At 46.2% G+C, this 60,948-nt stretch overlaps 4 protein-coding genes and 1 long non-coding RNA gene across 5 annotated transcripts in view; 2 read left to right on the top strand and 3 right to left on the bottom strand.

The window, feature by feature from the left end:
• Positions 1–768: 768 nt before the first annotated feature.
• Positions 769–1,245, top strand: LOC135389649 (uncharacterized). The gene has a single exon (XM_064619683.1). The coding sequence runs from the start codon at positions 769–771 to the stop codon at positions 1,243–1,245; it is 477 nt and encodes a 158-aa protein (XP_064475753.1).
• Positions 1,246–9,750: 8,505 nt separating this feature from the next.
• LOC135387334 (uncharacterized) lies at positions 9,751–28,703 on the top strand. The gene is made up of 3 exons (XR_010421053.1): positions 9,751–9,825; positions 18,840–19,117; positions 28,173–28,703. It is a non-coding gene; the product is annotated as an uncharacterized LOC135387334 (long non-coding RNA).
• Positions 28,704–35,757: 7,054 nt separating this feature from the next.
• Positions 35,758–39,958, bottom strand: LOC135389648 (tigger transposable element-derived protein 4-like). Its single transcript, XM_064619682.1, has 5 exons — positions 38,935–39,958; positions 38,518–38,843; positions 36,192–36,320; positions 35,898–36,134; positions 35,758–35,793 (listed from the first exon to the last, which is right to left on the bottom strand). The coding sequence occupies exons 1-5, from the start codon at positions 39,956–39,958 to the stop codon at positions 35,758–35,760; spliced, it is 1,752 nt and encodes a 583-aa protein (XP_064475752.1).
• Positions 39,959–45,863: 5,905 nt separating this feature from the next.
• Positions 45,864–47,114, bottom strand: LOC135389647 (E3 SUMO-protein ligase ZBED1-like). Its single transcript, XM_064619681.1, has one exon. It carries the CDS (start codon positions 47,112–47,114, stop codon positions 45,864–45,866), a length of 1,251 nt encoding a protein of 416 aa, XP_064475751.1.
• An 11,389-nt stretch (positions 47,115–58,503) lies between these two features.
• Positions 58,504–60,948, bottom strand: part of LOC135387333 (piggyBac transposable element-derived protein 4-like) — a 2,931-nt gene continuing 486 nt past the window's right edge. The window contains exon 2 of the mRNA XM_064616571.1: positions 58,504–60,417. Coding sequence (XP_064472641.1) covers positions 58,550–60,397 — 1,848 coding nt within the window. The 5' untranslated portion in view covers positions 60,398–60,417 and the 3' untranslated portion in view covers positions 58,504–58,549. The remainder of the gene's footprint in view (positions 60,418–60,948) is intronic.

Here is a 60,948-nt window from a genome sequence, read left to right as displayed (position 1 = left end):
TGTTTCTGTCTCCAAGAAACAAATTTGATTCCAGACACCCCTTTCCACCTCCGACGGTGGAACGATTATCGTAAGGACCGAACGAACACGGCACGTGCTTCCGGAGGTGTGGCCATTCTTACGGCCAGAACACTTCCCACGAGAGACGTTCCACTTTCCACAAATCTTGAGGCCATTGCTGTACAGATCTGGACTGACCGTGTAGTGACGGTATGCTCTTTATACCTACCGCCATCAGTCAGGGTCGAACAGAGACAGCTTGAGGATCTTATTAATCAACTCCCATCGCCTTTTCTATTACTGGGAGATTTCAGTGCGCATCATTTGCTCTGGGGTTGTTCCAAAGTTGACACCCGAGGTAAAATGTTTGAGAAATTATTAGCATCCTTGTCAATCTGCCTGCTCAATGCAGGAAACGCTACTCATGGTAATGCTGCTTCGCAGTCCTTTTCAGCCATTGATATTTCGCTGTGCAGTCCATCTGTATTTCAGGACATTTCATGGACAGTGGACGAAAACCCCTATGGTAGCGATCACTTCCCTGTCGTTTTAGAGATCAATCGACCATCAGGTGCAATTAAAACCCGCCCACCTCGTTGGAAGTGTAGCGAGCCGCCCAATCTGCAACGCCATCAGCGCTCGTTCACATCGGTCGCGCTAATAAATGCACGGCGCACGGGCCGCTTGGCCAGTTGTTCCCGTGGATTAGCCAGAACGTTGTCTCTTTCCTGGAACACGCTATCTACAAACTGGTGACCCGACGTCTCGATGGACGCTCCACGGACTGCGTCATCAGCCCCGACGTCCCCTTCAGTTCACGATGCTGGAGACCATCCGTCGATCGCCACCGTCGGCGGTGAGATTAAGCTTCCCCCCTTCTGGGTCAAGAATCCCCGGGCCTGGTTCTCCCAAGTTGAGGCGCAATTTGCACTTCGGCATATTTTGTCCCAACTTACCAAGTACCTCAACGTTGTGTCCGCGCTGCCCATGGAGATCGCCGACCAGGTTGATTACCTCTTGGCTTCACCACCGCCTGACAACCCCTACGATCGGCTGAAGGAGGCTATTCTTTGCCGCACTGAATGCACCGAGCAATCCCGGCTTCGCCAACTTCTATCCGAGGAAGAACTGGGCGATCGGCGGCCAACCCAATTACTGCACCGCATGAAGCAGCTCCTCGGAGACTCGGCTGATACTCAGCCCTCGATCCTGCGGGAGCTCTTCCTCCAGCGGCTCCCACAGTAAGTCCGCTTGGTACTGGCCGGATCTGACGAGGTCTCCCTCGATAACCTTGCCCAGTTGGCGGACCGCATCATCGACTACTCCGCCCCATCTGCGCCACCTTTCACGCGGGTTGAGAACATCGCGACTGTTTCCCCGTCTGATCCTACGCTCCTTGCCCTACAAGCGCAAGTCAAAGAGCTTACGGACGCTGTTGCCGCTATGCGCGCTGACCTTTATGGTCGCCCACGGTACCGACGCTCTCATTTTCGTCGGCGCCGATCCCCTTCCCGCAGCCCGGCCTCCCAGGGGGATCTATGCTATTATCACCAGAAGTTTGGCGACCGTGCCCTCAAGTGCACTCAGCCGTGCTTCTGGACGGGAAACTCGGGGCCAGTCGATAGCGGCGGCCTACGACTCTGGCCCACCGGCAAGCCGTCTGTTCTTCATCACCGACCGGGTCGCGGACCATCGGTTCTTGGTGGATACGGGTGCCGAGGTCAGCCTTGTGCCTCCTACACAGGCCGACCGAGTCCACGGCAAGTCCTCCGCCACCCTCCAAGCCGTGAACGCCTCATCGATCTCTACCTTTGGTCTGCGGTCCCTTGCCATTGACATCGGCCTGCGAAGACTCTTTCGGTGGGTCTTTGTAATCGCCGACGTACCCCACCCTATCCTCGGCGCTGACTTCCTCCAGCATTTCGCACTCGACATCAGTCTCTCGCGCAGGAAATTGACAGACACCCTGACCACCCTTTCGGTGTCTGGTTCGCCCGCGCTGCAGACTTCTACGGGCATTCGTACTGTGCTGCCTGCGTCCCGCTACGCCGCTATTCTCGCTGATCTTCCCGCTGTGACCAAGCCGTGCAACCTTGAGGTTGCGCCCACGCACTCAGTCATGCACCACATCCAGACCACCGGACCACCCGCGGTATCACGCCCCCGTCGGCTCTTCGGTGAGCGTCTCCAGATTGCTCGCCGTGAGTTTGACCACATGCTGCAGCTGGCGCTCATCCGTCCATCGTCCAGCCAAGGGTCATCACCGCTACATATGGTACCAAAGAAGGACCCCGGCGATTGGCGGCCTTGCGGCGACTATAGAGCCCTGAATTCCTGCACAGTACCGGACCAGTATCCCTTGCCGCACATTCACGATTTCACCAGTGGCCTTGCTGGTGCGACCACCTTCAGCAAGATCGATCTGGTCAAGGCCTACCACCAGATCCCGGTAGCCCCCGAGGACATTCCGAAGACCGCCATTATCACACCGTTTGGCCTCTTCGAATTCGTCCGAATGCCGTTCGGTCTTCGGAATGCTGCACAGACGTTCCAGTGCCTTATCAAAGAGGTCATACGAGGTCTTCCATTCGTGTTTGCGTATCTGGACGACCTACTCATTGCCAGCAAGTCTCCTGAGGAACACGAAGCACACCTGCCCCAGGTGTTCCAGCGCCTGGACGACAACGGCCTTGTCATCAGTCCCGGCAAATGCCTTTTCGGCGTTCCGTCGTTGGAATTCCTCGGCCGCAGCTTGTCGGCGGACGGCATTTCACCGCTCCCGTCCAAGGTACAAGCAGTTCAAGAGTTCCCCGTGCCTTCTTCACTGCGGAAGCTCCGCGAGTTCCTCGGCCTCGTAAACTTCCATCGCCGTTTTATCCCACACTGCGCCGACCTCTTGCGACCCTTGACAGACCTGCTTCGTACGCACACCAAGGCGAACTCCCCTCTGACTCTCTACTCAGAAGCTCTCACTGCCTTCCAAACCATCAAGGCGGCCCTTGCATCAGTCACCATGCTCGTACACCCGGTGTCTTCGGCCCCTACACGCCTAATGGTGGACGCCTCATCTCATGCCGTTGGCGCCGTTCTCCAGCAGCAGCAGTCCGGCGATGATTGGGCCCCCTTGGCTTTCTTCTCTCAGCGGCTCAAGCCATCCGAAGAGATGTATAGCACCTTTAGCCGAGAACTCTTCGCCATCTACTACGCCGTGAGGCACTTCCAGCATTACCTCGAAGGCCGGCAGTTCTACGTTCTCACGGACCACAAAACCTCATTGGCTTGGCCAGTTGTTCCCGTGGATTAGCCAGAACGTTGTCTCTTTCCTGGAACACGCTACCTACAGAAGACACAGTTAGCAGACTGGAACCTCTTTAAACAAGAAGCCGCACTTTCTATAGAGTCCCTCCTTGGGCTGAACATTAATGATGCAAATAACTATGTCACAGACATTCTTGTAAAAGCAGCAACCAAGTCCATTCCACAGTCATCAGGTCAACTGCCCAGGCGTTGCAAGCCTTGGTGGTCGGAGGACTGTGGAAATACACGAAAAGAGCAGAACCGTGCTTGGGGCAGGTTCCGGCGGTATCCAACCCCAGCAAATCTACTGGCGTTTAAGAGAGCTCGAGCAAAAGCTAGGTGGACACGCCGACAAGCAAAGAGTGAATCATGGAAGGGTTTTGTCTCCTCCTTGAGTAGCAGTACCCCAACTAAGGTTGTGTGGGATCGACTAAAAAAAATAAAGGGCAATTACACTAGCTTCTCTATTCCCCTCTTGGAGAGGAATGGTGCGGTGTGCCAAACTTTAGAAGAACATGCATATGTGTTGGGCGAACACTTCCAGAGTGTTTCTTCCTCCTCTCACTACACCAGGGATTTCTTAAAAGTCAAAGATGATGCTGAGAAATCCAAAATCACATATGGCACCAGTGACAGCCATGCTTTTAATAAACCATTTTGTATCTCCAAGACAAACAGCACCTGGGCCAGATCGAATCACGTACAGCATGTTGTATCAAAAACATCACTAGAAGTTCTCCTGCACTTTTTCATTTCAGTTTGGAATCAGGGTGAACTCCCATCTCGTTGGAAGGTGGCTGCAGTCGTTCCACTTTTGAAGCCAGGGAAAGATCCTTCCAATGCATGTAGCTACAGGCCTATAGCCCTTACAAGTTGTTTAAGCAAAACCTTCGAGCGCATGGTTAACTGCCGCCTGATGTACTTGCTCGAAGAAAATGGATGTCTCGACAGGTATCAGTGCGGATTTAGAGCCGCCCACTCAACCATTGATCATCTGTTGCGGCTGGAAACTGTCATCAGGGAGGCGTTTGTCAGAAAACTGCAATGTATATCCATATTTTTCGATCTACAAAAAGCATACGATACGGCATGGCGATATGGTATCGTTTGTGACTTGTACAATTTCGGTGTACGCGGTCGTATGCTCCGCTGCATCGCAAATTTTCTACAGGACAGAACTTGGGCACATCACTCTCACGTTCTTTTATTCAGGAGAACGGTGTACCACAGGGTTCCGTTCTGAGTGTCACACTCTTCATAGTCAAAATGAACTCTATTGTTCACGCTATTCCGCCATCCGTCATGTACTCACTATACGTTGACGATGTTCAGATATCTTGTTCGTCTACAAGCATTTCAAGATGTGAGAGACAACTCCAGCTCTGTGTGAACAAATTAGCAAAATGGTCATCTGAGAATGGGTTTAATTTCTCACCTGAGAAAACGGTTTGCGTACCCTTCTCAAGAGTAAGGGGTATGTTTCCTGAGCCAGAACTTAAAATGAATGGCCAAGATATTACGGTCAAATCTGAGCATAAATTCCTGGGTATACTTTTTGACCGCAAGCTCACTTTCAACCCTCACATAAGGAACCTAAAAAGTAAATGTGGGAAATCTCTGAACATTATCAAAATCTTGTCACATAGATCCTGGGGTGCAGACCGTGAGGTTCTGCGCCGCATCTACACATCTTGCACCCGTTCCAAGCTTGACTATGGATCTGTCGTGTACGACTCTGCACGAAAGTCCGTCTTGAAAGCTCTAGACCCTCTCCACCACCAGGGACTGCGACTGGTCTTAAAAGCGTTTCGCACATCGCCGGTCGAGAGTCTCTATGTGGAGTGCAACGAGTGGTCATTGAAAGGCGGAGATTTTACCTTGCCTCCACATATGCACTAAAAGTACGAAGTTATCCACAGCACCCAGCTTTCTCTTGTGTTACTCAGACACGCTGCAAACAGTTATTTCTTAACAAACCGTCATGTACACCTCCTTTTAACTTGCGAATCCTGCAGGAAATTGAAACAAACAGTTTTTCAGAGTACGATTCTACGCCTGTAGGAACTAGTGGGAGCATTGCTCCGTGGCAACAACCGCCCGAACACAATACATCTTTATTGCAGTACAAGAAACACGAAACCCCCACAGCCGTACTCCTGCAAGATCGAGTTTCTGTCTATAAAAGAAGGTTTTGGGGACCACGTCGCATTTTACACAGATGGTTCCAGAACGGAACCGGTGTCTCAAGTGCAATGGTTACAGACACATCTTGCAGATCGCACCGATTGCCAAACACAGCTTCCATTTTCACCGCAGAAGTCTATGGCATAATCTTGGCACTTAATCATATACTGCGACTTTCCATCAGGTCATCAGTTGTGTACACTGATTTGCTTAGTTGCCTGCAGGCTATATGTAGCCTGCAACCACCAAAAAACCTGCTCGTTCTGCGAGCAAAACACCTGTCTAGCCGCATAAAAAACAGAGCTCTTTCTTTGGCACTATGCTGGGTGCCCAGCCACGTCGGGATACCCGGTAACGAGCTAGCGGACACAGCGGCTACCAACGCACTCTCAGGTGACATAACCCCCTTTGACGCACCAGCTCAGGATCTGAGGTCTGCCTTGCGTAGAGCAATTAATTTAAAATGGCAACATGACTGGGACACACAGACAAATAATAAATTACACTTGATCAAGTGTAATGTAGGCAAGCCTGCAGGAGTTTCTAAAGATCGGCTTTATGAAGTAGTCATGTCTCGGTTGCGTATCGGCCACACATTTCTCACACATGGCTTTTAATCCTCCAGAAGGACCCACCTCAGTGTGTGCACTGTGCTGAGCAGATGTCTGTTCTTCACATTCTCATCAGCTGCCCCCTCCAGGAACATCATCGCCAAACTCATTTTTCTGAGTTCTACCGGTATAGAACCCCTCTTCACCCAGCCCTTTTGCTGGGCGAAGTAAAACCTCAATCCAATCCAACCTAAGTAAAACCTCAATGCAGTAAAACCAGCCCAGTAAAACCTCAATCCAATCCAATCCACTTTGGTCCTGTTGAAAATTAGTGTCACTGTTTTAGTTTCTTGCTGCACGCTGTTGAACGTTATCATAAGGCTGCAAAAATATAATTAGCTTCGAAAATATGCTTGTATTCTACTTCTAAATCAACATCCGATCAGGACACAATTTCGAAGTCCCAGTGATATCACGAAAATACATCCTGGTTAGACAACGCTAGGACGTTTCGAATGACGTCTTTATTTACATCAATGGGACGTTTCTTGCGGATTAGGACTTCGGGATCATTTCAGGACATCCATGGGACATCGATGATTTACTAGGTTCCGTTTCCTGATGACTGCCCACCCCTTCCAGTAGCAACAGTAGAAGCTGTCCAGTTGGACAATGACCTCTCCATGGGGGACAATTTTGAAACATGGGAAGTCCACTATTTGTTATTGATTGTTAGCCCTAAACCATGGGCACTATTTTATCCACGCAAGTCCTGTACATCGCCAGGTTCAGGGGTACCGATCTCCAGGACACAGTGCGCATCCTCCTGCGCAAGCTGGTGGCAAAATATGCACCCCTGATATTTAGTTTGCGTGTATTTATATTCGTATTTTTCTGCTTATCAAGACGTGCATTTTTGGAGGTCAATAAAGTGTTCATGTTTTATGCTTATATGACTGCACTCTTTCAAACACCCGCCAGTCACATAGAGTAGTAACAGAACACCGAGTTAATAGAATTGAATAGCATGCTGAGGACAGCTGAAGCTGCATGGTACCGTTATGCATAACCATGGTTGGGCCGTGCACCTTATTAAAATTGGTTCATTATTGATTTTTCATGGGTCGCTGCATAGCCAACGAATGCCCAAGTACCACCCAGGCTTGGCCCTACACTGGTCCTATATTGGCCTTGTGTCTTCTAGGTCGGTCTGCTACACCGGCTCAAGGTTGGTGGTATTTAGTCGCGCCGGGTGAGGTCAGTGTCAATCCCCAAGCTTGATATAACCCTTTTTCGCAAGCTCGGCCCAACAAGTTTTAGGTTGGAAGCACAAGTTGGTCCAACTGTTTGTATCCCGATGACCATTGGTGCTTTTTTCGTGTTTGTTTTTCTTCATCTTCCTTTTGCTCGGCGTAGCACAGCCAGACGTGGTGGACAACTCAATTGTTTCTAAAACGTATATACCGGGTGTCTCAGTTAAATCCCCGGGCTAAATAATTCGCGAACGGGTGCACCAATCGAATAACTTTCTTTTTTTACAAGTATCTGTCGATACCACCTGCAAGCCGCGCACACTGTGAATGAGTGCTAGGGGCTCATTATTTAAATAAAAATTCAAATGAGTTTTGTGAAAAAAAAAAAAGACTTCTAAAGCAGGGCGCCGTCGGCATTAAAATGGGTACTACCCCTTTTGGGACCTTGCCACAGAAGCGCGTCATTTGTTCCAGTAACTAGTAATTGGTTTTGGTTTACAAATTTTTGTAGCTGCTGGTCGCGGTGAAGCGCAAAAGGACGCTCTTCCACTCCCTTATTCACCAATGAATTGCGTGTTCTTGAGCTCACTTCGCCATGGGGAGTGCTGAAGAAAAAATGGAAAGCACATAATATCAAGGCACTATGTGATTAACTGTGTTTCGTCCGTGTGATCATAAAAGAGACAGGGCGCATATCAGTCAGATAAGCAGGATGGGGACTGGCGTAGCCTGTCTGACGCTGTTACTTTTTTTTTCGGCACTCCCCGTTGCGAGGTAAGCTCAAGAACACGTGATTCATTGGTGGATAAGGGAGTAGAAGAGCGTCCTTTTGGAAGCGCGACCGCCACCAGCCACGACAAATATATGTAAACCGAAACAAATTAATTACTGCAACAAATGACCCGCTTCGGTGGCAGATTCTGCTCTAAAAGGTGTCCACTGACGGTCCCAAAAGGGGTAGTACCCGTTTTAATGCCGACGTTGCCCTGCTTTAGAAGTTGCGTTTTTCACGAAACTCATTTGAATTTTTATTTAAATAATGAGCGCCTCCCACACATTCACACGGTGCGCAGCCTGTAGGTTATATCGGACAGATACTTGTCAAAAAGAAAGTTCTTCGATTGGTGCACCCGTTCGCGAATTATTTTTAACCCGGGGATTTAACTGACACACCCTGCATAGCTAACTTCATTCTCGTATCTCACTTCTAATGTTTCGTTGTGTTCTAATGTCTCGTATCTCACTTCGTTTAATGAGGTGGCGCCGCTCTCCAGCAGTGAATCACCCCATGTTATAGTCGCGAGTTATTTATTTTTGTTGTTGTGACTCAAGGTTACTACCAGAGCCACAAAGGCTGCCTACCCGCAGCTCCATGACAGCCGTTCCACTGTACCGGCACCAGGAATGGAAATGTATGCGAAACGAAATTGTAAGGCGTGGTATCGGAAACGCACGCCAACGAAAATCGAAACGGTAACGAAAATACACCCGCTACCACTCATTGCTTCATCCGCTAGTTTGCCGATCCTTCTGTTAAGTTTCTACTACCAGGAGCCAAAGTAGCGGAACGACGCAAAGCTGTTCGATTTCACATCCTGTTTTCTGCATTTTTACAAGGATTTCTCCACAACCATTGCTGTGTTTTGGATACTCATAGCAAGGGCACAAGCTATACTTTCATTATGACGTAGTACGTGATATTAAAGGCACACTCCTCCATGGAAATACTTTGGTACGTAAAATAACCAGCACGGTGATCCGAAACCATCTGTCTCTGGAAATCTCTGGAGTCATCAGCTAACGCAATTCTTATTATGATTATTATTATATTGTTTTTTTTTTAATGTTTCGCCCTTCTTAGTCTCTTTTTTAACATATAGTTGTCACAGGCATCCACATGTGTTTCACACGACAAGTATTTTGCATTGTAAATTTTTCCACAAATTTTCCGAAAACGTAATTCTTCTCAGATTCAATGAATTTTTTTTTTTTTTTTTTTTTCATGTGGTATGGTATTTGCATGAAGTTCGGAATAATTGTTTCTCGGAACTTCCGTCCCCCTTCCTTTGGCGCCTCAGGCCTATAGGGCGTACTCTCCCTCTCACGATTACGGTCAAATGACTACAAAAACAATTCATTCCACGATCCAAAGAAGTCCATTCTGTAATTCGGCCTCTGTGTGGCACTTCTACCACCCCTGAAAACGGGAAGGAATTGGGGGGAGCGCGTGCTCACAATCGAGAAATCTAAAAAATATATTACGTACGTCATCTTCCCATATTTTTGCACAGAGCTTTTCTCACTACACATTTGATAAACGCTGCCATGACGTTTACTCCCTGTAACTTTTCCCGTAAGTATGCGAAACGCGAACCGATCGGACAAAGCGGCGGCGGCGAACAAAATTTGATAGGCGCCTGCGTTGTCTGCGTCTTCTATCCCAAATGCGATCCATAATCCAATCCAGACCAGTTTGTTGATTGTTCGTAGTTTCGTGTGTGTGTGCGGGAAGTTTTGTTTGCCTAAGTGCTGTGAAAAAGGTGTGGTATTTCATATTTGGGTTACAAGTCATGCGTTGTGTTTTGAAAAATGCTTCTTAGGTTCTCAGAGATCATGTTTATCAACAGTGTGATGCACGTGTAGAAAATGCCTCCGCGGAATGTGACCCGTCGACCCGTCATTCGTTTAAAACGAAAAGTCCGTCAAGACTTTGGTTCATGAAGTCAACCAATAACGATGTGGGCAAGCATATTACGCCTCGTCCCAATTACATTTCGCAATACGAGCTTATAATCTCAGCTGTTACGTGCATTCACTTTAGCTCGCCGCAGAATGAAAGCTTAGGAACCCTATGGTTACAAATCAGAATGCTGTTTATTGCGGCTAACCAACAGAGGAGACTCTCACTAAAGGAATAATATTTGCGCTGGTTCCGCGCAAGCGAAGAACGCATCTCGTTTGTCATTGACGTCGCTTCTTGTGTGAAGACTTCAGTTTCTTACAACGATTTCACTGGGTTCCTATCACTCCGAACTGTGCTTGCAGCATGATGCACAAATTCCATTTAAGAAATGTCACCGCACTGACGCCCATTGGGTAGGTCACGTTTTGTTTTCGTTGTAAAACCGTGAATACTTTTCTGTGCCCGCAACTCCACAAGCTGCCAGCGAAACCCAAGGTAGTGCTCCGGAAACTCCGAAAACCTGGTTACAATAGGGAGAGCTATCGTGATGCTGTTTCTGTGTCACGTTGTCACACACGTACCAGACTATGCGATGTCGTTTCAAACTGTCTTGCTCTTTATGCGTTGCTCATACGGACATCCATTAATATTTTGACAACATTGCTGACGGCACTAATTGTAGGACACTCAGCTTCTAGAAATAAGCAATTTCGGGAGCACTGGGTAGTACACCTGCCACACAGATAATTGAATGTCATTTGCCATTGACATTCGTTCCGTGCGACACGGTGAAACCAAATGGCAGCTCGTGTGAGTGGCATTCGCTTCTCCCTCTCGCCTTTGACAGTAGAGGTGTAGCACAAACAAAGGTGTACCGTTAGGAGAAATTGTACATGAATGAAAGGTTGTACTCCAATATTTTATTACAAATTTAGTAACTTTCGACATGAAGGGGGGGAATGCTGTGGAGAGAATGAAAGCAGCGTGATTGGATATTTCATTCTGCTAAAGTTTATTTGCAGATGTGGTGTGGTGGTGTCAGTCAGCATATTGTGCAACGTATTGTGCTTTATCACTTTGTAGCAAGGCATTTTTGCTGCAATACCTATGGTCATTTTTACAGTTCGGTCAACATCAATGACATATTTGCCAATTTTCCCACCACCTGACTACGTTACCAAAACACCTTTGCAAATTAATTCTGCCGCTGTCAGAGTTTGCTTCCAATATCAGTGTTACCTGCACCTTTACAGCATGTTGAGTACACACTGAATCATATGAAACCCTGGGGTTGTAAGTCCTGGGTGCCCTCAAAATTGGAGTACAGTTGGTATGGCGTGAAACATGTTTTGATAACTCTAAGGTAGCTGATGCCTTCTTGGCACAATTGAAAAGTTTACTTATCTAAGAGTTTTATTGTAGAGCGCCTTATTTGACTGGTGTAAGCATCACCACATGTGTATATGTCGGGTCGCCACAAGTAAAGGCACGGAGAACACGGAAGTAGTTGAGTGTGTTTAAAAGCAATCTATTTACTTCAACGGTCGGAGGCCCACTGGCCTGTATTTACAGCTTTTCAGCCGCAGAGCGTGGCAAGGGAAAAAGGGAAGCGAGAGGAAGGAGAGAGAGGACTGGAGCGCAGTGTTTTCTAAGAAGGAGAAGGGAGAAAGTAAAGATAAAGAAACCGTTGTACATCTGGCAGTGCGACTGTACTCGGCGAGTCGCTACAGTACTCTCCCCCTAGTGAGGAAACGAGCGAAAAAAAAAAAAAAAAAATATTCGTCAGTGTCCGAGCACAACTCGCTGTGGCCACGGCACCCGTCTGCCGGAGCGGGTGATATAGGGCTCTTCTGCACGTGTCTGCGCTGCAGGTGGCTTGCCGGAGGGGTTTTCAAGACGTGTGGGTGTCTTTTGTTGAGGCAGGGTTCCCGTTCTGTCGCTGCTCCCGTTGCCAATTATTGCTGGCTTTAGTCTGTGAACACTGACGACTTCGGTGCATCCGTTGATAAGTATAGTAAAATGCTTCCAGCTGCGCTTGAGAACGCGGTATGGGCTGTCGTAGGGGAGCTGCAGTGACTTCCTGACTGCTTCGTCGCGAAGAAACACGTGCGAGCAAGATTCCATTTCCGGGCTCACAAACGATGCGTCGTTGTCCAGTGCTCTTGGTTGGACGGCGCGTAGTGCGGCCATAAATTGTTCAAGTTGGTGGGCATAGTTAGCAGGATCCGGAATCTTTGCTGCAGGGAGAGGTGTAATAAACTCGCCAGTGAGATGCAGTGGGGTGCCGTAAACGAGCTCCGAAGCACTGCAGCTGATGTCAGCTTTGAGAGCTGTTCGTATGCTGAGCAAGACAAAGGGGAGCACATCTGCCCATCGAACATCCCCACGAGCCATGATAGATGACTTTAGCTGCCTGTGGAAACGTACGACGAGGTCGTTTGAAGCTGGATGGTAGGCTGTCGTGCGTAATCTGTGGCATCCTATGATGTTGAGAAGTTCCTTGAAGAGGGGTGACTCGAATTGGGCGCCTGTATCTGTTGGTACTGTTGATGGTACGCCGAAGCGAGCAACCCAGGTAAAACGAAAGTGTGGGCCACCGTTGGGGCGGTAATGTCCTCCATGGGCGTTGCCTCGGGCCAACGCGCGAAGCAGTCTACCGCGGTGAGGTTGTAGCGGTAGCCTTGGGATGGGGGAAGAGGACCCACAATATCTAAATGAACTCGCGCGAAGCGTGCTTCTGGTGCCGGAGAGGTTGAGATAGGGCTGGACGTGTGACGATGAATTTTAGAGCGCTGGCACGCGTCACATGTTGCAATCCCAGTGCCTGACGTCTCTGTTCATTAATGGCCAGAAGAATCTTTACGTGATGAGTCGTTGGGAAGCTTTGATGCCAGGGTGGGAAAGGTTGTGGATGCTGTGAAAGATGTCCTTTCGAAAGGCTAGAGGGATGAATGGTCGGGCTTTTCCAGTCGATGTTTCGCACACAAGGGTAGTGTTCGAATCGGGAAGAGTGATGCTCTGGAAAGTCAGCGTTCCTGGACTACTTGAAATTTGGACGAGTTCTTGGTCATCTTTTTGAGCTTCAGAAATGGTGCTGTAGTCGGTGCGAGCCGGTGGCGTTGAGTTTACAGTGTGTATCCGAGAAAGACAGTCGGCGACGTCGTTGTTCTTGCCTTTCACGTACTGGATGTCGGAGGTGAATTCAAGTATGAATGACATCTGTCAGAGTTCTCTAGATGTGTGGGATCCGGACTGGGCCTTCACCGATCTCAGAGCAAATGTCAGTGGTTTATGATCTGTGAATACGGTGAATTCGCGTCCTTCGAGGAAGTGACTGAAATGGCGAATTGAAGAGTATACTGCAAGGAGTTCCCGTCTGAATATACTGTAGTTGCGTTCTGTCGGACTCAGCTTGCAAGAAAAGAAAGAGATGGGCTGCCGCTCGTCGTTGATGCGTTGTTGGAGGACGGCGCCGATGGCGGTGTCTGACGCATCTGTCATAAGAGATGTTGGCGCGTCCGGCTGTGGATACGCAAGCACAGTTGCGTTGGCGAGATTGCGTTTGACATCCTCAAAGGCAGCGTTCTCTCGATCGCCCCACTCCAACGGTCCAATTTTGTCGTTTTTATGCTTTTTGCTGAGAAGCTTGTGGAGAGGCTCGATGGTTTCGGCGCAGTTGGGAACGAATCGAATTGACAAGTCCCAGGAACTCCCTCAGGCGACGTTTCGTCGTTGGAGCTGGGAAGTCAGTGATTGCCTGAACCTTCGTTGGTAGTGGTCGAATTCCGTTGCTGTCGATTTTGTGTCCGAGAAAGTCTAGTGATGACACTCCGAATTCGCACTTCGCCGTGTTGACGACTATGTCGAATTGTTCCAATTTTGCGAACAAAGCATTTAGGTGTTCCTCATGCTCTTCAGGGGATGCACTTGCAACAAGAATGTCATCAATGTACGCGTGGCAGTAGTCCATACCACGGACGACGTGATCGATGAAGCGTTGAAACGTTTGCGCGCCATTTCACAATCCGAAGGGCACACGAAGGAATTTGAACAGTCCCAATGGTGTGGTGACTGCCATCCACGGTATGTCATCGGGGTGGACGGCAGCGCGGCAGCAACGTAGTTGAAGCGTGTCATCTGTTATGATATGTTCCGTAGTGCAAACTGTGCTTCCACTTTGGTGAACCAGACTTGAGGGTCGTTGGGCCAGAATTCCGGGAGTTTGATCTGAATTGCAGAGATGTCAGCAGGTGTTTGTTGAGCGGCCATTGATGTGGAGTTGTACATAAACAGAAGGCAAGTAAAACCGGGTCGCCAATATGTCGGGTGTCGCCACAAGTAAAGGCACGGAGAACACAGAAGTAGTTGAGTGTGTTTAAAAGCAATCTATTTACTTCAACTGTCGGAGGCCCACTGGCCTGTATTTACAGCTTTTCAGCCGCAGAGCGTGGCAAGGGAAAAAGGAAAGCGAGAGGAAGGAGAGAGAGGACGGGAGCGCAGTGTTTTCTAAGAAGGAGAAGGGAGAAAGTAAAGATAAAGAAACCGTTGTACATCTGGCAGTGCGACTGTACTTGGCGAGTCGCTACATATATAATGCAGTGCATATAATTATTTCCATACAAAATAATGGAATAATGAGTTGCCTCGCACTGAAGACCTAAGTCCTACGTTGTAAAAAGTTTAGAAGTGCCCTTAGAGGAGTACAGAAGGTCACCAAAAAAAATTCAGATTAAGACGTCTCATGAAAGTGTGTATGTAATTTTACCGAATAGCGCAAAAGGTTTTGATGTTTTGAATTTTTTCCCAGAAAAATAACTCACATAAATATGGCTCCGCGTGTTCACCTTAACTTGCCACCCAGGGTATAACGAAGAGGAGAAGGTACGATGCCACGTCACCGATTACGTTACAGGGGGAACTCCTTCTGGTTCGCCGGTCAGTGAGTGTCAGTGCCCTGTCCCTTTGCCACCGTAATCCTGTTTTGCCAGTTCTCCCGGAGAATTGGGGATAGAAGATGCAGCCGAATCATGACCGAGCCAGGAGCAGTGCTTTTTCAGAACCCCGAACAGCCAAGTAGCAGATGACAGCGGAGTAGCAGACAACATTTCTCTGGACCAGTCAGCGAGCGTGGTCGCTGTAGCGTCAGCGCGAGGTCCCAGGCAGATCACACGCTGGTACTGCTCTCCACCGCCGTTGCACATGGTCGATTTTGTGCGGCGTACTTTAAATTCAATTTCTGCGATAATTATGACTGTGGTGTGAATTACTTCTCATGGTGCATCTTACTGGCCTACTTAACAGTTTTATAGGAAGAAAACTTGGTGTTAAAAATGGCTTCTGTGCTACTTTGGGCAAAGCATTGTTGGGCTGAATTTGGCCATCGATCGAACAATGTTAGCAAAGTGAGATGCCGAGAGTCCAGCTGATTAAGAGACCCTGAAAGTGTGTGAAAGAGACCCCGTGAAAGAGACCCAGGTTTGAAAGAGACCCCGCAGTGACAGCATCTTGGAGAGTCAACCCGCTGCAAGTGGTAACGCCACTGAGCTGTAAAAGCCACATTGAGTCGCATCGAATTAATACGGAGTCTTGACTGAGGTGTTTTGTGACATCCTAAAACTGAGTGCCGGATCAACTCTTGCAAGCACAGATGGGGGAGAATATCCATTGAATGCAAGGCAGGAGTGCCACTAGACTACGAAGAATGGAAGGACAGCCTCCTCTCAGCAGTGAAATACTCATTTGTCTCTATAATGAGAGACGACACCACAATGGGCTGGAACCCACTGGATAAGTAGTCTGTGTCTTGCTTCGTACACACTTCGAACACTGTCCATTCTTGTGGACTAAAATCAACTATGTGCTGAAGAAAGAATAACGTAGAGTTTTGCAGCTGCTGATGAGGTTGAATGCAAAGGGTTTCGTGCTTGCACTACGCCTCCAGATGGTATTACATAGGCAAATGTAGATTGTTATTACAATGTAACTTGTATTGTGACATCCTTTGCAGTAAGTCTGCAGTCATCAGCTGTGCTGGTAACGAGATACTTTTATCAGCCATGCCGACGTACAACGATGTTGCTCCACCTCCTACTTTGCAGAAACTCTCTGGAGCCAATTTTTTTTTTAAATACTGCCTCAAACTGTGTGTCTTATACTCCTCCCTACAGATCTCCCAATGGCAAATAATATTCTTGCGACACCAGAATACAGTTTTCTTGCCAAGAGCGGGTTCACGGCACCATACTGTGTTGACTATTCCGAGGATGGCTTCGTGTGCTTCCCAGTCGCAAATGCCTTCTGCATCCTGAATTTGTAGTAGGCAAGTTTGCCACACTGCAGTCCGCAGGGATCTTTGTTGCTCTTGAAGTTGGCTGCGAGCGGATGCCAATATTATGACACTGGGCAAAACAATCTGCCCCCTGTTGACCAATGCTCGCAGGTTTTCAACCCCCTCAACAAGTATGCTTCACTTTTCAACCTCTCAAACTCACCTCTGTGAGAAAACTGCTGTGCTGTTCACTGAATTGATACCGGTAGTGCTCCTCCACCACAGCACAGACCATTCCATGTTTCCACATCCAAATGCAGTATAATCGATGAGGAAGTCCAGGTCATGCATTCTTGCCAAATTGTAACGCTATTCTCCAGCCCTTGGTCACTCTGAATTGTCTTGGTCACGAAAAAAGTTGACAGCATTTGATTTTGTGGGGACTACAGGAGATTGAACAAAGCCACTTCCAACGATGTACAGTTGAACCTCAAAATAACAAACATGGATTTAAAGAAATCTTCCGTTTAACATATTATGTCTGTTGCACTTACAATTTCCCATTGATGCCACTGTAGTATTTCTGCACTCAATTTCACCAAGTGTTTTCGTTTGGCATGTTCTATTTACCGAAGCTTGTAGGCAGTAGACACCTGTTTGCGATGTCACACATGCCGTTCCCCGTGTGTGGGAGAGTGACGAGTGAGGATGATGGGAGAGAGGGAGAAGTAGTAACATCACTGTGACAGTGTGGTCTTATTTGTTATTGGCTTTGTCGCGTGAAATGACATAATTGGCTGACCGAGCATTCTTTGTTGGGTGTCACTTTTGCAGTGGGAACTATGCAACCACTCCTCGGCTACATTCATTTTCAGTTTTCTTTTGCTGTCGTGTTTTGTGAATAATGCTGTCCAAAGGTCGAGGCTTTTGTCGGTTGCTGAGGAACTTTCGATAATCACTACTATGTCCATTCATGAAAAGCAAAATGACGTTGCTATCTGTGACTTACGAACGTCCTGCAATCGCCACATTTGAATGCAGCATTAACGCAAACCAGAATATTTTTCACACTACTCGATGGCAAGCATGGCGATAACCTTTGTACTCAATGAAAATTGTGTGATATTCAAGTGTAAGCGTGCCATCCGTGTTTCTACGTCTGTCTTATGGCAGTATGGCGTAGAATGAGCCGTGTTGGTGGCCGTTTTGGTGAGTTTTTTGGGTATGTTTGCTTTAACGAATTATTTTGTTTAACAAATTAGTGCGTGGCTATTTTGAATTTTGTTATACAGAGGTTCAACTGTGTACCCCGTGCCTCGTACAGATGACATGCTCGACAGCCTCCAAGGAGACAGATCTTTCTCCTCCTCAGATCTCCAACGAGCACAAAAAAGCAGTGTGAAAGATTTTCTTTTTGTGACACATCATGAAAGAATCTGGCCTGATTTGATGACTGATACAAAATATTATATCTGTACGCAATGTTTTTCATATAAAAAATGCACGTAAACATTGACGCGCACATGCCCGCTCAACTCGCTCTGCAGCGCGAAACGAGAGGGAGGGCTATGAAAATGTCACTGTTGATGTCATTAGGTTCCAAGGGGAACCGCACTCCAATTGAGGTCGGCGGTTCCCACTTTTGTTCCCCTTCCCATGTCTCAGTGCAACAGCAGACATCTCTCTAAACCAGTCAGTGAGCTGTAGTGTAGTGACGTCAAAACGTCAATTGCATACATTGCCACCATTGTGCACGTGTCACAATTTTTAAATTCGAATTCTGGGATATTAATGCATCTGTGGAACGAATCACTTCGCATGGTGCATTTTAATAGGCAGGATAACCGCATCATTTAAAAAGGGGGTAGTGACTGAAGTGCTTTCTGTGCTTCTTTAGATCAAGCTACTACCGGATTCACCAGCTCCCATGGCATAGTGGTTAGGATGATCGCTTTCCACGCCGAGACTGGGAGGTGAATCGAATTCGAATCCTGTCACCGGCTGTGCTGTCTGAGGTTTTCCCTGGGTTGTCTGAAGACTTTCCAGATGAATGTCGGCACAGTTCTCCCTGAAGTCGGCCCAGGATGCATACTAACCCCCCTGTGCCCCATTCCTTCCTGCCATCCTTTCTCCATCTGTCCACATCTCTACAACACTCATAGTCACAGTTGCTTCGCGGCGCTAGCGCAGAATTAAAAAAAAAAAAAAGCTGCCAGATTCCAATGGCCGAACAAGATACAGAGAAAACTGCATTTACTGCACCAAACAGTCTATGCAAATTCGCTGCCATACTTGCAGCTTGAGTAATGTCCCTGCAACTTTTGAAAGGATGATGGATTCCGTTTTCGGGTCCTCTGCTGGAATCCTCCTTTATGTTATGGCATTGTCGTCCATTCTTTGAGCTTCAATGAACACTGAACGCGCATCACAGTTGTCTTCGACTGCTCTCTACAGCAAACCTGCAATTCAACAAGCTAAAATGTCACTTTGGTTGCCAACAATTAAAGTGCTCGATCATTGTAGCAATTGTGCTAGCATTGCTAGTTCAATGCAGCTTTAGGACAAAGAAGAGCATAACCACAAATGTCTCCGTTTTGTTCCAGGTCGTGAGTGTGCTGTGGCAATGCTGTTCAAGTTTGTGAGAGTGCACTATCAACAAGAACAGTTGCCCATTGCAATTCATTGTGTCTGCTTTGTTAACATATCTGCCCGGTGGAATGCTACTGAACTGTACATGCCATTGTAAAAATCTACTTGATATTCATAATGTGGAACAACAGAGCAACATGTAAAGGCTCCATCACAGAGTTTCATCCTCAGTGGGCATAGGACCTTCAGGTCGAGCATCAACACATCCACAAGGGTTTTCAGGTGGAGTCAGGTTAGTAATTCATAATTGTTTCTCAATGATATTCATTGTAGTTCAACCATTCTCTGTGCAGTATATTGCTATTGCAAAATAGTGTCTCATTAAATTGCTGTAGGAAGCATATTTTTAGCACCTGATGGCTATGCTACTGTGCTCAGTCTAATTCTCCCTGCTGATCTCGGTTGCTTTTGCACAATTAGAACTCAAATAATCATCATCATAGTCACTACCGATCCCGTGCGCTTGACGAAGACTCATTCTCATCTCCTTAGTGACTGTCACTTGCAGGGGTGTCATTGCTGTGCTGATTGCGCATTTTTGTGCCGCACACGAGGTCCTGCTACCTTCTGCTACAAAAACCAGAGATGTTAAAATTTCTACGCAACTGTGTGTGCATTTCGATTTTTGCCCCTCATTTTGAACAGCAAAAGTGCAAAAAAGAAACTAGTGGTTTGTACTGGCTTATTTATGACAGCTGGCTACGGCAGCTGCCTTTATGAGCTATCCAGCCAGTTCGAGCCATGCTGAGTCATGTAACTGATCCAATCCGTGGTTGTGGTGCAGCTTGTGGTGTAACGATCGGTGCATGAGCTGAAACATGTATTACACGTTGACACATACTTAGGTTGGGACCCCGAGCCTATTTGAAGTGAGCCCAATATCTAATATCACGATTACCACTTGAGAACAATGTGCTGGAAAGTTTACAGTGCCTACATCTGATATAATCTGACAAGGACAGAAGTACACAGCTCTTCAGACAGCTTGCAGAAATAGGGTAGGATAGGTTAGGCTAGGATAGAAAAGACGACAATTGTGTATTCTTTGGCCAGCAAATAAATCTGTTTAATTACATTTTCCATGAGTCAGGCAGTGTTGGGAACTGGTGCGGAGATAAGTGTCAGCAAAGAAAATACTTGGAAACTATTCATATAAACTATTCATAATTATATCAAATACAGACATGACATCTTGTTTTGTATCTCAGCACAGTACAGCTCCAAAATTAACAAACTGCACAGTATGAGAACTCTTCACATATTTCAAGAATGGAATTACATAAAGCACTAATACTAGGCTGGACAAACAAAGTTCCAAAAGACTAAATACTGTAAAAGTGGTTAATTTCGTGCTTTTAATAATTCGCGAATTCGTGTGGAGCGTGTTTCAGGAATATTTTGCGGAACCTTAATTTTGCGGATTCGCGTGGAAGCAGAAATTGCGGGATTATGACACTGCCGACAGTAACCAACGAGAATTAGCCAGCCTCTTCATGCCAGCTGACTTGTAGAGGCTTACCATGAACTCAAATCCCATAACAATGACAAACGTGCCGGTTTTGTGAACGCATGTATGTGCAATGCCAAGTGATACACTATGTGAATAAACTACTGATGTTGAGGTGACGTTTTCATTATACATAGAATGTTTGACAAGAACAAGGTTTCAGAATAAATGTCAAAAGTCGATTCGTCTTTGTGGAGCTCATTTCGTCGCAATATCCAGTGGCCATACTTTTTCATTCCTGCTACCTATATTTCGCGGAAACTTAATTTCACGAAAAAAGTTCGAGCACGAAATTTGCAAAAGTTAAGTCCTCGTGAAAATTTCTATTTTTACATTATCTTCAGAAAAATTTGAATAATTGGTTGCAGTTTCTACGTATACAAGTATGTAAAGTTCATAAATGGAATATACTGCCTGATTACGTTGCCTCTACATCAGCTCTAGAACAGCCTTCCAAGTCGCTCTTTTCATGTTATATTAACTATATTTTGATGTACTTAACTCCATACTTGCTACATTTGTTACAATTTTCTTGGCAAACCAGCAGAAGTATCTGTCTCATTGTAAATGTAAGAGGCCAGCAACCTTATGTAGACAGTGAAACTGAGATGGATTTCCGGTTGGGTTAGCCATGCTTGCAGGTTAACAAAAGTGGTTTCCCTTATGCATATGCACAATGTACTAAACGAAACTCAGTTAATAGGAAATTATGGATAAACAGAACAGTGGGGTCACGTTTGATTGGTTTCCTATACTATACAGGGTGTTTCACTTAGGAGTGACCCCTAATTATTAAAAAAATGTACTTGAGATAAAAATTAGAAACCTTCTGCGTCATACTTGTGAACGTTTTTGCCACCCAAAGAGGTGGTTTCTATCAGTGCACCTCATTAATTTGTCTAATTAGCTTAATTGAACTAAGAAAATTCCCGAGGAAAGGTAACGTTTTTTTTGCGCTAATTAGAAAGCCCATGGACACAACACCCCATTTCAGTCACAATTACAGGATCCTTCACGATCTTTCCACAAAAATTCGACACCTGAAAACTTTCCATCTCTGCATGCCCATTTTCGGATTTCATCAGTGGCGGCGCTACTGGCAAGGCCCGAACAGAGCCGTGTATTAAAAGGGAGTCTGGCCATTAATGGGTCATGGCTATACCTGAAGCTCCACCCACTTTTTCAGCTTTCTGACCAATAGAGTCTTGAAATATCAGGCGCTATCAATCAACCTATCCTTACTATTTGTCCTCCTATCCAACATGGGCAGCGCCATTTTGGGTGGCAAGTGGATTGGATGAGATTGAAATGGATACCTCTCGCTATCTGTAAAACTGGTGGATTTTTGGTGCAAATTTGATGAATGCCACCTGGGGTGCATGGGGGCACATCGGGAACTGTTTCCGATACGTCGTCTGCTTCCGTCGTTGTACCGCTGTGTGTCTCCTGTCTCCGCTTCACTGTGTTTGTTTTCGTCGCCATTTTGGGTGGCAGTGAGGTGTCATGGCGATCCCCTTGCTAAAAAGCAAACCAATCAGTGCAGCGAAACTGAGATTGACAAGTCGAGCCTCTTTTTGTGACTCCTCCCAATGGCCAGACTCCCTTTTAATATACGGCTCTGGGCCCGAAGACACTCCCACTGCGCATGGAAACAGCGTGAGAAAAACAGAAATAAAAAAGGGACAGAGGGGCCCGGCCCAGTCACACATTTTGTCTTCGTAAGCTTATCTGTTTGCAGCCATCAGTTACCGATAGTCACTGACATCTGATGTTCTGTGCCGTTTCCTGTGTTCTCCTTTCCTCCTCCCCATGCTTTAGGCGGAGCAACTTGAACGAATGTGCCTTGATGAGCCACGGTTTTTCGGGCAGTTTTTACGTGGTTTCGGGTGTCAAATTTTTGTGGAAAGGTCGTGGAAGATCCTGTAATTGTGACTAAAATGGGATGTTGTGTCCATGGGCTTTCTAATTAGCGCAAAAAAATGTTAGCTTTCCTTGGGAATTTTTTTAGTTCAATTAAGCTAATTAGACAAATTAATGATGTACACTGATGGAAACCACCTGTTTGGGTGGCAAAATCCTTCACAAGTATGACGCATGCCAACTTTGTCTTTCTGAGGACATGATCATGAGAGCCAATCAAAAATAGAAACCGTGAAATTTGATATGCCAAAATCAACACTGTCGTCATGCAGGCCGCACATTGAATGAGTATGTGGATGATTGCACATGATACTGACAGGTGATATCGAAAACCTAGACGCGGGAAGAGGACGCCCGGAAGAACAAAAAGATCATCCTCATTGTAGACGATTGAGGTGTGCATGCGTCCTTTTCCGAGCCTCAGGCATGGATATGTCATAAAAAGGCAATCGTAAAATGAGATGAGAGGAGCCATTGTCTCTTTTTTTCCTTGCTACCCCCAATAATGGAGATTGAGTATCTTGAAATAAAGTGGCATTTCATAAAATCTGTGTACTTTGCTTTAATGGAACTTCTAATAAAATGCAACAATATTTCCATTCCCTTGGAGTTCCGTTTTAGAGGAGTCCACTGTACGTGTTACCATGACTGTTCTGTTGCTGGAGGTATATTTTGCCATAAGTGTAAACTTGGGCCTCGAGTTACCTCCATTTTACTCTCTCTTTTTTTCCACCTTGGTCCTCCACAGCACATTCAAAATCGGGGTGTGCAGAATCCCACTTCAGAAGATATTGTGCCGAGATCCCAAACTGCTCCTTGAGCCATACGTTGCCTTTGATAACATTCATGGACTGAAGTAAATCATTGCTTCTGGAGGTGGAACTCGGTTTGATGGCATCCTTTCGTTGCCAGCCAAGAGCTTCGCACTGCTTCCTCTTTTGCTAACTTGTGGTAGGAAACATACGAATGCTCCGATAAATTGTTCTAACAGCCAGGAGCACTGTCGCATTCTCAACAACTTTGTCATGGCATGTCACGTATCACTACAGCTCATCAAAGGCAAGGTCAGTACAAGGAAATGCTCTTTCCAAAGGACGTTGTGCCAAAGAAATGTCCACAAGGGTCCACCAGGGCTTCTCGAAAGAGAATGTTGCTTGTTTCTGGCTTTAGCAATAACATACATAACAACTGTTTTCTAATGTAGGGAGAATGAAAGCAAGCTAGAAAAGCCAAAACGGTTAAAACCAGTGGCAGTGACATCGATGTGTCCTTGCGCAGGGTTGGCCGACTGTTTAGATGGGATGTCAGTGCAATGAAAAAAATTGTTTTTCTAAGGAACTGCGAACAATCTGGCTAAAATATTTCGGCCAGATTTGCTATTCTCAGTAAACACAAAGGATGAGTATTGCAAGATCATTCTGTGGCACTGAAAATTCGACGTAGCTTTGCGTTAACCAGCATTCCGCGTAAAATCAACCAATTCAGCATTATCTACTCAAACAAACACAGTCTGGCCTAGATAAAGGTGTTGCGGTAGGTGCTGCAGATATTTTGACATACTATAATTTCCAGTACAGTAAAATCTCGTTAATTTGGATTTCAAGGGACCACAAAAAAAATCCGAATTACCAGGGTTTCCGAAATAACGAATTTATGTCAAAAAACGGTTATTTTATTATCATTATTTTTTTTTTACATGCGCTGCACTCACGCAGGTTTATTTCTGAAAAAAACTTGTCAACAGTTGCCTGTTTACCAGATGTTTACACGTGAATAACGAGTTTCCGGACTCCCGCAAGCAGTTCCTCAGCACAGGCGCCATTGGAACCACCGTTCAAGTCCTTCAGAGTGGCTAGGGCCCCAGCGGCCAAGCACGGTGGCCATGGCACCTCCTCACAGTCCGTTTCGCTGTCGGATTAATCGTGTTTTGTGCCCAACACACGATTGATACTGTCTTCGTCTGTCATTTGGCCGGCGGCGACAGAAACACCGTCGTCAAGGGAAACATAGTCCGCAAGTAGCACTGTGCGGGGAAGAATGCGGTCGAAAACGCCATCGTCTTGTACGCTGGCCTCAAAACTTTCTTCTGGGGCATCCAGTTGGTCGTCATATTCCACAAATCCGCTATGTTTGAAGCAGTTAAACACCACTTTTTCCACTTTTTGCGTGAGCAATCATGGCCATGTGCAGTCCAAACGCTCCCATTGTGGTACGAGCGCCACGAGGAGCAGCCAGAGGAAGGCCAGCACACCGCACGCGTGCAATAAGAGAGGAAGGGAGAAGGAGATATGGTGATGACCTCTCTCGATGGGAGCTTGCGTTGCTCATTTTCACGTTTGCGACAGCCGATTTTCCGGCTGGGATCTCAATGGGAGTTTAATGTGACGCTCTTTTTCGCGTTGGTGGCAGCCGATTGTCCGGCCCAAATTCCGAATTATGTGGAGCCCGCTGAATTTTTTGTTGAATTAATGAGAGCTTCCTGCCATAGAAATACATGGTAGTTTTGACGGGGCCAACGGGAGGTGCCGAATTATCCGAAATTCTGAATTAACGGGGGCTGAACTAACGAGATTTTATTGGTATATAACGCATGTGCTACGCAGCATAATTTGCCTTCCATGCCCCGGCTGTAACCTGTTCCACTTCGTATGTTTTTATTTATTAATTGTTATTTAGATCATGCTTTTTTTATTGTATGTTCTGCGTAGTGCAAATTTGTTGAACTTGCACTTCCATTTCGTCATTATCATCAGCACCGCAGTGATTGGTCATTGTGTCAAGACTATGTTTTGACCGAAGCTGCTTGATGAGCAGAACATGCACAGGGATATTTACTTTCCACAAAGTACTGACTGTGGGAATGGCTTGTTAGCTAACACATCATACTGTTCCACTGGCTAGACCTTGGCAAGAGCCAGGACGGGGCCACGTGGAAGCTGAAGACCCTTGTATAGCCACATATTTTTTCTATCGGGGTTCGTTCCAGCCAAAAGCGGGACAAAGCACCGTATCACACTCAGGCTGGTGGAACAGCGAGTCCAGCACTGTAAAAGGGCGACCTGTGTGACGGCTCCCTGCTGAGGTCACTGTTAACTCTGATTAAGGTTATACAGAGTCAAGGAAAAGTGTCCAACACAGTCAACGAGTTAAAACCTGTTTATTCGCTGAAATAAATCTTCGAAAATTTATGCCAAAAAACGCAGGAATCTAGAGTAGATCTCACCAACGCCATGCTGTTAGGGTTCTGACACCATCTTACACAGAGAGGCTGCGCTGCTGTTCATCACTTCTGTGTTATTTCTTAACAGCTGTATCTGTTGATCTGTTGTTGGTCTTGTCTTGAGCTTCCCTTCAGAGTCTGGGACTATGTCCACGTTATCTGCCATGTGGCAGTTCTTCTTTCTTCAACCCTTCCTCCTCCTCCCTGGTTTTTTCAGCCCTTCCTCTTTTTTCACCAAACTCGATGTACAAGTCAACTAATACATGATCCTGTTCATTAATTGTGGCTTATACCACTGTCACATTGCAAATTGTATGGAATTTGCACCGAACGTGATTAGTTTGTATTGCATTGAGCTACATGAAGAAAAATAATGTCATAAGAAAAATATATCAGAAAAGAAAAATATATGTCATAATTATGTCATAAAGTATCAGATTCTTCAGTCTGACTTAGATAAAACATCTGAGTGGTGCAATACCTGGCAGATGCCAATTAATATCAACAAAAGTAAGATCATGAACTTCTCTCGCACAGTGTCTTCAGGGCATGCGGTTACATATCTTCTGGGTCGTTATGAAATAGAACGTGTTTCCTCTTACAAGTACCTCGGCGTTCCTCTGTCTTGTAATTTGTCATGGTCAGAACACTTATCTCATATCATTTCTAGCGCCAACCGATCTCTAGGATTCATATGTCGCAATCTTCGCTTGAGCTCACTGCCAGTAAAAAAAACTTGCTTATACCACTCTTATAAGGCCTAAGCTTGAGTACGCCTCTCCAATATGGGATCCATACCAAGTCACATATGCGCATGCTCTCGAAGCAGTACAGAATCGAGCTGTCCGCTTCATTTATAACGAGTTCAGTTCCCAGAATAGTATATCCAGCATGAAAACTCAGCTTTCTATCAATAATCTCAGCAGGCGTTGAATGGTTTCCAGTCTGTGCCTATTTCATAAGATTTTTCATAACCACATGTTACACTCTGAGCTACTGTTGAGAGCATCATTTATTTCTCCCAGGGTGGATCATTTCTACAAGATAGGGATGACTCACTGCAACCACGATTTCTTTCTCTACTCATTTTGCCCTCGGGCGACTAAGGCCTGGAATGCTCTTCCCCAGTCCATTGTTGATCTCCGTGACCCTCAGGATTTTAAAGCTGCAGTGAGCCGATTTGTTGATGGCTAGTTGCCCTTGTGTATCTTGTATGACGAGTTTCCTCAGTGTACCACAGAGAACGAGAGCGCAAGTGTTATCTTGTATTACTGTTACCAAGTTAATATTCTTATAATCTTTGTGTGTTGACCATTACAATTCATGTCACGTTCTGCTTGCTCCTTTTCTTTACTTGCGCACCTGTGGTGCCATTCCCTTCTCCGTTATGTAGTACCCTTTGGGTCTTTAACGTATGACAAAAAAAAAAATTGCAAATGATGACACTGTTATTGATTAAGACACCAATGGGGAGACATAACAGCGCATATAGGACACGGATGAAGTAAAGTGGACAGGACAGTTCACTGCTGTTCTGTCCTCTTAACTTCTTCCGTGTCCTATGCATGCTGTTATCATGTCTTCCATGTGTATGACCCGCCTACCACACTGTATTAAGTCACCAATCCTGAAATATGAAGCTATATACACGTACGTTCGTTGCTTTTTTAAATTAATTTTTGTCAAACTAGTGAAACATTAGATTTGTTCACAAAATCTTTTTGTTTTGGATGACAATAGACGAGTTCAGAAAATCCCAGAGTGCTTAGCGCCGCTTTGAACTGTGGGAGTTTACTAATACGACAGAAACTGGTGGCCTCCAAACTGTTCCGATTTCTCCCCTACCGGTTCATTGTCCACGACGCGTCAAGGTCAGCGAAAGCGAAATGTGAAGGATTATTCTTCATTCCTACGCCCAGCAGGCGCCCAGAATGCAATGCGTGCGCAAGGAGCACTGGGATTTTCTGAAGTCGTCTATTAAGTTGGCCAAGTATCACGAGGCACGACAAGTAAGAAGGCTATCTGACCACACTTGGCCACATGGCGACTGGGAACAAAGGTAGCTCTATGAAACACTGTGTTAAGCCTTCTTTCTTTCATGTTATTAAATTCGTGATAAAATATTGGAGTACAACTTTTCATTTGTGTACAGTTTCTCCTAATAGTTTATCATTGTTGTTTGTGCTACCTCTCTATTGATAGGGGTGTACAGTCCATGAGAGAGGGAAATGCGAATGCCATTCGCACGTACTGTCATTTGGTTTCACCATGTGACATGGAATGAATCTCAATCGCGAATGACGCTCAATTTGCCGTGTGGCAGGTGGTGTTACCAAGCGTTCAGTTTTTACCTTGTTTTACGTGTTTAATTTCTCCTAACGATGTATCATTGTCGTTTTTGGTCCCTCTCTATTGACGAGGGTAAGCAGTCGGTATGAAAGGGTGAAGTGAAGGAGTTACTCAAACCCATTTGTTCGGCCAATGCCAATCACGTGTAATGCCATTTGGTTTCACCATGTCCCACAGGACGAATGTCATTTGCTGCAACTGACATTTATTTAACATGTTACAGGGGTTTTAGACAGCTAGATTTCCCACAAACTATACTTATCTGTGCTTTGCTTTGCTTTGCTTTTTCAGTGTTGTGCGGACACCCCTTGTTGTGCAGTGTTGTGTGGATAGCTACTCATTTCTAGGAAGGAACATTGTGGTGTGCTTTCCTCGCAAGACATTGATGTACATTGTGTGCAATTTATGCATCATGCACAGTTGGCATGGAAGTTCTGTGTAATGATAGGAAGAAAATATCAGGTAAGCGCAAAGCCCTGTCACCTTTACTGTTACAGCAAGTATTTTCCTCAGTTGGCAGCTTTCTTATCCAAGACGTCTGGGTACCGAACACTTGGGTTGAGCAGAACTGTAACTTAGTAGGCTACTCACGGACGGTTCTTGTTACCTGGGGCGAGTACAGGCGTATGAGTCTAATCTAAGTTGTGCTGTCAGGTCCACTTCATCATTCGCTGCAAGTACGCCCTACTACAGTAAAACCCCGTTAAACCGTACCTGGTGGTGACGCTGAAAAATATGTACAAAGCGGCACTACAGCATATCCAAAAATACGAGATAGTGCCTACCTTCATACTAAAGTGATGGGAACAACAATTAAAGTGTTTTTTTTAAATCAATGCGCATAACAATGCCTTAATTCACTGCGTTGGTCAGAAATCTTTGCGTTTCTGAAATAATCTCGTGGAGAAAACTGCAACTTTGAAGTCATTCAAACCAGGACCCAGCTGCTTCTAGCAAGTTAGGAACATTGAGAAAGAAAGCCTTTAAGGTGGAATTCATTACAGCAGTGAGAGAACACTGCATACCATAATACAGTCGAACCTCGATAGAACAAAACGCGATATAATGAAATTCGCAATAGAGCGAAATAATTTGGATTCCCCAGCAGAGAGCCATAGAGATCAATGTATTTTAACTCCAGCTATAACGAAACACTTTTTAGCCACCACCTCGATACAGTGAAAGAACTAGATAAAGTTTATGACCCCAAAGCCGTCTTTAGGGTCACGAAAACAAAGGGCGCAAGAAGCGTTCTGTTCCCGCAGCGAAAGACGGCACGCGCGATTAGGGCCGGGCAGGAATCTGGTGCCTACAAAAGGAAGTCTGAGTCATCGGAATATTAGGGATTTACCTTCAGAGTCTTCTCCTTTTCGCGCTAATTTTGAACTCTCTGGTTGCAGCCAAGTACAGGGCGAAGGTAACAGTAAAGAGCACGAGACGCAAGGCACCATCACGCGCTTGGGGGAAACGCTTCATTCGCGTGGCGGCATAAGTGACGAAATCAGCCTAGATCATTTTCTTGACGGGGACAAACGTACCGTAGCAGTGGGAGACACGCTGCCATAGATGTAGAACATTTGCGGGATCGCAATACGATATGGAGAAAGCTGCGGAGGCTTTGGCGGCGTACGAACAATGCGTGACACCGCGTCTTCTAGCCACGGCGCAGGCGCGTATAACCGGCTATTTCGTGCTGAATAAAGCAAGAATGCAAGAATAAAATGCTGTAGGTGCCCTTGGTCGCTGTATTTGTAGTTGTTGTCATTTATCACGAAAAACTTTTCCGCATCGTAGCAGGAGCTATTGACGTTTATGTATAGCAACAAAGCTCACAAAGGTTGCGATCCGTGACCTTCAGTTCGATACAACGAAAGAAATTGCAGTCCTCGTGAGTTTCGTTATATCGAGGTTCGACTGTAGTAAGTTACGGTACATATGTAAGGGCCCTTAGGAGTGGCTTGCATGCATATTGTCTACGATGAGGCTGCTGATCTGTTTATTGAGTAATGGGCAAAGGAACTCCCTGAGAAATATTTTACGAAAGCTGTCAGAGTAGTCTGGCTCTGTGCTGCGTGGGTTATCACATAAGCGTACAGATTTTTCAAATAAGGCATGGTGACATTGAAAGCAGAATACTCTTTGTTCTTGTTTGCCAGAGCACACCACACAATTTATTGCATAATACCGAGAGCAGTGCCTTCACTTCTGTAAACTACTGTCTGTTGTCACTGAATCCTTGCCATTTTCTGCTGCCTGCATCAGTCTTGTCCCAAGGAACATGTTGAATTTTGAATATTTGTTTGGCGAACTTTGGCACTCTAGATGCTTGAGCACACTTTGGCATGGTTGGCAGATGGCTTGTGTGGGATCAATTCCTTGACCTAATGTCATTTCCTAATTCCTTGATGTCATTTGGCTGTGAAATTCAGATTCAAAATATATCTCAAAGGTGTGACACATCACAGTGACAGAAATGATGACTCAGCCATTGGAAGACTCAATGAAAGATTTAATACTACCTGCATTGAAGAGAGACCAGAAGCCAGGGGACATGAGGAAACCTACACGCACTGGCGTAACACAACAATGAAAGAAAATTAAATATGGTGTTTCAATGCTTGTTCGGGCATGATCATAATGGAACAAGAACGGCACGCCATCCGAGTTCTACTTATAGCTTAGTGATGACCTTGTAGCAATCAGGTAGTGGCCCTTTGTGACTGTTACATGCGTTATCATCATGGTGAATGTACCAAGATTCCAAAAATTTTCTTACCTATCTATTCTTGTGTTATTAAATTTTGTTTCATTGTTGGGTAGTTTCATTTGAAATCAGACAAGCCGTGACACTTTGCATTTCCGATAACGGCAAAAAGGATTGATGTTGTAGCTATTGCCGAGCAAAGAAGAAAGCAGGCATTTCGGAGTTTCTATGTTGCGCAGTTCGTCAGTGAGGAGCGACGGAAGATTGAGCTTTCGAAATTGAACATTCGTTTGGCGCGAGTTTGAACGCCGCTAACGTAGGTGTACTATGACCTACCACGGTCAAACTTTTTTTACTCGTTCTCTGGGTTATCCGCAACTGACGTTGATACTGTCATTGTCATGCAAAATTTAGTTTATGCGTGAAAATTTGGCTTTTTGTGCGAAAATCACTTACATTCAGCGCTACATCAAAAATCCTCCGCGATAGTGAGAAAGGCGAGCCACCACTTTTTATTCCTCGTTATAAGACCTTTCTAATGGTATGAAGCTCATTATTCTATCGTTCGCAGAACGGAAAGCGCCGGGGGGACAAATAAACCATGCCCCTGAAAAATGCAGCATTTCACACCTTTGTAGTCCAAAAATCCCACCTGAAGCACGCCCTCATATTTTTATATTTTGCAAGTGTATCCTCGGACTGTCCGCAGAAAAAAAATTGGGATTCGACTTTCAGGCGGAGAGCCGCTGGGAATTTTTTTCTCGCCCTCGGTACAGCAAGCCACCAATGGCCCTAAGACTGGGTTTGCCTTACCGCGGTTCCCTTCACGGACCGCATGTGAACAATATTTCAGTATGCATAATACAGATTTTGGTTAAGAAAACATTCAGAGCTACCCATCGCTGCTATCTGTCCACCAGCCGCATATTAGCCTAGTCAGTAAGCTGGAACAGCGTACGAGGGCATTTTCACATGTCTATAGGCTAGTTCCATCTCAAATCGAACAATCCGGTACACTTGATGTCTCGAATGAACGGGAAAAAATATATGTTGAAGCCATCGGTGAGTTAGGAGAAATAAACACTTTCCGAATTCTCTGCGCTGCGCGGTTCGGGAAATAGGAGAGGAGGAAAAAACTGCCTCTCACAAGACGATGTCGTCGCGGGTGGGTTTGAGCGTTCCCTACAAGGCTATTTCTTGTCGCATTCTAGTAATTTCTTGATCTGGCTTTAGACCACTTAGGGCAGGATCCTGCGTTGGCAGTGCTGTGTTGGTTTTTGTTTGTCTGCAAAAAAAATATCAAAGTTGACTCAAAGTGCCTAAAAGCACCATATTCACTGCAACTTTGCGGACAATGTACAAAACGGATAAGGTAAAGCTTTATGCCGTTTAATTTGTCATTCATGGGGCTATCGAATGATGTATAATTTGTTGTTCTACTCTGTCAGGAACGTAAGCGACACCTCTTTTAGTAGCACCATACCACCGAAAAATGACGAATTTCAGAAGCCTTTATCTAAATAAACCCACCAAAAACTTGCATCGAAAATTTTATATGTTGTAGGTAGTTCCTTAGACTATGCACAGAAGAAAAGTCAAAATTCGGACTTGATCGGTAGGCGCACTGTGAATTTTTTGCCAGCCCTGTACGCGGAGCGCATTCAAGCGGTGGCACCATGTCCTGCGTGTTGCAAAATTGAATTTTCCAAAGGGCCTTTCAACTTCTGTCTTCACATAAAAAGTAATTGCTATCATTTGAAACTGTTCTGAGCGATTGCGTTCATTATAGTGTTGTAATCGCTGAACGTAGATTGTGGAGCAACCAGATGTGCTCACATTTTTTTGCGGGATGACACACATGCATTGCAAGTGCCGGGAGCCCGTCAAGAACAGAATGCTTTAGAATACTTTTGCGGATTTATAAGAGGTATATTTGTCCACGGTGATCATATCGAAGCATATTTACAGTACAGGGAATAAAAACAACTTAACAGCGAAGAAGACAAGGGAACATAAGTTATGCAGAGCGTTTCGGGTGGACGGGAGTGCTCGTGTCATGAACTGCTTTAAGCTGTTGTAGGAGCCACTAGGTAGGAGTTAGCTACAGGAGTAGTGGAGCTAGGTTCTTGTCAGATTTTCTTGATAGGCTCTTCTCACGTTACATGCTAACTGCATGCAATCTTGGCAGTTACCCCTGGATGTTCCTGGCAAGGCAACACTGAAGGCAGCCTCTATTTACGGCCTGTCCTTCTGCCCATTTCTTCACATATTTCGGAGTGTTTCCGCTGTGCATGTGCCTCCGCCGACTTCCTTCTTGGGTTAAGCGGTGTGAAGTTAATGGCTTCAGATGATATACATATACATATACTCATTGATTTCTTCGACCAAGTCAGGCTGGTGCGCAAACGGCTCACCGTATGAGCTTCTTCAAGTGTGGGCGACATTGCTGCATGCTGTGATTCAGCCACCGTTGCTGTGAAGTACTTGAAGCAGCTTCTGCATAGCTGGCCCATTTCTGTTACGCCTTCGGCTTGATCTGCTGGAACCAGAGTCTTTATGGCAGCTACGCCGATCTCCGAAGTAAAGCGAAAGTCATTTGTCCAAAGCACTTTTTTCTCGTGTACGAAGAGGCCATTGAGGTAGGTGTGATGCCAGGACGACACACTACAGTAATGCAGATGTCTTCGCACACTCTGTATAGGGCACTCCGTGCACTTCTGTAGTCGAGAAGTGAGTGAAGAAGAGAGTGCGTCTTCTGTGTGTAGGCGAAACTTTGTGCAAGGTGTCTTCCGGGTGTTAATCCGATCAGGGCCTTGCCATGGTCGCAGCATGTTGATCCGAAGAGCATATTGGACATCGGCACTAGTCGGGCTGTTTCGGCAAGGTTCACAAAAGGCACCCTGAATTAGCCTTGAGTGTGTGCGTAAGACACTACACAACAACACTTTCCTCAATGCAGTTTCCCCCGTCCGAGGTCATGGGGCCGTAGGTAAGGAAATGCTTTAAAGAATACTGGAAGTCACTGCATCCATCGTGCCATAATGTCTACAGTAAATATGCTTGTTTAGAATAACCCTGAACAGATATACCTCTTACAAAGATGTAAAATCATTCTGCTCTTCACGGGCTCCCAGCACTTGCAATGCATGTGTGACATCCTGCAAAAAATGCGAGCACATCTCGTTGCTCCACAATCTACGTTCAGCGATTACACCACTGTTATGAACGCAAACGCTCAGAACGGTTTCAAATGATAGCAATTACTTTTTATGTGAAGACAGCAGTTGAAAGTCCCTTTGGAAAATTCGATTTTGCAACACTGAGGACACGGTGCAACCACTTGAATGCGCTTCGTGTATAGGGCTGGCAAAAAATTCACATTGCGCGTACCGATCAAGTCCGAATTTTGATTTTTCTTCTGTGCATATTGCAAGGAACTACCTACAACATATAAAATTTTCTAGGAAAGTTTTCGGTGGGGTTTTTTAGATAAAGGCTTCCGAAATTCGTCATTTTTTGGTGGTATGGTGCTACGAAAGAGGTGTCGCTTACGTTTCTTACTGAGTAGAGCAACAAATTATACATAATTCGATATCCCCATGAATGACAAACTAAACGGCATAAAGCTCAATCTTATCCATTTTGTACATCGTCCGCAAAGTTGCAGTGAATATGGTGCTTTTCGGCGCTTTGAGTCAACTTTGATATTTTTTGCAGACAAAAAAAAATCGACACAGCACTGCCAGTGCAGGATCCTATTGTGCCCTAAGTGGTCCAAAGGCAGATAAAGAAATTACTAGAATGCGACAAGAAATAGCCTTGTAGGGAACGCTCAAACCCGCACGCGGCGACATCGTCTTCTGAGATGCAGTATTTTCCTCCTCTCCTATTTCCCGAAATGCGCATCGCAGAGAATTCGGAAAGCATTCATTTCTCCTAACTCACCGATGGCTTCAACATATATTTTTTTCCTGTTCATTCGAGACATTAAGTGTACCGAATTGTTCGATTTGAGATGGAACTAATCTATAACATTTTATTATGCCACTTGAAACAGCTGAATATTGTGCGTTCTGGTTGGTACCTATACCTTAACGCCCTGCAATGTCCCCCATTAGTCCTGAATGCACTGTCACAGCCCTAGCTCAGCATTCACACGTTTCCTTTGTCGTGTCCTGTTGGCATTTCTCCCACATGAAGTTTGAGCAAAGGCCTTGCATGGAAGGTACAGATTTCCACGTCTCCTGTTTAAACTGCCAGAAACTTTGTAGCTCCTTTCGTGGCAGGTGAACAACGGTCACTTTTTGCAGCTTTCCTGACGCGGCACGGACAAGGTCACTGGAGTTTTGAATGGCATGAACTGCTGGGGAGCGAAGGTTGTGAACTGTAGCTGTGTGCTTCACAACACCTCTAATGCCGTCAGAGACGTTTTTGCCGTGGCCAGGAGCTGAAAAACCCATTTCTTCGGTGCACTATTTGTCCTCATTCCGTAGAACTGAAACCGATTTTTAAAATGTGCGCTTGCTCCGTCAGAGATGTAGACAGCGATGCCATAAATAGGACCGTTTTGCATCAATGTCGTCGTCAATTTTCTGAATGGCAAGGAGCGCTGCGGTGGTTTCATGTCCCGTGTCATCGCTGACCACGGCGTAGCTGCGCATGCTACCTTTTGCTGTCGTGACGACGCATGTAAATATAGAAATCTGCGTTTTCCTCCAGTGATAACTCTGGATCTCATTAGGTAGAATGACCGTCCAGTTCTCTGCAAAATCGAAGTGGTTCAATGGTCCCTGCCAATACATTCTGCTTTTTCTGTCTAATGGCCTGGCGTTGCGCACTTCTTGTGTAATTGTGGCTGATGTAGCTGACTACCCAGTGCCTGATGACATCGAGGAAGCTCTGAAGAGGCAATATTTTTTTCACAAGACCACCGTGCTCCCAAAGGGCCATGTCCAATGCCTCAACATCCTCCGAAATCTGTAGGCTTTCTGGGGTTAAAGCCTCTCTGCCAGGACATGCACAACACTCGCCAAGAAAACAAGCTTCCTGGCAGTCTGAACTCAGGCAACAGTTTATTAGTTCTCTCGTGGTCATGCTAGAAGCAGACACGTCGTTAATCGCGATAGCACAGAGTTCAAAGTTTGCACATAATAGACACAAACGCATTCTTCCCTACATGGGCTGATACTGACCCATTTCGGCCTCAGGCTGTAGAATTTGGTCAGGTTCAGTTTGTTGTTGGGGTGAGCAGTTCGAAACAGTTCATAAGTTTTACGGATGGAACGGGTCATGTACTGCTTCAGGTTACTCACTTTTACCCCTCCTTCCTTGATTTGAATCACATCTCTGGGCCGAGGGCTTTGCACTGAGCAGTCAAGATCGTCGCTGGTGAAGAAGTGAAGAGCAGCGTTTACATGTTCTTCGCTCAGCAGATGACCCTGATAGGGATCAGGGGCAGCCCACATGTGCTTTTCTTTGGAAATCTTTCTCGACTTCCGCACCATATAATGGGTAGCCTCCGGAAGTGCTTCCAAGATCTTGCTTTCCGGCTACGACGCAGGAATCAAGGTGAGCAGTCAACAACGTTCATGTAACGGTGCACTCACGTTGTACGCGGTTCTCATATTAGCAATCCATTTGCCGCACGACTGATACCCTTCACTCATGGATGTCCCGGGAACTGGGACACTGAAGGCGGTTTCAATTTTGCGGCTGGCCTTTTTGACGAGAGCTTCCTGTATTTCACACACTTTCGCTTCGCATATGCTTGGACCGACCGTCTTTTCGACCTCACTGGAGTCACGTCAAATTCCTGCCGACTTTAAAGGAGCAGTCTAGAGGTACACGACTTTGTTTCTGTTTTTGGTCGGTATGGAATGTTAAGCGCCCAAAAACAGTTTTCCCACAATTAGTGCTACCGTAGCGAAATTGGGACGCCTCCAATAGCCCACCGAATCCACAGAACGCGAAACACCCTCCTTCGCCTTCACGGTAGACACGTGATGGGCGCCGCCACGCGCGTCACTATGTGACACGAGTGGTAGGGACGCTCCTCATTGGACCTGGGATCACATGATCAAGGTGAGCAACACCGCGCAGGCTGGAGCGCCTGCTACCGCTTCGGAGACGCCAGGCATTCTCTGGCTGCGTTATGTCCGAAATGGAGGGTTTGAAGGCTGTCAACGACACGACCTCGATTTTTTGGGACCGCTGACACCACGGGAAGAACGAGTGGTGCAGCCTGAAATTAGCTGTGTGTTGCACGGCGATACCCCAGTGCTTCCAGACAGTGTGCACCCTCTCTGACCGTTTTCGCCGCACAGTCGGTTCAGTGGCTCACAGGTGGCGCCACAATACCGCCATCATCGCTTACTTTCTGCTACTGTGAGTTCTGAGACTGCACAGAAGCCACGGATATATTACTCATGTGATTGCAACCTTATTTTGTCAGGCTGCATATGCTTTGTTTTTTTTAAAAAACGTGATATAAATCATATAAAGAATAGAAGTCATCAAGAAACAGCTCGCAGTGTTCGTAGCAGACGGTTTTCTCTACCAACGAGAGAGTGGGTGGGCGATTTTGCAAATTAATTACGCTGCGGTGAAACAAATTTGACCAAAAATATTTTGTGGGAATGCTTTTCACATACTGCTTTACAAGATGACAGCAGTGTTTGGCCATGTTAGATACCACTTAAATTAGTTATTATTATTAATTATTATTAAATTATTATAAATTATAAATTGATTTAGTTGAAAAAATAAGAATGTCTCAGCCTTTCGGAATGTTCAGTGATTGTAAGAAAACAGACCGCATCAATGTAGATAGAGTGGTTACGGAGATATAAGTTTAACAAACACAGCAGGTAGAGCAAAAAGCTTTTTTGAGAAAATGAAGTGCAAGGTTTCATGCTATATTTACTGCAAATTAGAAGGCTCCAGCCATATAGTCTTTTGTGTCCTTTTGTGCACAGGTTCTCTTTTGCTTGCGCCACTAAACTTTCAACTACACGCACACATGCGCTGGCTTTGCATTGATGCACTTTGGCTGCTTTTGCCTTTGATCAAAAGTCTGACAAGTCAGTAGACCCTTCACCAATGCATTTGTTAGCTTGTTAGCTCTTGTTAGCTTCTCAAAGCAGATACTTGTAGGGGTTCTGCTGTTCCTCAGGGTTGAGGTCATGGATGTACCAAATGCCCCCCCCCCCTCCCCCAACAGAGCTCCATCACCACTTGTGAAATTGTACTCTGTTTAGGCAGAGGTCGTCATGATTATTCAGATGTCATATGAACCTCTCAACACCCACACAGTCGCAGCACATGTTTCCGGATACTACAGGACCCTTATCTTGACGGCGCTCATTATTTCATTCCCCGCATCAACACCAGCAATGTGGTAGAGTATCGCCCCTGGCGATGAAACTCACCATTCATCATCTCACAATAGAGTTGTTGTTAGTGTTGAAATCTCTTCGCCCCCCCCCCCCCCCCCCAACCACCTAGATGCTACTTGGGCAAACCCCTTGGAGAAAACCCTGGGAATGTCTATGTTTGAGATCCTAACCAAGTAGCCTATGTTGCAAGACGCGGAAGTCAACGACGCTTGTACTGCAGCGGTGCACCTCCGGCAATACAAATACAGTGGACTCCCTTTAAGACGAACACGAAGGGACCATGAAAGTTTGTTCGTCTTATCAGGAGTTCAGCCTAAGAGAAGTGCACAAAATTATGGTAGTTTTGTCTCAGTATCAAGTGTATCATAACCACACACTAAAAGGAGTTCATATCACAACATCTACTTGATTCACAAGGATGAAAAAAGCTTTATTGTGTGCTTTTTAACGAACTGAACCAATCAGTCAGTTTTTCTTGCCTCTGCTGAGAGAGGCGCTGTGTTGTCACAAAATTCGACATTTGACCAATGTTCCTCACAAACACGTCAGTACGCTCGCGCTCCTCAAAGAACTGCAACAGCACATTTAATGCAGCGTCTGCAGCATCACAGGTCACCAGTGTAGGTTCTACATTCCAGCCTTGTTCCTCAATGGCTCCAGCTTCAGTCTCTGATGGCTTCTCAGTACATGTCTCTTCAATCAGGGCTTCCATTGTGTCATCTCGACAAGTGGCAACATCATCATCAACATTAACGTATGCCACCATGTCCATGAAGATGCCAGCGCTCTTGAGATCAGACAACAGGTTGGGATCGTCATCTTCTGGCAGCTCCTCAACACTGTTCTCTGCAGGGGTTTCTGAAGCTGTGTGTCACAAACCCCGCATGGCGGAAGCAGTTTGCATTGGTAGTTTCGGAAACTTTCTCCCATGCGCACGAGAGAAGATGAATTGCACTCAGCAGGTTCACTTGGTACTCCTTGCCGGTTTCCATACACAGCAACATTCGCTGAAGCAGAGACCGCCTGTAATGCCTCTTGAGGCTACGTATTACCCCTTTGTCCATTGGTTGCAGCTTCGCAGTTGTGTTTGGGGGTAGAAATTCCAGCCGAATGGAGAAAAGCCCGCTGACGTTCCCATGACCTGGGCAGTTATCGACTAGGATCATAACTTTTCTGTTCTCCCTCACGAACCGTCGGTCCATCTCACGAAGCCATTGTTCAAAAAGTGCCTGGGTCATCCACGACTTCGAGTTAGATGCGTAAGCTACCGGTAGAGTCTTCTTGTTCTTAAAACAGCGTGGGGACTTCGCCTTCCCGATCACTAAGAGCTTCAGCTTGTCCGTCCCGGTCATGTTGGCACCGACAAGCACAGTGACACGCAGCTTGCTGTGCTTACTTCCCGTACACGTGTCCCCAGCAAATGTGAGCGTCTTTTCCAGGAGAAGCTGGTAATAGAGCGCGATCTCGTCGACGTTGTACACATTTGCTGGCTCGTATTCCTCGAGCAGCTTCTTCATCCTCGTCGATCGCCAGTCCTCGCACACTGACTCGTCAACTGCCGCAGCTTCCCCGACGATGGCGCGAAAAATCAGACCATGACGTCTTCGAAATCTGTTGAGCCATCCATCGCTGCACGAAAAGTCAATGTTCAAACATGAGGCTATTTCCTCTGCCTTAGCGCGCACCACAACACCGTTCACTGGCAAGTTGGCACTTCGTGCTCGCTGGATCCATGCGACAAGGACGTCCTCCACATCCTTATGGGCAGCTGTCCGCATCCTCTTAAGTTTGGGTCCAAATTCACCACTGTTGAACGTCTCCAGTATACGAGAGGTGTCCTTCAGGATTCCCGACAACGTGCTTTTGGCGATTCCAAACTTCTTTGCGATGGCAGTCTTCGATAGCTTGCCAGCATTTATCTCCGACAGTATCTCCACCTTCTTCTCGAGCTGAAAGGACTGGCACGTTCGCTTCGACATCGTCGCAACTTCCTGGGAGTATCACAAGCCAAGGTTTCGAGAACAGCGACTTTGAACCCAGCTTTCGCTTTACTTTCCGTTCTCGTGGCCCGTAAACTCAACTGACACGAACGCGGCCTGCTTGGGAAGCCGAGCGCCTATTGGCTTACGTTAGCGAGATTGCCTAACTAAACAGCCAATGACATGCCACATCTTTTTGTTCTCCCTCACTTTTTTTTTTTTTTCTCTCTCGCCGACTCCGTGTACGGGAAAAAGCGTTTGCCCGGCTCGCGGCTCTTTTCGGCTCGTCGGGCTCGCGTTGTTCATGTTAACCGAAGCGACCGGTCGACGTAGTTCGTGCTAAGCAAATTTTTTTTGCATGTGGTATATGAGAAATCATCCAATTACCCGCAAATTGTTCAGCTTATCCGGAAATTCGGCTTAAGCGAGTTTGGCTTAACGGGAGTCCACTGTATTAACAAACCACATTCTGCCCAGGATTACGACGTCAACTTTCCAGATGACGCAACCAACCCTTGGGTAGAGCCTTCGATGCAGTCCACCACTACCATGCGCTAGCCTGACCATCGCACAAGCTTAACAGCTCCAGTAGCCTGACGATGCTCATGAAGCCGTACAAAGGCACTGCAAACAGACAGACAAGAAACAAGGAGACACTGTTACTTGCAACATTACACACAACATTACACACACAGAGAGAGAGAGAGAGAGAGAATCACATACTGTACAAGCCCACTGAAGAGCTAATCTCAACTTCAACAAAATTAATTTTTCCCTGTGTGAATGTCTCAAAAAAAGTTGGCCAAGGGCGTCAGCATAGCCATGGGGATTGCCTTTCTTGTATTTAATGTTGAAACTGTGTTCCTGTGAAGCCAGACCCCACCAGTAACCGATTGTTTCTGGGAGGCACTTGTTTCAGCCATGACAGACGGCAATGGTCAGTTTCGATTAAGAACTGAGAACCGTTCAAGTGACACTTCGCAGCAGTCAATAAGACAATCAAGTGCAGGACTCTCAGGTGCAGCACAGTAAACCCTCAAGCCATCGACTGGTCTGGGACTGGCACGGATTCTTATGGCCATACCCTTGAAATCTTCTGGTGGGTCATGTACATAGTAGTAGGGGTCAGACAGGCTCTTCACAGGGATCTCCGGGGAAGGATGGAGTTGGATGGACTAAAAATAATACGGAGAGGTTGAACTTGCTTTCCTAGTCCTTGGTCGTCAAAGCCATGCTCAAACCTGTAGCTCCTGCCCTTTTGGTTCGTATGTGGACCGGGGTTTCAGGTTTCGGCATCAATGTAACAAAAGAGAAGCGGGAGACATCCGTAAGGGGTGGATGAAGCAAGGTTTAATGTCTGCCACAAGCGAACATAAGCTGATGCCGATGGCAATGGCTAGTGCCCGCGATCTTCCTCTTGCTTTTCTTTACACAAGTAATAACGTGTAGCCGATACGGCACAAAGCAGGGGCAGCGGTGCTATCCCCTACGTAGTCGGCACTTTCTTGTGATGAGCTAGCGAGTAGAAGAGGAGGAGCTGCGACGGTCTCTTAAGTGCTTTGTGATTGGCACAGTCTGTATATAGGAGGCTATGACACTACTGGCTGTTCCCTTTCCGGCTGTTCCCTTTCCGGCTGATCCCAGCATTGCGTAAAAGAAAAAAACAAAAAGGTGAGCAAAGTCCTCAGCATCATTGACATGACAGTATCTGCCATACGGAAACCCACATTGTGGGTGTTTTTTCTTTATAAGTGATATCCTAGAATTTTTCTGTTTCTATATAACAAAAATAAACCACTGGGTCTGTAGGAATTCTGTCGGGACCACAGTTTTCTTCTACTATACTCAGAGTTTTGCTACAAGCAGAGTTACTGTAGCGAGGTTCAACTGTATGGCTATAGTGCTGTCTTAGTGTTGTAGAAATACAGGGTGTCCCACCGAAAAAGGGCCAAGGGTTAAAAAAAAAACGGAGTGATCTACACAAATGGGACCAACTGTACGTGCTTGGCAGTTGTGTGGCCTATCCAAAAATATTTTTTATTCGCCACTCGTCAACTAATTAGCGGTAATTAATTTTCTAACTTTTTAATTATCGGTTTGAGCTCTGAGATGTCAATGAGGAAGTTGTAGTACTTGTCGAAAAAGACACAGCGGAAGTGGTTCGAGGACGTTAGGGCTTGTGGTTTCGTTTTTTTCCGAGTTCAAAAATTGGCTTCAGAAGCCGCACGCACCGCATAGCGCTCCCCATAATTCGGCGCCCGCGCGCGACGACTGCAGTGCACTCTGATAGATGTGCCGTGAAGCAGGTGAAATATCTTCCTCTTGTGTGACGTGGCCCAAGGATGGTCTCGAAGCGCTAACCTCAAGGTCAATGTAAACTTTCATTTGAGATAAGCGCTTGCTCCGTGACGAGTCATGGAGGCAACTTGCCCCCCCCATCTGATCACGATAAGCGGCGAACGAAAGCAGACACATGAAAATAAGTTTATTTTTTTACAAAGAAGCGCTGTCTGTCAACCAAGAAAGAAGAGGCAAACAATAAAAACGTTGCGACAGAAAAACTCTCTTGTGCGGAGTTTCCCAAACAGAGATAAACTCTCTGGCTCCACTACTGTTCGTTGTTCGGGTTACTCGCTGAAAACCTTGATTTATTTTCTTTCTCTTCCCTGTGACTACAAGGTGTGCTCGAACAAGTCACCCGCCGCCGCGATGCAATACTGACATCTTTTCACGATGTTCGCTGTTGCACGTCTGATCACAAACTCAGGAACATCGCTGCAGACCTGGGTTATTTTCTCTTTTAGCTCGTCTGGTGTTGTGGTCTCCCTGTCGTACACACGGTCTTTTATGTATCCCCACAGAAAGAAATCAAGTGGGGTCAGGTCAGGGGACCTTGCGGGCCATAGTACTGGTCCGTGCCTCCCAATCCACTGTTCCTTGAAAATCCTGTTGAGCCAGGCGCTGGACCGACCGCTGCTATGTGCTGGAGCGCCGTCGTGCTGGTACCAGACACGAGGAAGACGAGCCAGTGGAACATCACAAGTGAACTGGTCCACAGGGCCTTCCAATATGCTGTTCAAATATCGATCCGCTGTCAGCGTCTGGTCATAAAAAACTGGACCAACGATGCGACCATCAAAAATGCCGCACCAGATGCTAAACGCCCACTGATACTGGTGCCTTGATCCGGCAGCCCAGTGTGGATTTTTCTCGCTCCAGTAATGGGCGTTGTGTAGGTTCACCTGCCCATTCCTGGAAAAATTAGCTTCGTCTGTCCAGAGTACGTTGCTGAGAAAGTCCTTCTCTTCATCACATTTTATCAGAAGCCAGTTTGCAAAGTCAAGTCTGCTTTGCAGGTCTCGAGGTTCTAGCCTCTGATGCAGCTGAACATGGTATGGGTGCAAGCCAGCCTTGCTTAGAATCCTTGACACAGACGATTTTGACGCTATTCCCTGAGCACTCACGTCACGAATGCCGCTTCCACTGAGTGCCGCTTCCTCTTGAAGGCGCCCGTCTCACGCAGATTGCTGTACAGTCTTATTATTGTACTTGGTGACAGCTTTTTTCCAGGATGCCATTGTCGAAATATTCTGGCAGCTTTTCTTCTGTTGCCATTGGCCGCGCCCAAGACGAGGATCATATCCGCCTTTTCCTCGTTGGTAAAGGCCATCCTTAGACCAATAGTCAAGTCAAGGTCAACACCGATGGTGATATCCGTCGGCGGCTGAGTCGAAGTTAAAAATGTAAATTTGCAAGGAATATCGAGAAGTCAGGCTGACTTGGTATGAAAGCTAGTGTACACAACAAACGAGGAAAGTCTGCACACTTCCCGGCGAGCAGCACTGCCTCTCGCTCTCTTTTTTTTTTTTTTTTTGAACAAAACAAATGAAATCGCAACCAATCTGATACTGTTATCGCGCAAGGAATTCCACCGCTCTTTCCATGCTCGATGAACAATTCGTGTACACGACCGGAATAACCTTGGATAACCCCGGCATCATTCGTCCAGAGTACGCCGGAGGGCGCTGGAACCTTTGCGCGCGGGTGCAGGATTGTGCGCAGCGATCTGCGCTCCGCCGAGCATCTAAAACCAACTTTTAAACCCGAGAAAAAACGAAACCACAAGGCCTAGCGACCTCGAACCACTTCAGTTGTGTCTTTTTCGACAAGTACTACAACTTCCTCATTGACATCTCAGAGCTCAAACCGATAATTAAAAAGTTAGAAAATTAATTACCGCTAATTAATTGACAAGTGGCGAATAAAAAATATTTTTGGATAGGCCACACAACTGCAAAGCACGTACAGTTGGTCCCATTTGTGTAGACCACTCCGTTTTTTTTAACCCTTGGCCCTTTTTCGGTGGGACACCCTGTATAACACAAATGTTGCCTCCATATAATATTTGTGTTGAAGGGATATGGCTGGTAATGCTGTCTCAATGTTGCAAAAATCTTATGCAAATTTTGACTGAATATTTTATTTATGTTGCAGAATTATAGCTATAATGTTGTCCCAGTATTGCAGGAACATTACGCAAATGTTGCCTCCATATTGTATTTATGTTTGAGAAATATTGCTCCAATGCTGTCACAGTGTTGTGGAAACATTACAGAAATGCGCATCCGTATTGTAATTATGCTGAAGAAATTTGGCTGTAATGCTTTCTCTATGTTGCAAACATTTTTTTCCAGCATCATTTCCTACAAGGAATTTTCAAGAGGAATTACCTACATTTTTTTAATGTTTGAGGTACCGTAAAAACCGGACTATAGGTCGACCCTGCGTATAAGTCGACCCCCACCCGACTAGGAAAGGAATAAAACCAAGCAAATGGCTGTGATTTAAAAAAAAAAATCAAGGCTAGTTTAATCACAATAGCATGATAACTGGCACTCCCCTTCTCAAATTAGTCCGAAAAATGAAACCTAAGGGTCGTCTTGGTTTCACCGTCACTCAACGTCCGATTCATCGGGATTCTCACTCTGGTTCTTCCGAGTCTCATGACGCCTGCTCATCACCACTTGCCCAAAGCACATCGTCCTCAGTTCCGTCCAATGCGTTGCTTATGCTGCATTTCTTAAAGCTCTTTGCGACCATCTCTTCGGGAAGTGCCCTCCACGCCACCGCGACCCACTCGCACACAGTTGAGAGGGACAGCCGCTGTAGTCGACCACTCGGCAACTTCGAGTTATCCTGTAGTAGCCACTCGTTAAACAGTTCGCGGACACGATCCTTGAACGGTTTATTCAGCACGACATTGAGCGGCTGCAGCACTGATGTCGTGCCTCCCGGAATCACGACGATGTCGATTTTTGACTCCATCAGAGTCCACACAACACAAGCATGTTGCGTCGCTGCAGCAGGGCACCTGGCCGCCTATTCCAGACAACCGGAATCCACTCAAGCATTAGGCTTTCGTCCATATATCCCTTACTGTGAACACGCACAATCACATCGCGAGAAACTTTTCTTTGGGTAGAGTCTTCCGTTTGAAAATGACAAACGGAGGCAGCTTTCGACCGTCTGCCATACATGCGAGCATCACGGTGAATTGTGAGTGTTCGTGCCTAGTCGATAGCACTTTGACCTCTTTGGCCCCTTTTTCCGTCACGGTAGAGCGACATTGCATGTCGAACCACACTGGCGTCTCGTCTGCGTTGCCGATTTGGGCCAGCATGTACCCATGTGTCCTCCGGAGCTGAATCACGTGCCGCTGGAAGTTAACGAGTTTGTCTTCGTACTCCTTGGGGAAGTTTCCGGCAAACAGATGTCTGACGTCAGAGAGTCAGGCCCTTCCGCTTCATGAAACACATTTTTCAGACACACCGAACCGACGCTGTGCGCTGAAAGCACTTTAAGCTGGAAAGACTCTTGTACTGTTGGACACTTGTGACATTGTCATTCATAAGTTAGCATGAAGAAAAAGCAACTGCTCAACATTTTGAGGGAGAATACGTTCTCTTCTGGCACTAACTATATCTCCTGCGGTTGAGAACACTCTCTCACTTGGCACAGACGTTACTGGGATGGCCAAATACTTCAAAGCAGCCCGTTCCAGCATGGGGTACTTAAAACGCCCTACAGTCTGCCACCACCGGCAAGGGTCCCCGCTCCTTTTGAGAAGGGCACCCTTCGTGTAATCGCCGACTTCCCTTTCAGGCAATGCCATTGCTTGCCCTTGGTCAGAACTTTCCTTAAGTCTTTCAAATGCATTCCACAAGCTCAGTGATGAAGTTGGAGCTGTTGATGAGGAAGCCTCCTTCTGGGGACTGAACTCTTCTTGAAATGGCTGCAGTTCTTTCATCACCTGGTCAGCAAGCCATAGTTGCATCTGGCTGTCACTACTGTACAGTGTGCACCGAAAACGAGGATCTAAAAACATTGCCATGTGTGCAACTTCGTCAAGTTCGTACCCTACAAATCGTGCCCTCATGCATTTAAAGAGACATTTGGCCAGTGTAGATTCATGCTGTAGCTGTGAGACGCATTCCATCAGGCCAAACACAATTGGCGTCAAGATGGATAAGGTCGGGTATCTGTCTGCACTAACTTCCACTGTAGCGTCATAAAATGGTTGCAACACGTCAACAATGTCTGACACCAACCTCCACTGCGTGCTGGTAAAGCAGTCGATTGATGAATTAGAAGTTGCAAGCTCTACGGAGACTGCTTCCCTCAGCTGTAGAAGACGAGAAAACATCACAAATTGACTGTTCCAGCGTGTCGGCACGTTCTGGAGTACTTTCAAAGTCGGCTTGTTCATCTTGAGGAGTAAATCATCTAGTCGCTTCTGTGCTGCTGAGCTATGTTTGTAATGCCCTACAATTGCTGGCGCTTTTTTGCAAAGCTCAGTCAGACCAGGTACCTGTGGGAGTGCGTCATTAATTGCGAGCTGCAGGGTGTGCGCGAGACACGCACGCTCTTTCCACGGTAGCTGCCTGACGGCTGCCCGCATGTTGCGGCCGTTATCTGTTACAATGAAGGCTGTCACACTAGATGGGATGTGCCATTCTGAACACAGTTCTTGCAGCATGGATGAGAAATTCAATGCAGTGTAGGACTCGAATATGTGCCTCGTTGCCAGCGTGTACCTTCTTAGTTCGTAGTCTACAGTCATGAGGTGGCATGTCAGGCTGGTGTAAAGTTCTGTCATTTGCATGTGATGTCCACATGTCACATGTGAATGCCACAGCAGGGGTTCCACTCTCGAATGCCTTGGACAGTTCCAGTTCCACTTGACGTCGCGTGTCGTGATACAGGCGTGGGATTACCTGCCGTGAGAGCGTCGTTCTAGCCGGCAACACATAGTTTGGGACAGCTGGGTTATTCCATCTCAACTCAGGCAAGGTGGTCCGGGCACCATCAGTAATATTTATTGAAAAAAATATATGTAGCCTGGCTGAGATTGAGAAGGGAACAGCAAGTGTTTTTTTCTCTGGTTTCCATAGTTCCTGAGAGAAAAAATTCGGAAGAATATGGCAGGTCCTGGGCACTTTCAAGCATAGCGATTTTAGCGTTCATCATCTGTGCTTTGAATTGCCGCAAAAAATCTAATATTGGAGCTTTATGTGATTCCCCTCTTGAGACACTTTAAGATTGCTGGTGCTGGTGCAGTGTGTTAATTTTGAAACTCTACTGTGCTGAGGTGCAAAAAGAGAATTGTCATTTCGGCTTTGAATTTTTTTCCACGCACTGTCAGCTATGTTGGCTTGTGCGTGCTTGGGTTCTGTTCCGGCGGGGATTTTGTTATTTTGCAGCTAAAAATACGCAAAGTTAAGTTGGTGGCGACGACGAAAATCGCCCATATTCTTGCGGCTATTGCAGCACTTGTGTACATGCCAGTGAAACGAGAAAGGCATCTCCATGTAGTGGAGACTGAGCTCTATAATTTGATATTTAATTTAGGAGTCTTGGTCAGGTTGGTGTCACGCATGGAGGCGTCTACAGCACGAGACACATGAAAAAATGCGTTTTTTGAGCGTTCATTTTGCCACGAATCATCTTCGAGAAACTTCCAGAGCAGGCACGAAACGGTACATCTCATCCCGGCGCATGCTGAAGAAGCAAAAAGCTTCCAGACACATCGCCTGCTCTCTGGCAAACGCATGTGCTGTTTCTAGACTTTTCGGCGCGACGCTTAAATACTTGTGCGCTCCAGGCTGCAGCATTGGTTCTTCGTACTCAGTTGTGTTCAGAGAGCTATCACTCTTGTGTTAGCTAGTTAGGCAGCCGAATAAAGTGTTCGCCGATTATTCGCCGTCTCGCTCGTCTACTTTCATTCGTGACATTTCTGGTGGAGGTGCGGGGCAATCCCTGCTCAACGGCCTGGAAGAAAAGCAACGATTGAGTCGAAGACAGCGTGGTCTACGTGCGGAATTCGGCCCATTGGGACCACCAACCCGAAATAAGATGAATGCGACAGCCACCATCGGCAGCGCGGCACGGCAACAACTGGGCGCATTCGCGACCCGCCCAACCTGCACCACTCAGCTACACGCCACGCGCACAAGGAACTCCATCGCAAGACAGACGTACGGCGAACGTCAGACTTTAGGCTGCTTTGCTACCACTGTGGAGAAGCCACCCACGTCTACCGCCGTTGCCCGTACCGACGAATGGGTCTACCCGAATCTTCACCTGACGCCTCCCGCCCTCAGCGCGGTAGTCGCCGCGCCGCAATTAAAGACTCTCTACGGCAGCAGAATGCTTCTGCTGGCTTACGACGCGACCAGTCCCCGAGCTCGACGAGGTCGACGAACAGCAACACAGACCGCCACGACGCTCGAAACCTTACCAGTGACTTACAAATACTCCTCGACGACCACGTGACAACTTCGTTAATCGATAACATAAGACCGTTTACAGCAGAGTTATCTAGGCGCCGCCATCTTAGCGCACGTGACCTTGCCCGCCACTGCTTGCCTTCTCTTTCGGCTGCCTGTTGGCACGTAGTACGGCGGTGCAACCCAGAGACGCTTTCTCCGATTTTAAATTTTTTGCAATTAATTCCGGATGGAAGGATGACACGAGGCTTTGGCCGAAGCTTCAACGGTCAGGTGAGTGCATTTGCTTGATTTAGAGTGATATTTCAGTCCTCGTGCGTCCCAGATGATCGGCCCCACTATGCTCGAGTTACTACATATTTCGGCGGGGGGGGGGGGACGAAACAGGTGCACCATACCACTGACAACCCATTCATATGACAATACTTGGGCGATTTCATTCAGATTCAGGCAGGTCCCTAACCTTTGGGTCTCCGATTTTTTCCATTATTTTTTACGAGATAGCCCCATCTGTGGCACGAACACTGGCGTTGATCCCAGGTTCCGAGATGACGTGGTAGGCGAGATATAAAATCAGGAGCGTAAGGGGTGAAAACAACGTCTTCGCTCCGAAGCGATTTCTGCTCACTTTGAAGCGCTCTATTCCGGCGTCTGTAACGGCCACAACCTCCAGTCTTCCGCTACGTATTCGCTATGCCATAGGCTCTGGGGCTGATTAATAATTCATGTCTCTGACGAGCGAAACATTTTATAAAAAATCCGCGAAAAGACATCCCTACTGAATTTTACGCCCTTTCTGTACCCATATGGTTGCCGTCGTGATTTTAGCAAAACAATGAGCTACAAGTTGAACGAAAGCCTAATTTTCGCTCTGTTCAACAATGTGCAACGCAATTCTCTATCCTGTTTCGCTTCGATAAAATTTGCGCCGCAGCTGTCACAGGTACGAACATTTTGTCAAAGTTAGCGATGCACGTGCATGAAAAGGCCATGATGGATTTGTAAAAAAAAAATTAGGTTCAGGATGAATGCCTTAGCTTTCTTTTGAAAGCTGGTTGCTGTTCATGGTTGCTAAAATCTTCTTGACTGAGTTACAGCGCTCACAAACTGCCATACTTCGCCACGCCCGAAGGACCGGCATACTTCGCCGTCACTTGCTGTTTTCAAGCATGTGCATTCACCAGAAGTTTATAAAAGCTGGTGCATGAGCCACAATACAGGTACCAGTTCATAGCGAATATATATTCACTTAGGAAGGATTCCACTTTGCAGAAAAATGAAGGAAAAGCGGTAAAGAGAGGAACAAGGAATGACAACAACAGCGCGTAATTTTATTCAAAAAGAACAGTGCCTTAAAAAATGCATTAACGCGTGGTCGTCACTTCATGCATAGTTCTTGCAAGGAAAACATCCTCGTGTGCACTTCTGTCAGCTTTGTACAAACGGGACATGAACGAAGGCCAGGTACTGGCCGCATCGACGATCGGTCGTTTCGATTCCCTGAGTGCTGCCGCTTCATCTGAAGCGAAGTGCAAGATATGCGTTTGCGTGTCCTCGTTCTGTTAGCACCGAAATGAAGTCCTGAGCCCGACCGAATTACGTCCGTTGCTTGAGACCGCATGTTGTACACACTTGCTGCGTATTTAAGTGAGCCCCCTACTTCATCACAGGCATTTTTCCCATGTCCAATCGTGGGCCATACTGTCCATGTCCACTATTGGCAGAGAAGCCAAGTATCTCTCTTCACGTGCGTTGCAACGGCAAAATCTGACACTGTTAGCCTGGCAACGGCAAGCGACGACCTGCGCCATGATACAGTGCACGCGCTTTTTGCGTTGAAGAGAATATTGGACACCCTTGATGACATGCTGCCGGTGTTCTCACACGTCGTCTGTGTGTCTGAACAGGTATCAGTTACACGAGATGCGGCGTAACACACTGCTGACACTCTGGATATTTTCAGCGAGTGGACATAGGAAGAATGCCTGTGATGAAGGAGGGGCAGCAAGTGTGTACAATATGCAGTCTCAAGCAACGGACGTAATTCGGTCGGGCTCATGACCTCATTTCGTTGCTGACAGAACGAGGACACGGAAACGCATATCTTGCACTTCCCTTCACATGAAGTGGCGGCATTCAGGGAATCGAAACAGACCGAATGGTCGTCGCTGCGGCCAGTACCCAGCATTCGTTCATGTCACGTTTGGTACAAAGCTGACAGAAGCGCATACGAGGATGTTTTCCTTGCGAGAACGATGTGTGACGTGACGACCACGCGTTAATGCATTTTTTAAGGCACTGTTCTCTTTGAATAAAAGGTGGGAAATTACGCGCTGTTGTTGTCATTCCTTGTTCCTCTCTTTACCGCTTTTCCTTCACTTTTCTGCAAAGTGGAATCCTAAGTGGGATCAAAGTGGAATCCTTCCTAAGTGAATATATATTCGCTATCAACTGGTACCTGTATTCTGGCTCATGCACCAGCTTTTATAAACTTCTGGTGAATGCACATGCTTGAAAACAGCAAGTGACGGCGAAGTATGCCGGTCCGTCGGGCGTGGCGAAGTACGGCAGTTTGTGAGCGCTGTAACTCAGTCAAGAAGCTTTTAGCAACCATGAATTGTATGTCAAAAGAAAGGTAAGGCATTCATCCTGAACCTAAATTTTTTTTTTACAAATCTATCATGGCCTTTTTATGCACGTGCATACCTGGACTAGACCTGTTTATCTGTCCGGTGGATCAGATCCTACTTCAATCAGTCACTGCCCCAAATCACGTGGGTCTCTTGCGTAAAATAAGCGCTATATCCCGTGTCTCTGCGGTTTAGGCTAATTTTGCATGTCAAAACTCAGGGATGAATATTTGATCTCCCATGCATGTTCCAGGATTTTCTAATCTTGTAACGGCTTTCAAGAAGGATAGTCTCTCATTGTATCATCCCGTCTCTGCCCAAAAACTCTTAAATAATTGGTCAGTTAATGAATTTTAGCTAATTAGTCATCTTGTAGTTGCATATATTCGTCTACAGAATGTCCTCCTGGCTGTACAATGCAACCGCAAAAGACGACATACAGGGTGTCCACGCTAAGTGTGAACAGATTTTTTAAAAATATATCAATCACTTTTTCGGAGATGAAATCAATTGCAATATAGCATATGCTGAAGGGCACTCCCTAGGGGGGCATTAACAGACTCCTAAGGCAATGTCTGAATTAACTTTCAATAATTAACTTTTTAATTATAAAAGCTACGAAGTTGCTCCAATGAGAACATCTGATCTCTTCGGTCACCAGATACCAAAGCCGTTTTCAGAACAAAAATCCGTTCGATAGATCGTCCGCAAAAAATTCTTGAAGGAACGCCATTTTTTTCTTTATTTTATTCATTGCGCATCTCTAGAGACGCGTCTTTCCTTCGCCCCCAATACGAGAGGATGAAAGAGCACACTATCGCCTCTTGCGTCCTGGAAAAAGATTAAAAGAAAACAGAAAATGCAGCCTGCCCAAGATAAGGGCAGTCGCGATAGAGTCACCCGATAGATTTGTGTTTTTGTTTTGTTTCCGCAAGTTAAAGCTAATCTTCGACGCATGAGGCGGCACTGTGTCTTTCACTCTCTCACACTGGGGGTAAAGGAAAGCCGCTTCTTTGAAGATGCGCGATAAACCAAATAAAGAAAAAAATGGCGTTCCTTCAAGAATTTTTTGCGGACGATCTATCGAACGGATTTTTGTTCTGAAAACGGCTTTGGTATCTGGTGACCGAAGAGATCAGATGTTCTCATTGGAGCAACTTCGTAGCTTTTATAATTAAAAAGTTAATTATTGAAAGTTAATTCAGACATTGCCTTAGGAGTCTGTTAATGCCCCCCTAGGGAGTGCCCTTCAGCATATGCTATATTGCAATTGATTTCATCTCGGAAAAAGTGATTGATATATTTTTAAAAAATATGTTCACACTTAGCGTGGACACCCTGTATATGCTACTCTCAATGCTTTTTGGTGAAAATTCTGTAAAGGTTAAAAAATTGCCCTGTATATTATCACAAACAAATGCATTATTGTTACTTTATGGATTATAACGTGAATCAGAAAGGAGTCAACATAACTTTGACATGTTTCCTTAGTATTATTTGCTGTCAAGAAAATTAATTTACTGAAATGAAGTAACACTTACAGTGTATGAGCACACACATCATAGTATACCCAGTCAACAATTCTCCTTTACACGCTCTCAGGCACATTCCCTTTTTTGATGTCCTTTATAAATGCCTGTATGTGCATAGGCGTTTCTGGAAGGCGGTACAGGGGCACTGTCAAAGCGGGCTGTGTGTCCTCCCTTGAGGTGCTAGGTGGATTTCTTGCACTGCAACACGAAACATAAACGCCTCTTTGCCCTTCTACTCGGAACTGTTCTGTGCTACAGAGAAAAAGGCATATCATATATAGTGTATATGTGCAGCTGAATTTGTGCTGTGCCATACTTGGAGTTTTCACTTACATGGAAGCTAGCTCAGTGTCTTGCCCCATTTCTTGATCGCTTTTCTTTTCTGCATATTTAGCTTCATCCGTTGTGATTATGTTGATTACAGAATGTTGCTCCACAACGTCATTTTCCTCCATGTCAATATAGTCATCGGAGTCCTTATCATAGAGCTGAAATCAGTAGACTGACTTATAAAACAGGACGGAGATCTCTTTACACATCGATTCTCACAAGACATAATAACAACACATAGGACAAAATAACGACAGCAGTAACTCCATATGGCGGACAATTATTTGTTAATTGGCAGACAAATACCCCATACGCAAATGTATGCACCTTTCATCTCGTTCCCACCATTTGTATCATCTCTTGAATGCCATGTTCCCCCCCAAATAGTGTAAGCAAGCACCGGACGTAAAGCAAGGGCAATGAATTACCGTACCACGGGCGAACGCTGTTCTGTCATACTTTTTCGCTAACATCGTTCGCAACGCTTCGGAAATGGCAGGTACCTGAACAAGTAGGTTGTCTGTTACAAACTCTCGAAAAGGAGATTCTTTCAGTGCATCCAATACATCCTGAAGCTTCTTTTCGCCTCGAACACATATCTTTTTTTTTTTCGACGACGCATGCCGTACCAGGCAGACGACATCCATTCTTGTGACACGGCGCCGTGGAAGCGTCTGCGAAAAACAGTTAAGTTTTGCTGTCACCTTTGCTGTATGTGTCTTAAGAGTACTGAATTGGCAGCGCCTCAATAGGCTACTGATGTAATATGACGCCCAATATGACGAACACGTTAGTCGTCACATGTGCTTTTCGTATATGAGTGCATGACCGAACGGCATCGTAGTTTTATCTCAGCCACGGAGTAAGAAGATCTCAGCTTAATAGCAAGTAACACACACGTATATTAAAACGGTCACCACGGAGATTCTACCACGATAAGGAAAGGAATAAAACATGGAGGTACTCAGCTGCTGCAACCTACAACCGCAGCACAGGTTCAAACGCCCTGCTGAAAATTACCCATTAAAAGTGCACGAAAAATCCCAACGAATCCCGCTGCATTTGATGCAGATGTCCCATTAAAACCGTGACAAAATTCCCATTGTTCATAGGTGTTTTTCGGACTGTCACGCTATGAATGTTGGCGTATTATTAATGGGTTCGAGTGGGAAAACACCGACCAAGTTAAAGGGGTTCAACGTGCAAGAGCTTCCATATCCCCATTGAGACAATGTGTTAAGGGTCCAAAATTCCCATTCCTTCAACGTGCCACAGCCCAAATTTTCCCATTAAAGGAATGTCTTGTTGTTCTGAGGTTCCCCCCGATTCAATGTGCCACGGCCCGAATTTTCCCGTTAAATGTATGTCGTCTTGTTCTGAGGTTCCCCCTCATTCAATGTGCCACGGCCCGAATTTTCCCATCAAGGGAATGCTCTGTGGTTCCGTCCCCCCCCCCCCCCTTGTGGGCTGGGGGTCTCAAATTCCTGTCAAGTTGTACCTGTTATAAAATAGAGGACACATGACTCAATGTCACTTCAATAAAACTATATTGCGTAAACATTTCACAATGCAAGTACACTCAACTAAACAAGGAACAGTCAAAAGCAGTAAAATGGGAGACTCCCGCTGCACAATACATGACAAGCTGTTAAAGTTGAGTTAGAAGTTAAGGTAAATTACGTTAACATTGAGTTGATAGAATATATTTTAGAACATCTAGCCCACATAAAGGCACACAGTATCACAGAATTTTCTTACTTCGCATAAAAAATAGCAGCGCTCTGGCTGGACCGAAAGCTTGTGGAGGGCTTTTCGAACAAAAACAGTAAAATGTGCATCTCTTGCTGCACAATACATGACAATGAATGCAAATGTATAGTTAAAGTAAAAAAAATGCTTTGCCGACTAGAGGATGGGTAACCCAAGTGAAAAACCCACTATGACGATCTGTGCCTGGTTTAGTGCCTCCAAACTATTTTGATCATGATAAACGGTGACTGTGTTTAGGTACCTACAACAAATTTTTTGAGGTCACAGCTGTTAAGGGCGATCGAGGGTCCAGATGGGAGTCATGTGAGTTTGCTCTCCCACACATATCTGATGCTACACAATACTAACCCTGGCATGTCAAAGTTGTTAGGTGAGGAATAGAGGGCATATTTTACAGACTACTGAAATCATACCAATGGTGCTTCCGTTAGAGTCAGGTGAGGTCAGGTTCAACCTAGGTCACAAACCTCTCTGACCTAACAATAGTAACCAGTAGGAATTCACAACAATATGTGAAACATGCCTTTTATTTCTGATCCAACAAATTTCACGTGCCAGGACCATTAGTATCAGATGATCCTGGCACATCAAACATGTTGGGTCAGATATAGAATGCATATTTTACAGACCGTTGTAAACATACCACTGGTGCTTCTGTTAGAGGCAGGTGAGGTCAGGCTTAACCTGGATCACAAACCTCCCTGACCTAACGATTGCAACCATTGGGGATTCACCACAATATGTGAAACATGCCTGTTATTTTGGATGCAACGAATTTCGCAGGCCACGACCGTTAGTATCAGGTGAGGTCAGGTTCAACCTGGGCCACAAACCTTCCCAACCTAACGATAATAGCCGGAAGAGGGGGGGGGGGGTCACAAGAACGTGTGAAATATGCCTCCTAATCCTGACCCAGTGACCTTGATATGCCCGGGTCAGTACCCCATAGAATCAGCCATCCGTGGAAAAGCAAGCCCACACAGCCACCCCCTCTGCAACGTTCTGGGGACAGAAACGAAAGTAGTGCAAAGGCAAACACTGGTATGAGTAGTCAATAAAAAAAACTGCTGTAAACGGGTCATGGCGCACATTGGTTATTTATAACAAGTAAGCTTTTATGGCCAAAATAGGGGAGACACTAAGACACACACGGCAATGAGCACGGTACTTGACATCAAGCACTAGCAGAAAGAGGCACTGCTGTGGACTAGTGGACAATGGAGACTAATGTGCGGCGGAGACTAGTGGACGGCTGAGACTAGTGGGCGGCGGACTCAAGTGGGCAGGAGAGCTTCGCGATGAAGCGGATGAAGTCGAGGGACTGTCTAGCAGCTGCCCTGATGAGTAACAAAGCAAACAATAAGCACAATGTAACAGAAACCCAAATATCAATAATGCTAGTCGTATCCTTCAGAACCAAGTGTTAAAAATATGCTGCAGAAGCACTGTACCAGTACTCTAAAACTGCATGCCCGCTGAAACAGTTACAGTAAATCTTGGTTATAACCAGGGCGTCAAACCACAAAAAATACGGGTTCGGTTCGGGTTCGCATTGTTTTGATTTCGTTCCGGTTCAGTTCCGGTTCGGCCAGGCCAGAAATCGAACCGGTTCGCAAACCGGTTCAACGCTTCCGTTATATATGTTCCATAAAACTGCTTTTATCAGGAAATGCGTGGCTAATAGCTTACTGCTGTTGTCTGGATTGACGTCTCTAACGGTGGGGTAGCCCTTTAGTGAGAGAAATGAGAAATGGATGAACACTTATTGCAACTAGAGTTCACGCTGTTGAAGCGGTGTAGTCCTGCTACTTTCTGTTCCCAAAATATCTTTTTTCACACGCACAGTGCCAGCAAGATACACTTAAAGGAAGCCTAATAAGATGGACAGCATAACATAGACGACAGTACTTGCCGGCACACTGCCTTCGCAGCGTGAATCGATCTGAAACCGTACTGAAGCATGTCGAAAATAAGCCTGCAAGCCTTACTCTGTCCGAGCTCACAGCAGTGTACTTGTTAATCCACAACACAACGGCAATGTGTCACGACGACACAACTGCGCTACCAATAAGCAGAACCACATTTACTTTTCAAAGCACGACCAATCAAACAGGCACCGTTCTGCGTACGCTCCTTCTCCACTTCTCATGTTTCTGACTTGTTTAATTTGTGCTGCTCACGTGTAAAGGGAAATCTTGGGCGCTTATTTGATCATATATTCGTCCTGTAGAGCTATATAACTGGCCTACTCCATTCGTGTTTCATTCGTCCGCGTGGCACCTGGTCTCTGAAGAGTAGACGCCGCACCGCATGCGTGGGGCGCTAGCCGCGGCACTCACAAGGACAACTGCGCTTCAACATGTTAAAAAGACGCTGAAAGTATACTTACTATACGTCGTCGTCTGACTGCTAGGTGAACATTTCTGAAATTTATGATATAGGTGCGTGATGATGATACCAATGTGTCTTCGTTCGGGGATAGAGAGGAACTCTTATGCTGACTTCTTTTATGTCCGAACCGTTTTGTTGCGAACCGGTTACCGCTATTATTTTTTACGGTTCTGCTCCGGTTCAACAGTGTCATGAAAATTTCGGTTCGGGTTCGGTTCCGGCAAAAATAACGGTTCGGGTACGGTTTTCGGTTCGGGTTCGGTTCGACACCCTGGTTATAACAGCCCCACTTATAACGAGTTTCCTGTTATAACGAACCCATCGCAAGCGACCGTCAATATTTAGCTCAATGTAAGGAGACTTCATTTATAACAAACTATCGAATATAATGAACAGCTGTAGCCTGACCGTCGAGTTCGTTATAAACGAGGTTCACTGTACCACCGAATGCTCGTCTTTATGTGGCATACCCGGACAAAGCTGCTTCCTTCCACTAGAGCAAAAGTTAACTACCTGCAAGTCAGGCTCCTGTCAATTCCAAGCACCTGATAATTTGACTCTTCCTCAAGTAGACATACATTAGGAAAAAAAAAAAAGGCTCCAGAGTAGGGGTGTGCGAGTATTCGAATCTGCGTACGAATTGAGTAATACGCTATATTCGGTTGATATTCGTAAAGGAAATTTGCTATTCGCAATTTTCGAATATTTTCCCTGAGCATGTAAGGCAGCTGACATGTCTTCATGACAACCTTTGAACTGTGCTCAGAGTACAGTAGACTCGCGTTAATTTCAAATCGGTTAATTCGTAATTTCCGGCTAACCCAACAAAATCAAAATTTTTGTTTGGCCTAGTATGTCTTACCCTTAAATGCACGGTACTTAACCGGTAAAAGTTTTTTGGGAAATGTACCTTTATCTGATTCTATAGCACACCCGCAAAACATCAAAGTAACGTTTAACGCCTTCCTTGAAGGTATTGGGCCAATTTGACGTAGTGGGAAAATATTTCCCACCACGCCTTTCAAGCTAAGAAATATCGGAGCCTTCATGGGAAGTATTTTCCCACCCCATGAATGAACGATATTGGACAATGAAACACAACGATATTGGACAATGAAACACTTTATTTGATGACATCACAGAAAAATGAGTTCACTTGGCATGGAACAACGCAAAGCAAGGCGCTGCACACAAGGGAACTTTGCACGTCGTGCACCCAATCTTCGATCGCTTGTCATGTGCCTTAGTTGAACAGAAGCGGCATCTGCGAAATGTATTGAGCGCTTCAGGCATGTGCCTGCCGACATCAGTGAACCTCACTTCGTCTGGCACTCCAAGTGTGTTCAAGCTGGTCCTCCTCCGCTTGTGAAGATAGGCAGTTGAAGCGGGCCCCTTCTTCTTCCTGCTCGTGAATGAACCCACTAGCTCCCTCGAAAGCTTCAGCAGGAACTGAAAATGGGTGTAGGGCTCAACGCCAACCTCTTTCCTTGAAAGCTTGTGCAATATGTATGCATCTACCAGTGCGCTATCGAGCAAAAAGTAGAAAAGGCGGTGCCACCACTTCATTGCCCTTCTGCTCACAGAGTACTGCTCCCGCAGCTGGTCGAACATGTCGACGCCCCTCATGTACTTCGTGTACTCAACAACCGCCTCGGGACAGGATATTGTCGCTTTTGTGCCATCCTTCTGAGTTCTGTTGACGGAGGTTGTTTGACGTGGGTCCTTCGAGGTGGTTAGCATGTTCACATGCTTTGTGTCACGCCACTGAATCGCTGCGCAGTTTCCTTTCACAAACCAGATGTGTTCCCTTTTTTCCAGTTTATTCTTGGCCTTCAGTTCTGCAGGTAACCCTTTGCGGTTAGTGCGTACCGTCCCGCATGCAATGATTCCATCTTCATACAGGTCATCCATGAGCTTCGCCGTCGTGAAAAAGTTGTCAAAAACTACGAGCTTATTTTGGTGCTTGAGTGTCGCTGACAAGTCCTTCACCACTCGAGGGCCCAGGCCGTCTGTCACAGCATCACTCGCAGGTTGTGCCTTCCCACAGTACACCTCGAACTGGCACAGGTAACCACATGAGGCGTCAGCACGGGCCCACACTTTGTAGCCTCTTTTCGTCGGCTTCATAGGCATGTACTGCTTGAGACTCGAGCGTCCTTTGAAAAGCACCATACATTCGTCAACAGATTGAAACGAGGAAGGAGACAGCTCTCGTAGGAACGCAGCACCCAGCTCATCGATAAGCGGACGAATCCTGTAGAGCTTGTCATGATTTGGGTCAGTTCGTGGCAAGTTCTTTGTGTTGTCGTTCAGGTGAAACGCTTGGAGTAACTTCTGAAATCTTCTCAGTGTCATCACGGCGCTCACAGATGGTACACCCAGTTCTGGGTCAGATGACCAATAAAGACGATAACTGGTTCGTGGAATAAGGGCCATCTTGATCAACACTCCAAGGAATGCCCTCAGCTCTTCTTCTGTAGTTGCCGTCCAGTCCGTAACCTTTGTTTGTGAAGCGTAAAGGTTCGTCTGTTCGACCATATGCTCGAACACAGCATCCGAAAAATATCTTGAGAAAAAGTCAATGACCTCCGTTTCAGGGTCGTAATCTTCCGTTGGTCTCGCTACATCCGCAAATGCATGGTTCCATACCTGGGATGTGACTGATTGAACCCAACCCGACACAGGCTCGTCGCAATCGCTTTCGTCATCGGAGCGGTTCGGCACTTGTCGTTTCTTCGACGTTGAATGATGCACCTGACGCGGGCCACGTTTTGCAGGTGGTCTATCTTCATCTGAAGAAGATGAATCACAGTTGTCCACAAGTGAGACCGCGGACACAGAAGCGTTGTTGTTCTTCCCGTCCGTCCAATCTGGGTCGTCGTCGGAATCGGCATCCTGGTCGGAATCGCTGACATCAGGCAGCGAAAAAAGGAGTTCCAGGGCCTCTTCCTGCGACAAAGTCGATCTTGTCCTCAACGGTCTTGAATGACTTCCTGCCATTGCACACAGGAGGCAGCGAGCTGAAGAAAAAGAGAACGAAGCTTGTTAGTCGTGGACGGCACAGTGGGAAGTAGAGCACTGCACGGGCCGACTTTTCCGGGCCCGACCCGGCCCGGGCGCATCGAAAAATGGCCCGGCCCGACCCGGGCCCGGACCTTCATATTTTTGTGCGGCCCGGCCCGGCCCGGTGACCCAGTGACTAGAGCCCGGCCCGGCCCGGCGTCTAAGCAAATAGAGCCCGGCCCGGCCCGGTGACCCGGCGAGTAGATCCCGGCCTAGTATTTCCAGCCGCGACGTACGCGTTTCTGGCGATTATCAAACAAATTTATAAGTAAATTTATAAGGAGAGAAGACAAACATACAAGTGATGGCGGTTTAACACCGTAACCGAACGAGACCAAATTAAATCTAGAACGCACGGGGCGTTATCGTTACACTGTCAAGATTTTGCGGAGCATGCTGTCGACAAACTGCTTCTCCCAGTCCCTATCCCTCTCACCAAGCTTTGCCAAAGTGATTGTGAAATATGTGAGGAGTGAGGAGCAATGTAA

The sequence above is a fragment of the Ornithodoros turicata genome, chromosome 3, assembly GCF_037126465.1.
Source record: "Ornithodoros turicata isolate Travis chromosome 3, ASM3712646v1, whole genome shotgun sequence".
Lineage (NCBI taxonomy): Eukaryota > Metazoa > Arthropoda > Arachnida > Ixodida > Argasidae > Ornithodoros > Ornithodoros turicata.
This window is presented reverse-complemented; position numbering and strand designations above follow the sequence as displayed.

Bases quoted from the DNA above. Each gene is read 5' to 3' on its own strand.
- LOC135389649 (XM_064619683.1), top strand. From the start codon at position 769: ATGGACGCTCCACGGACTGCGTCATCAGCCCCGACGTCCCCTTCAGTT.
- LOC135389648 (XM_064619682.1), bottom strand. From the start codon at position 39,958: ATGTCGAAGCGAACGTGCCAGTCCTTTCAGCTCGAGAAGAAGGTGGAG. The intron at 36,321-38,517 runs GTGAGGAACATT...TGTGAAATACAG, and splicing joins GCGAGCGTACTGACGTGTTT to GAAGCTCTCGTCAAAAAGGC. The intron at 36,135-36,191 runs GTGAGTGCACCG...CCTGCGTCGTAG, and splicing joins ATATGAGAACCGCGTACAAC to CCGGAAAGCAAGATCTTGGA.
- LOC135389647 (XM_064619681.1), bottom strand. From the start codon at position 47,114: ATGACAGAACTTTACACCAGCCTGACATGCCACCTCATGACTGTAGAC.